At 43.7% G+C, this 56,696-nt stretch overlaps 2 pseudogenes; one reads left to right on the top strand and one right to left on the bottom strand.

Annotated features, from left to right (window-relative positions):
• Positions 1 to 237: 237 nt before the first annotated feature.
• LOC118596319 lies at positions 238 to 47,252 on the bottom strand (annotated as a pseudogene).
• Positions 19,660 to 20,992, top strand: LOC118596534 (annotated as a pseudogene).
• Positions 47,253 to 56,696: the final 9,444 nt, after the last annotated feature.

Raw genomic sequence — 56,696 nt, forward strand, 5'->3', positions numbered from 1 at the left:
CATTCATATAAAGGAAAAATCATCAGTTTTCCATAGTTAATAAGCAGTCTTGTATAAGCAATCATTAGTAAAATGGGTTGGTATTGGTTTTGGTTTGGAAGTGTGGTCTTACTATATAATCCAAGTGGTATCTCCTGCTTCAGTGTCCAAAATTCTGGCATTAGCCCACACTCAGCTAGAATGAGATGGGTGAAAAATCAGGTTTCTAGAATCACTGGTAGCCTTCAACTACATCCTTTACTTCTGAATGAGAGGAGAGAAGGGCACTATCCATTTCCAGAAGACAGTCAAGCGTTTGGACTGAGGGTGTCTCTCCTTCACAGCATTAATCACTTTCATGTCCTCTTCATCCAGGAGCCAACTGAACATCTCAAGCCTGGTGATGCTGGGCAGTCGGGACACACACTGACTCAGAGCCTTCACAGTGGTGGCCTGAACTTGGATGGAATCTGGGAGATATCTGGAAATGATGAGCACTTGTAAGCTTGGCAGGTTGTCCAGGGCTTGAAAGAAATGTCTGTACCCTTCCTCTGTAATCTTGTGATTCAATGAAAGATCTAAGTTCTCAAGTTTCTGGAAACCTCCACTGGTTGCTCCCTTGGCTGGAAAACAAAACATTTATGAAAAGAATATCCTGAGGGCTTCAGTAATGGCGACAAGTTATTGGTACCACTCCCACACCCACCAGGATGAAAGTGGGAAATGCTCATCATGATGTTTTAGAGACCATTCTTTGAAAGCACTAAGCTGCTGCTTGGTCGATAGGGAACCACGGGGCCAAACTGCAAGCAGTTTGGAGGATGCAGAGGTCAGGGAGCTGAGTTCACACAGCTCAAGTGCCCACTGAATGGACACACAGAGTGCAGATACGGTCAAATAATGGAATGACACACAGCAGTGAACTCAATCACTCTGGTCACATGTGTTACTAGGAATGTGAAGCGCACACACATTTTCAGACAAAACAGTGTCTATGCACAGGACCCCCTTCCATGAGGAGTCTGTGGCAAACGACTCTATGGTAAAGAAAGCAGTGCAGTGGTCATCTGTGGAGGAGCAGGAGGAGGGCACAGATGCAGAATGCACATGGGTCTGCGTCCTCATCTGCTTGACTCTACACTTACTTGGATAACAAAATTTTCAGCAATGGGAACAGGAACATTGATCCACTTCTACGTTTCAGCTTTTGCACATTTGTTTACATATTGTCAACATTCAGTTGACTAACAGAGGATCTGCCAGGTGCATGGAACACCAGGTGTCAGAACACAGATTTAGTGGTCCATGGAGCAGGGGTACAACACTGGTCTAGTGTGTGTTGGGAGCACTGAGTTCAATTTCCAGTACTGGGGAAACAAACCACAGGTGGATGGCTTCTATAACCCACTACAAAAAAAAAAAAAAAAGAAAAAGGAGGCTGCTGACCTTCCCAGTCAGAACCAGATGAACCTGTCTGCAGAAGAAAATGAGATGAAACAGTGTGGTGGTGGAAATGAGGAACAGTTTGGAAGACTTTCCCATTCTAGACATTTGCAGCAGACAGCTCCAATGAGGCCACTGCTTCCACACAGGGGGAAACTCACCGATTTCCATCACACTGTCATCATCCAAAGTCTCCTTAAAGGCAAGAACTCGGAGACACCGAAGCTGCAGACACTGCCAGACAATCAGTTTGGCCACTTGGTGAATCCCGTCCCCAGTGGGAAGGAACAGTTCCTCCAGGTTCCTGAGAGAACCCAGAGCCTGTGCTGTGGGAGACACCACAAAGCCATCCTCAGTAGTAGTCCCAGCAGGAGTGAGCAGCTGATGACCTGGACCTTCTGCAGTCTGGGAGACCCCACCTAGCCGAGACCCTCCTCCTCACTGTCCTCTCCAAGGAAAAGAGAAGGGGTCAGCACACAGCTGCTCCCTGCTGCTCTCTGCAGCTGGTTCCTCCATCCTCTCCCCGCCTGACTCTTCACACAGGTCCAGGCTGTCTTTCCATTTCTGCTCTCTCTTCTAAACCAGGGCCTCCACTGCAGGTCACTGCCCTAGCTGCACAGAGACTTTGGCCCCCTATCTTGTCATCCTACCTCCTGCCATCACTCTGAGGACATCCACCGGCCTCATTAAAGCCCTGTCCACTGCTCTGACAGCCTTCCACCCCTCATCCAATCTTTCATAGCATGATCCTCTGTAGATCACAGGATGACTAAGTCTCTACTTCTGTGGCCTCACAGAAACCAATTAGGAAGACATTTGGGAATGAGGCAATCCAAATTTATCTTTGACTTTCCCCTTCTCAGTCTGGAATAAAATATGTCTTGTGACAATGAGATCATGATGGGGAAATGTATAGAGATGGCCAGCCAAACTAGTGGAAACCCATGAACTGTGGACCAATAGCTGAGGAGCCCCCATGGGACTGGACTAGCCCTCTGGATAGGTGAGACACTTGTTTAGCTTGAACTGTTTGGAGGGCCCCCCAGGCAGGGGAATTGGGATCTGTCCCTGGTGCATGAGTGAGCTTTTTGGAGCCTAGTGCCTAAGGTGTTACACCTTGTGCAGCCTTGGTGCAGGGGGTAGGGGCTTGGACCTGCCTCAACTGAATGTACCAGGCTCTGCTGACTCCCCATGGGAGACCTTAACTTGCAGTAGGTGGGAATGGGGGCAGGGTTGGGAGGTGGGAACAGGGAGGCAGGATCTGTGGTTGGAAGGTAACATGAATAGAAAATTTCTAAATTAAAAAAAGGAAAAAAAGTATTTCTTCACAGTCCTTGGTTTCTTTAGGAAAGATGATATTTAGAAATCAAGTTCAGGGATTTGGGCAGTTGACTCAGTGATAAAGGGCTTCCCTCACATGCTGGAAACCAAGGCACAACACACACACACACACACACACACACACACACACACACACACACACAGAGAGAGAGAGAGAGAGAGAGAGAGAGAGAGAGAGAGAGAGAGAGAGACAGAGACAGAGACAGAGACAGAGAGAGAGAGAGAGAGCCTTGTTTGTGCCTCCTTGTTCATCTGAATGCAAAACAAGGTGCATTTCCATGTGGCCAGCATGAAAACCCAGCTGTGGATCTTCTTCTTGCCACAGCTGTTCAAACAGCAAATCAGATCTGAAATTCCAATCTCATATATACCACCTGCCAGTGGTGATATCAGTATGCACAGGAAACAAGAATGTTAAATTGGGCCAACTGGTTGATGTGTTTGTCTTGGCAGTCTTGAGACAGAGTCTCAGCCTATAGTCCAGAGTGGCTAGAACTCATAATTCTGCCTCATCATCTCAGTGCTGGGATCCCAGGCACTTGTTACCACTCAGCTTCTAGGTGATCTTTCTTGAATGGGTTACGTAAGACATCTACCCACTGAAAGAAATCACACTAGATCTGTGTACAGAAAACTGTTCCAAAGCTTTTAAAAGAGAGACATTGGGTCATTTGTGTGTTCATTATTACAACCATGGTTTCCAGTCTCTCAGGTGACTGCACTGAGGAATGTGTGTCTGTAAGACTGCAGATAGAGATGACTGGAAATGTATTTAGAACCCTCTATGTTTATGGGTCAGAGCAGGTGAGAAGGCTCAGGGTGTGTGTGTGGGGGGGGGGGATGTAAAGGCATTCACAGGCATGCCTGACAACCTGAGTTTGATTCCAGAGTCCATATTATGGTGAGAGAGAATGACTCCCACCTGCTGTTCTCTGACTTCCATGGACATGCCACAGCCCCACACAAACACACAGTAAATGCACAAAAGTACACAGAAAACTTGTGAGTCCACAACAATATTTCCAATGTGATTTTCTTCTTTCTCTCTCTGGCATTTATTTTGCTGCCTGAACTGCTGTTATGAGCAGAGCCTCATAAGCAAAGCTTCTCAAGTTTACTTTGTCACAACTTATATACACTAATTTATTGCAAAGAGAAAATATGTGGGACTGAAAAGATAGCTCAGAGGTTAAGATCACTAGTTACTTTTGCAGAAGGCTCAGGAATAGTTAGTGCCCAGCACCCACATGGTGGCTGACAACTATCTGGATCCAGTGGATCTAAAACCTTCTTCTGACTTCAGTGACCACCAAGAACATATGTGGTGCACAGACATATATGCAGGCAACATTCATGCACATAAGACAAGAATAAATATTTTAAAGTTTATTTAATTAACTTGAAAAGGAGGACATTCTTAGATTGGGCACAGGAATCTGGATTCTTGCCTTCTGACTGGGTCTGCTACAGCCAGGGGTGTGGCCTTTCCCTGGAGTTATAGTGTTTTCTTAATTTTAAATAGAAGTTTTAATATGTATTCTAAAACCTTTGAAACAAAAAGGACATTGGATGTTTGGAGTGGGTGCCAGACTATGAAGTTACACAGTGCTATCATGACCAAATTCTCTCCTAAGAAGTCAGTGAGTCTGAGGATGTTGCATTTAATGAGATCAAGTGTGAGGATGTGTGGGACTAAAAATGATGGCATCTGGGGGTGATATTGAGCATCACTATGATGTCCTCCTAAGGACCAGCATAGCTGGTACAGCAGACGCTCTGTATCGGCACATTCCACCAACCACAGGTTCAATCTTTAAAAATCATGTCTGTGCCAAATGTGTACAGACATTTCCCCCTCACTATTATACCCAGAAGAACACAGTGTAACACTAGTTTACATAGCATTTACATTACTATAGGCATTGTAAGCAATTGAAAGATGGTTTAAAGGATATGTAAGGACATGAGCAAACACTGCACCATTTTATATGATGGAGTGGTGGATCTTCTAGTGTTTACATGAGCAGAGGTCCTGGACCCAGCTGCCATGATGTCAAGGGACAACTGTACACAGCTTGCTTCTTTGTTGGTTCACTGAAGAGGATGAGGAGAAGGATAAAGAATACGTTAAGGAACAATGTTTATAATCTTACCAAACTTTTCTGATGTTTCCTTATCTGGAAACTGTTGGCATTCAAGTTTCAATATCTTCAAAGACACAAAATTTGGCAAAATGGTGACTGGTAAAGGGAAAATGAAATATAGTTAGTTCAGATACATTTCCTGTGGCACAGAGGAATACCATCGAAGTGAGAGTATACCAAAAGTGATGAAAGGTGATATAATATTCAGAATGAATTACTATGACTAAGCAGAGGAAACAATTCTGAAAAGGAAATGATTATGTGGTAGACACAGATGCACTTCATTGTTGAGAAAGACTCACTGAAGTCAGGTGCTGTCACAGTTTCTGTGACACCAGCAGACTTTTAATTCTAGATTATTAAATGACTTTGTGCACAGGAGCATCTAAAATCAACATTGTATAGTTCTTACCAAATGACATGGCTTCAAAGCATCGTCCAGAAAACTCAATCTCTCCGAGTTTCTTGCAGGAAGCAAGCACAGTCATGAGAGACTCACAATTTGAAAAGAAATCACATTTCAGGTAGAAAACTTGGAGATTTGGAGAGCTCTGAATCAATTTAACTGGAAAAGATGAAGGATATTCAGAAAGTAAAGAAGGTTACAAATGCCTATCCAGACTGGCCTCTCAGTCCATAATCTCCAGCCACACCATTGAACAAGCAGTGACACAGTGATCCAGTGCTCAGGCCACATTGGGTGTGTGCTCAGCTTCTGCCACTGACTAGTGAGCAGAAGACCGGGGGCTGGTTCCTAAACCTCTCTGGATTGGTTTTCTTCTCTTCATATTTCACTTTCAGCATCAGCAACCTGCTATCTCTGTGTTTGCACACTGCCCTGATGAAACAGGAATTATGTACAGAGTCACATAAAAGAGTATGGAGGGCTATGGGGGTCCAGCCCCTCTATAGTCCCCTCCCAGGGTAGGGGAAGAATCTACAACCAGCTGATAATTAATCTTTGAAAAAAGAATCCATGTATGAAACTCCTTACTCCATACACTTTATTCTTCTGTGTCAGTTCTCTCTCTACAAGCTTCCATTCTTTTTATCTCCTTCCTGCCTGGTTTCTCTCTATATTCATCTACTGCTCCCTCTAAGTTCTATCTTAATTCTCTCATCTTAATCCTGCCTCATCTAGGTCCTTTCATCTCGTTCTTGCCCAGCTAGGACTTCCCCATCTGACTCTTCCTCCTCTTCCATCTCCTCCACACGTTCTCTCTGGTCACAATCCTCCTTGTCCCTCTCTGTTCTCCGTCTCTAAGTTCTCTCCGTTGTCTATGTACCTCCTAAGTCTCCCAGGAATCCAGTTATAAACCCAAGCAATAGTAATCTCCTCTCCAGCAAGGTCACCAGGTTTGAATTCTATGGGGTCATAAAGGCAGGTAAAATTTTTTCTCAGGCAATGACCACCAGGCTTTCTTTTACAATCCAAAATGGGAGAGGTAAAAGAGGAGGTCAACTGAGTGCCGATGACCGTTAGTATATCAAAAAAAGGGGTCTATGTGCTCAGTCTACATTCTGAGACGTGGTTAGGTAAGAAGTTAGGGGTCTATAAAGTTAGTAAGGCTGTAAGAAGGAAGGGTCAGAGCTAAATTGTGTAAAGCTATTACTCAACATCCACCTGACCTAGGTGGTGTCTCCTTGTGGAATTTACCTTACATCAGGAGACTAGCATGTAGACTATTATTACTGTTAATCCTTGAAAGTGGCTAAGGGAGCTCTCTGATTCCAGTACTGAAAGGGGACAACCAGTTAGGCTGGGGGCAAGGAAGTCTTTTCCGAGGCTATTCTCCAAATACCTTAAATGTATATGTCCAAAGAGTGATCAGTCCACACTGTTAGCACTTCTGGTGGAAAATCATTTGGGAAAACTAGAAAGGCACACATGATTTTCATAACAGAAGACAGCTGATATAACAAGCCAAAAATAACAACAAAAGCTCCTTGGAATTTGCCTTCCTCTGAAGGAATTCCTTGATCCCTTCAGGTAGTGACTTTGCCATAACCAGCAGCTTTCTTATGATATATTCCTGAGGCCCACAGCACAAGAGGGGACAACTCTGAAGCACAACTTGAAGAATACATGACCTTATTTATTTTGTCTATGTGTATATGGTATGTGGAGGGTCATCCTTGGCCATAGGACACATGCAAAGGTCAGGGTGAAACTGGGAGAATTGTTTCCTTCCCCCATATGGATCTGTGGGTCAGAGGACATCAGGCTTCGCAGGAAATACCTTTACCTACTGATGGATCTCCCCAACCTGAAAATTATGTTTGTTTGCTTCTTTTGTTTCTCTTCAGACAGGGTCTCATATTGTATCTCGGGCTAGCCTGGAAATAACTAAATTTTAAAAGCTAAGCTGGCTTGATGTTGTGACAGTCCTCCTGCCTCAGCCTCCCAAATTCTGGGATTGCAGGCATGAACCACCATGCCCCACTCCAGTCCCCTTTTTAAATTTCTTTAGTCCTTAGTGTTCAGGGTTTTCCAAGTTAAGGATCTGACAGTGCCTGAGTTATTTTGCTAAATGACATGTTCTAGAAAGATGTCTGCATAGCTGTCCATCAACAGGAGGCTGGGATGGATAGAAGTGGAGGAAAGGTCCAGGTTGCCCCCAGTCAGATTTCCTCCCTCAGCAGGCAGATCTGCAAGTGCCACTAAAAAAAAAAAAAAAAAAAAAAAAAAAAAAAAAAAAAAAAAAAAAAAAAAAAAAAAACCAGCAAAAGAAAAGAGCTCCACAAACTGCCTTGGAGAGGAAGTATGTTGGGAGTTTAAACCTCAGGCCCTGGAGTCAAACCTTCTCTTTTGAAGATACATTTTCTTAGCTGGATAAACCTGAGCAATCATTGACCTCAGTTTCCCCAGTTGAAAATCATCAATAATCATTGTGTCTTCTCTCACACAGTGGTATGAAGAGTGAGTTAGTATTTGTGCAGATCTCAGAATAGTTCCTGTCATGTTAGAAACTTGGGGTTATAAATAAATGTCTGCCCTCTTAATGAGGAAGAACCTTGTTCCAATACCTACCCATGAACACAGTTCACTCTCTCAGGACTTTAATGAGGAAGAGCACTGTTCCCACACCTTCCCATGGACATAGTTCACTCTCTCAGGTCCACAGATTTTAACTAATGATGATTTCATGATTCTAACAATTATTAGCCAAGTAGCTTTTCCAGCTGAAATATGACCTGGGAGATCCCAGTGCCATTCTTACCCAGTTTGGAGAGGTCAGACTCTGTGGAAGTTTGGAATGATAACTTCTCCATGTTCTGGAGGTTTGGGGAATCTCCTGGGATGATGGAAAGCACATCTGGTATACCATATAGTCTCACAGACAGTTCTTTCAGGCTTGGGAATTTGTCCAAGTTAGCAAAGAGTAGATCTGGAAAACAGCACATAGTTTCCATCACTCAAGAGTCCCAGGCGGAAGTTCTCCAGTATGCTGTGAATTTTAGATATTTTCATAACAAAACATCTCAGAGATCCTAACATCTGCTTAGGAAGCACATCCATGAAGATCCTGATATCTGAAGTATCTGCTGGTCTTAGAGCATAGGGGAAGAAGCCCCATGGTGCTCTCCAGACTCACAAAATAAATAAGGCATCTCCCCAACCAACAACAGTGTGGGAACAACTGGTATTGCACATGCAAAAGGACACAGTTGAACTCCTACCTCCAACTTATATAAACATATAACTGAGAACCTCTCTACCAAACCAGATCCTGTATATCCTTTTCCAAGGTCTAGTACCAAGTAAGTCTGATATCCTCCCTTCCATTCACCAATCCCTAACCCACTAGTTCTATCCTCAATTCCACATCCAATTCATGGGCCTAGTCTAGCCACTCCTGTCTGTGTCACTACCAAGGTCTAGGATTTTGCCATGACCCACTCTACCTCCCTCCCTGCTCCTAACCTTTAGGCCACTCACACACTACATCTAACCTCTCCACCCAGCCAGGTCCTACACATCCTTCTCCAGGGTCTAGCTGGGTGAGTTTGCCTGATGTTACCCTCCTCATACCCACACCAACCCTCACATATACTCCCCAAACCCAATATTGGACCAGAAGGACATCTTTCATACCAGCCCAGTCTGTCTCCTGGGTCCAACTGAGCCATATCCAACCGCAGATTCAATCCAACCCACACATCCTCTCTTTTGCCCTACATGCTCTATTTATATCAGACACAGAACTATCAAAAGAAGTCTCACAAAAAAAATAGGAACACTGTGAAAGACCAAGGCAGTAATTACCTCCCACACACATACACCTCACAAATCTATCAGTCCTGTATAAATATCTGTCAACAAGATTGACCTGGATGAACCTCAGGTCACAGAAGTGAAAAGAACAACCATGCACTTGACTAAAGAAGTTTATGGAGAATGTGGAGGTTTATAGATGGCAGAAAATGAAAATAAGGAGAAAGATCTTAAGAAGGAAGGCTTGAGTGTTGCCCAAGAACACAATCCTAAGGCTAACCAACATGATGAGGGCAATCCAAGACTTGAGAAGGGAATTCAATCAGAAGACAGAAACACTGAGGAAGACTCAATGAAATGAAGATGGAGTTGAAATCCTAAAACCTCAGCTAGAACTCTCAAAGGAACGCCTGAGAAGTCAAGTGAAAGAGCAGAAGATAGAACAGCAAGACTCAAAGACAATGGAAAGTTATAGAGCAAATACGCAAGGACGATACAAATTATACACACACACACACACACACACACACACACACACACACACACACACACACACGGAAAGGAACACACAGGAAATGTGGGACACCAAGAAAAGACCCAACTTTTGAATTTTATGAATAGATGAGGGAGAAGAATTCCAGTCATTGGCATTGACCAGCTCTCCAACAAGACCATAGAAGAAAACTTACCCAAACTAAGGAAAGATACACCAATACAAAGGATACAAAAAGCATAGAGAACACCAAATAGTTAGAAACAGAAAAGAAACTCTTCATTGCACATTATAAATAAAACATTAAGTATACATATCCAGGCATGGTGGTGCATGCCTTTAATCCCAGCATTCAGGAGGCTGAGACAGGCTGATCTCTGTGAGTTTGAAGCCAGTCTAGTCTCCAAAGTGAGTTGCAGGACTTCCAGAGCTGTTACATAGAGAAACCCTGTCTCAAAACAAACAAACAAAAAAACAGAAATATGTTAAATATACAGGGGGAAAAGAGAGAAGATATTGAAAGTATCAGGAGAAAAAAAGCACAAGTCACACATAAAGGAAGACACATCAGAGTAACAGCTGATTTCTCAATGGACACTTTGAATGCCAGAGAGCCTGGAACAATGCATCCCAAGTCCTAAAGTACCACAACATCCAACCTAGACTAATATACTGAGCAAAACTATCTGCCATAGTTGGTAGGAAAATATTTTCCATGATATAAACAGCCTAAAAAATTATATCCAACAAACAAAACCTAAACAAATAAGGAGGCAATATTTCAGACTGAAAAGGGGGATGAACACAGCTAAGAGAATGTAGAACCTTAAAGATATAATTACCAAAATACAAAGTACTAGTGAAAACACCAACATCAGAAATCAACAAAATGACTGCTGTCAACACTTCAATAATAACTTCAGATATTAATGCCCCAGTTCTCCAATCAAATGATGCAGGCTGGCAGAATGGATCAAGAAATAAAATCCTGCAGGGCAGTGGTGGAGCATGCCTTTAATTCCAGCACTCAGGAGTCAGAGGCAGGCATAGCTTTGTTAGTTCAAGGCCAGCCTGGTCTACAGAGCTAGTTCCAGGACAACCAGGACTGGTACACAGAGAAACCCTGTCTCAAAAATCCAAAGTAATAATAATAATAGTAATAGTAATAATAATAATAATTCATCTACCAATTTTCTATCAGTAACACATCTGAGCTTTAAAGATAGGCACCTATATTGAGTAAAAGGATGGATAATAGCACCCCAGTTAAATGAAAGCTCATGAGGCCTCAACCCTACACAATCCCTATAGGAAACTAAGGGATGCTGATAATGGGAGAAATAGTCTTCCCCAGGGAAGAACACACCAATTGGTTATCTAATAGCAATTAAGTCTGAGTCAACGTCTGTGGCTCAAGGGCCATGCAGATTCCCAGGGTCTGGGCCGCCACCTGGGGCCATGTTGGTGTCTGAAGACTGAGCTCTCACCAGGAACATGCAGTCTGGGTGGCCTGTGCTGCCACCTATGGCCATGGTGACATCCAGACCCAGGATGCTGCTGAAGACCATGTCTGGGTCCATGCTCCTACTGTAGGCAGGATCTGTGTTGAAGTCTGTGGCCCATATTGTTACTGAGGGCCATGTGGAGGCCTGGAGTCAGGTCAGCCACCTGAGTCCATGTCAGTGGCCAAGGAACATGCTGCAGCTGGGGCAAGGCAGAATAGAATGGCCTGCACTGCTATCTGATACCATGGGGGTATCTGGGCCAGGACTGCAGCAGCTGGGAGCCATGTCTGGGTCCTTGGGCCCAATGCAGCCAAGGTCAGTGTTGATGTAGGAGGTTCCTGTTACCATCAAAGGCCACATGGATGCCCAAGACCTGGGGACAAATGTGTGTCTAAGGCCCACATTGTCCCTGGGGCCATGCTGATCTGAGAGGCCTGCACTGCTACCTGAGGCAATGGTGACATCCAGATTAGGTTGCTGCCATGGATCATGTCTGGGTGCATGGTTCCACCAGAGTCGGGATCTGTGCTACTATCAAGGTTACATAGAAACCTGGGATCCCTGCCACAACCTGTGGCCTTGTTGGTGTCTGGGAGCTGTGCCATCACAGAGCCATCCTAATTTGAGTGGCCTATGTGTCTATCCAGAGCCAGGATCTGGTCCACGCCCAAGCCACTGGTGAGGACCCTCTCTGTGGCCCATGTTGCCACATGGAGCCATGGAAACCATGCATATAGGTATCAGAGGCCCATTCTGAGCTGGCCCTGCCCTTCCCTGGCCTGGGATAGCTGGTACTGTGCCTCACTGGATACTGCAGCAAGAGAACTGGCCTTGATTGTTATGGGAGAGCTAGCCTTCCACACTCTGGAGAGATGGCCCCATGCCTCACCAAAGGCAGGGGAGACCTGAGATGGCTTTGCCCCTCACTTGAGGGGTGGCCCCGAGTCCTGAACTGACCAGTTCATCTACCACCCAGGCTTACCTAGGGCTGGCCCACCCTGACATCTACCCCATCTAGGATCTACTGGAGCTTGTGAAGTGACTGGTTCTGTGGAACAATAACCACAGGACCTCCATGACTCAAGGTGGCTGCCAGATATCCAAGAGAAGTTTTCAGTGAGGATCCAGTGATGATGGTGTGCCAGAAACCAGAGCCTTGAACCAGATTCATAACAATGAACATTTGCAAATAAAGCTGTTTAGAGAAAAGGGTATACTTGTGATACATCTGGGCTCCCAATGCCACCAGGACTGATGAAGGGGGGTTGGAGAGGTGGGAAAGATGGAAGAACAGAGAGGGTTTCATTGTTGTTGTTGTTGTGGGGGGGTTTTCCTTTTGTTTTTCCCTTTGTGTTTGTTTGGTTTGGTTTGGTTTATGTTGCAGATTATTTGTTTAACTAGTCAAAGATGTGATGCATTTGTTTAACTATGTAAAGATGTGTTGATTTGTTTAATTATGTACAGATGTGTTGCTATTTTTCCTTGCCTGCCTAAGGCATCTGACTGGTCTAATAAAAAGCTGAACGGCCCATAGTGAGGGAGGAGGAATAGGAGGAACTTCTGGGCAGTAAGTAGGAGGAGGAATTTAAGCTCCAGGAAAGATAGAAAAGGAAGCAACAGGGAGACATTAGGGGACAGACAGACAGACACAGAAGAAGCAGAAAAGTAGGACACACAGAATTTAAAAAAAGGCAAAATCTCCAGGAAGAACATAGATGACTAGAAACCGGTTAAAGAAAAAGTTAGTGGGATAAGCCTAAGCCAAGACCAAGCTTTCATAATTAATAAGTCTCTGTGTCTTTATTTGGGAGCTGGTTGGTGATCTAAAGAAAATTCCAACTACAAGTTTGGTTTTTTTTTTGTTTTTTTTTTATTTCCATTTGGAGGTCACTGCTGGGAGGCTGGATATGGAGGGACTGGGAGGGGTGTAGAATTGGGGTGCATGATGTGAAATTCCCAAAGATCAATAAAGAAATTATGTTTTAAAAAGAGAAAGACAAAGGAAGCCACAGACAGAGCAGAGCATCTTTGGGCACACAACAGGCTGCTGAAAACCCAAGCTGTGCTCTAACAACAACAATATTTAAAAAGCAAATATTTACAGTGGTATTAAAATCTTAGAACAACTGAATGAGAGGTAAGTCAAGTCCAGGAGCTGAAAAGTCAGCTCAGGCATCAAGAGCTCTTGTTTGCACAGGACCCAGTGAGGTTCCCAGCACCACACCAGCTGCACACCACAGCCTGGAACCAAAGATCCAAAGGATCTGACCTTCTCTTCGGGCCTCTAAGGGTACCCACACATACATGCTCATGAGAACATACAGAGAGAGAGAGAGAGAGAGAGAGAGAGAGAGAGAGAGAGAGAGAGAGAGAGCGCTTTTAAAAAAGAAATCATTAAAAAGATAATGTCTATATAAAAACAAACATTGCTTAAAGCAGTGGTTCTCAACCTTCCTAACGCTGTAACTCGGTAATACAGTTCCTCATGTTGTGGTGAGCCCCCTACCATAAAATTATTTTTGTTGCTACTTCATAACTGTAATTTTGCTACTGTTCTGAACAGTATGTAAATATCTGATTTTTCTGATGGTCTTTTGTGACCCACAGGGGGAGAACTGCTGGCTTAGGAGAAGACGTAAGCAATATTTACCCATATTAAAAAGTCTTCTTTGGAGAAGCTAACCTCCCTCCTCTTTCAGGCAGTGAGGGTGCAGATGATTCTCCATCATCGATTTATACACAGGCCATTATTTGTCAATAACAAGCAATTCAAACTCCCTTATTAATGACCTTGTGGGGTGAATACTGATGGTAACATTTTCCTAGTTTTGTCTGAGTTACTTCAAACACATTCTATGATTCAGGGCCTGTCACTGAATTATACACTGCTCCAAACAGTGAAAGTACTTAGATCTCTTCTGTCAAGGCACATTCATGACCTTGTGCCTGAGAAGTTTCATTCATCTAAAACTAGGAATAGAAAACACGGTGTCAATCAGAACAGTGATGTGACACTCAGGGGTACCTGGTAACTGGTTTGTCCCTGAGACCTCAAGAGACTGCAGGGCAGGCAGGCTGAGAAGCAGCTCCTGTTCTGCTGTGCTGAGCTCCAATCTGCTCATGGAGCACTTGGTGACAGAGGTCTTGTTCAGCTCCAGAGCTGGGCAGATGCTTTCAAGAAAGCCACTGCTGTGGCTCAAATGGAGCTCGATATTCTGTGATGCCGAGAAGACTTCCATCAGGACCCGGAGCAGTGCTTGGTCTGCTGGACCCATGTTGGCCACTCCGACATCCAGCCTCGGGATCTTGTACGGTTTGGGGGACAGTTTCCAATAGCCAGCACTGATGCTGGGTGGATGCTGGGGTCGGTTATTCATAAAATTTCTCACGTTATCATCATTTTCAGCCAAATTTTTCTCCCATTCCTTCATATGTTCAAAGGCAGATGCATAATCCTTGTCTATTGTTGGTGGCTGTAATTTTTGAAAACATTTTTCCATGACTGAGTATTGTACTCGGGGTTTCATTTTATTTCCATTTATGGAGACTTTCAAACTCCTCAACAGTAGCAGGCTTTCTGGGTGGTCCCCAAAGTACTGTAAATTCAGTATTTTCAAATCCAGTGTTCTCCCTTGAAGGAATTGCAAAATAAATGGAGAACAGGCAGCCACCGTGTTGCTTTCATAAGCAAAGTTTAGAGCAATGGTCAATAGATGTTCTGAAATGAATAAAGAGAAAGCTTCAGGAGATACCTGCCACAGTCCCTTAATTAACTGCATCATGGGAGAAGTTGCTGGATGGAGCTTCACATAATCCTCATTTTCAGACATGTTCTCCAGCGACTCTTTATCATCCACCAACTGAAGCAAATGAGATACAATTTTTGGCCCTGCCTTTGATGAAGGGTGACTACAGACACACTTCAAAAAATTGCTGTAGGCACTCACAGCCTTCAAGGGAGAGCTAATTTGTCTCAAATAACCAAGTCCCAGATCTTGGTCTTCCTGCCTTTCTGAACCCAGGAGCTCAGTCAGCCTCATGGCAGCAAGAAATTCTTGGAACAAAGGACTTAAGAACCGATAGACAGGTCTCAGTCTCTGGGCAGAGAATTTGCTCATCAAGCAGGTGGTCAGATCTTCATCTTCATCAACACCTGCTTCTGTGAGGTCATCACTACTGAACTCAAAGCAAGAGGAAAAAGGGCCTCTCAGGGCCAGCTGGCCACATGAGGACACAGTGGCCTTGAGAGGCTCAGGTGTAGCCTTGTGTTTTAAGGAAAGGTATTTCATATAGGACTTGAAAACTGCCACATCATGAAAAGACTGGTAGGAAGGATTTTGAAACCAATCAGTACAGACTGCTGCCATAAAGAGAGGAGTTTTGTGAATTCCCTGTAAACCAACATTGTTTCCAAAGTAAACTATAAGCTTTTGCAGACGTGAAATATTATAGAAGAATAACTTCCGTAATACAGAGATTGTGTTATAGAAGGGAAACTCTTTGATCTCTAGAATTGTATCTAGGTATGGGCGGATGTCCCTGGCCCTGTTTGTATGGACAGTGATCAATAAGCAGGTTCGGGTCAAGTAGTTCCTGGTAATCAGGGTTTTGATGGCTTGGGGCAGTGAGTCCATCCCATAGTAGTCATCCAACAGGAACAGCACCTGGTGCTTTAACTGCTGGATGATGCTGCTCAGGCCCACTTCACTAATGCATCCTCCTGCCTCTAGGTGTTGGCCAGAGATGATGTCGGCCAGCCCCTGGTCTGCTCTGGTGGAACCCAGGGAGATGTAGAAGACCAGCTGGAACCTGTTCAGCAGGGGACAGCATCCTGATGCCCAGAGAAAAGCTGTTTTCTTCAGGAAGGTTGTCTTCCCACTGCCAGTTTCCCCCTCCACACACAGGACGGAGTTGAGATTGCTGAGGACCTCAGGAAGCATCACAGGCCTCCTTGCACTGGCCTGCTGATGTGTTTTGAAACCATGGACAGGTCACAACCAAGCAAGTGGTCAGTGCCGAGGCTGGAACACACCTCTGGCAGATTCATGTGGCGGAAAGTGGCCTTGGTGTAGGCGCCTCTCAGCTGCTCACTCAGACTCTTTGCCTCTTGACACCACTGGGCTGCACTCTGAGGCAGGTCTGTGGAGAGGAGAGGGGAGAGGAAGGTGCACCTTCACATTTCTCAATCCTAATGTGATGACTTTGCTTGTTTGTTAAGGGTGGATCAGGACTTTCCACTTCCCAGACACCCATCCCCCTCCCCAAGATCCTCTCAGATCCATCCACAGCATCAGAATGTGCAGGGGAAAGTCTAAGGGTCCTCATTTGACTGGAATTTAAACATCCTAGCATCCTAATTTCCGATTTAAGACCCCAGGAGACCGGCTTGCTGCAGGAAGCCTTTAAGACTGGCTGGTTTGGATCTCACACAAGGACTTCTGTCACTAGTCCTGCATTCACTCTCAAGATGTCATGGGAACACTGGCACTCTCACCCTCAGTTCCTGCCATGTCAGTGCTCTCCTCTCTAGGTGCTCCTTGGACGATTCTAAATACACTTTCCTTTCAAATTCCTACGTACAAATACACACAATCTTATGTTGCTTTCACGTTCTTACCGGCCACCGTAGAGGGAACGGGCACTGCATCCTCATGATTGCTTTCACCTGTGATGTCCTTTGAAAGAGAAATCTTTATTAAATCAAACTGTGTTTAAATCAAGATTGGGTATTATATTATCTTTGATAATATAATCAATATTATCAATCAAATTGATAATACAATCAAAGCCAACATCTTCTAAACACAGTCTACACTCAGGGCTGATTGAAGGAAGGAGTGCTCTAGATAGGAAAGAATAAATCTCACACCTCTCCAAGAGTGTGTTCCTGGATAGTATATGCATGGGATATACATCCTCTCTGTGGGTGAGTGCTGTGTGGGTGATCTAAATTGTAGTGTCTAGAACAAGAATGGTCCTGCAAAAAGCATTAAGCATTGTCTCCATCCTTGGATATTAGTAACTGCATGTGTAATACCACCTACCGGGAGGGAGAAAGATTATTATGCACGCACGCACACACAGTTTGTTTTTCATATTCTCTTTTTGGAGACAAGGTTAAATGTAGACTATGGGGATCCTCCATTTATGGGGATCCTCCGTCTATGGGGATCCTCCGTCTATGTGGATCCTCCGTCTATGTGGATCCTCCATCTATGTGGATCCTCCGTCTACGGGGATCCTCAATCTATGGGGATCCTCCGTGTATGTGGATCCTCTGTCTATGGGGATCCTCCGTCTATGGGGATCCTCCATCTATGTGGATCCTCCGTCTATGGGGATCCTCCGTCTATGGGGATCCTCCGTCTATGTGGATCCTCCATCTATGGGGATCCTCCGTCTATGTGGATCCTCCATCTATGGGGATCCTCTGTCTATGGGGATCCTCCGTCTATGGGGATCCTCCGTCTATGGGGATCCTCTGTCTACGGGGATCCTCTGTCTATGGGGATCCTCCGTCTTCAGGGATCCTCCGTCTATGGGGATCCTCCGTCTATGGGGATCCTCCGTCTATGGGGATCCTCCGTCTATGTGGATCCTCCGTCTTCAGGGATCCTCCATCTATGGGGATCCTCCGTCTATGGGGATCCTCTGTCTATGTGGATCCTCTGTCTACGGGGATCCTCTGTCTATGTGGATCCTCCGTCTATGGGGATCCTCCGTCTACAGGGATCCTCCGTCTATTTCCCAGTGCTGGGATTAGAGGCGTGAATCATAACACCTGGCTTCAGTGTCTTGCCTTTCATTTTTGCTTCTCTTTGAGGCAGAGTCTTGGCTCACCTAGACTGGCCTCACACTTAGTGTGTGTCTGACTAGGACTTTGAACTTCTGGTCCCCTTCCTCCACCTCCCATTGCTGTGGCTCCAGCTGTCCCCACCACACAGTTTGATCAGTGCTGAGGAGACACAGGACTTTATGTGCACTGGCAAACACTTTGCCAGTTGAGCTACATCCCCAGGGACTGCAAAGTCATTTGAAAACGACAAATACAAGAGATTAATCAACTGAACCGAGTTGTTTCTCCTTTTCCTTTCCTTCACTTCCCATTTGTATTGTTTTGTTTTTGATAAGGAGGCTCATACATAAGGGCCATCTTAAACTTATTGCCAGCCTTGAACTCATGGCAACTTCTGCCTCAGTCTCCAGAGTTCTGGACTGCAGGCATGCGGCCTCATGCCAAGTTTTGTATCTTTTTGGGAATGACAAACAGTATACTACCATACTACCTCCAAATGAGGAAGTGTGTGTGTGACTATTCAATTGATAGTTTGTATCCCTGAGTGATGTAGGGTTCAAACTATTATCTGGGTTACAACTTTGCTAGGCATCATTTTTGTTAGGAAACACATCTACGGGCCACTGATGTAGGTCAGTTACAGAGTCCTTGCCTGCGCTTGATCTCCAGCACTACCAGAAATGAAGCAAAACAATAATAAAAACTCAGCTGTGTATGTTGACACACAGACTTACAATCCTAACACTTGGAAAGGTAACACAGAAGGATCACAAATTCTAGGCCAGTCTGGGGTACGAAGTAAGTTCAAGGTCAACCTACACCTCATACTGAGAAGCTGTCTCAAGCAAAAAACTAAACAAACAAAAGGAAATATACCTCAAAGATCTCTCAATACCAAGTAGGAAGTCAAGCCTCCTGTCTAAAGATCACAGATGGGATCCACTGAGCTCAGATGTCAGTCAGGTCTAAACTTAAAAGAGTCTGAAGAATCCTGGTAGGAGATGGGATCGCACATTCGGAGAGCTAGGTATTGCCTTCTGTTCACTGTGAAGCCCTGTCTATAGCCATCAGATGCTAGTTGTTAGTAAATAATTGTGTAATTCATTTAATTCTGTATTGACAATGGGCAGTTGCTGTTCAAAACTGTTCCACCACAGGACCATGCACTGAAAGTCAGAGAGGGGGCGGTGTCCATTACCGTGGCCTCTGGAGGTGTGCAGTGGCTCTGAAGGTCAGGAATCACTTCTGCAGAGGACTTCAGGTTTTGGAGAAAGAGACAGCTAAACAGAGAAGATCAAAGTCATAAAATAGTTCCATGCAAATAAGCATTTGTATTAGGTTTTAACACCCACAGAAACAATAATGAAGTAGAAAGCTAATGTGGCTCACAATTTTTATTTCAGCACTTGGGAGGCAGAGGCAGGCAGATCTCTGTGTGTTCAAGGCCAGGATGGTCTACAGAATGAGTTCCAGGACAGACAGGATGACACAGAGAAACCCTGTCTTGAGAACAAAGAGATTCTCACGTTGACTGTCAACACTCAGTGCATGTGGTTTGTAAAGTGGTGGTGAGACTATGCAGAGAGCATGGTGTGTTGAATACATGTAGTTAGTGCCTGTCTGTGCAAACAGATAGAATGACCTCAGACACTCAAAACCAGGAGCCTGCACTGCCAGATGGCTTGGTCCTGGAAACCTACCTGCCGTGACCTAGGAGTAAAGAAATTAAGGACACTGGAGAAATGACGCAGAAACAGAAAAGCTGGGGTCTGGTGGGTGTGCTCACTCTGGAGGGCATCTACTCAACTCAGAAACTCGGCCCCTCTCTAATGGACAACATGAGGAAGAGGAGGAGTGGTTAGCTAGTCTCTGTGGGATGTCTCTGAAGAGAAGCAGCCTCGGGCTGTAAACATCAGGTAGGAGGAAGCATGGAGGATGCATTCTGCACACACTGCACACTGTCAACATCTACACACCAGGGGAAGGCTTTGGCCACTCTCATGGACCTGAGGCAATGAGGTGCTTGATATGGCCATGTGGATGTCAATATCATACTTTCACTCAAGGCTTCCTCCACTCCCCACACAGCACTGATGCACACTAGCCTAGCTCCAGGGCAGTGTAGACTCAAGAGATAAGGTGTAGAGTGATGGAGGGCATTCTGTCTTCCTCTGGCCTCTGCCAGAACACAAGGTGAACACCCACTGTCTTTTCAGGCTCTGCATCTACTCACTGTAGACAGAGCAAGGGCATGGGAACAGTCCCCGGGCATCTCAATCTTGTAGGTCCTTGTTGCTGTCATGACAGCTGAGAGGCGTTGAAACCAAGTGAGAGAAATAACACACGCCTGAGTGAGTCCCGGGACCTGGCTGCCCATCCACACTCCATTGAGCTCCTTTCTGCAACCGGGAAGGGAGCTACGCAGTTGAAGGAACTCTCTGACGCTGATGCCCTTACTGAAAGGTTGAGAGACCATGACAGCGCAGCTGTCTCTCACTGAGCAGACCACTCTCCTCTTAGCAAGTAAGTAGAAGCAAAACAGCAGCATCAGGAAAAAGTCCAAGAACTTAATGATGCTGCAAGACATCAACCACAGTCACACTAGTGAGAATCCAGCCAGAGAACAAGGAACTGACATCCTTGGAAGAGCACCAGTCTGCACTGGAACCAAGGGAGAGCAAGTGCCTGAAACAAAGTTCAGAGTGTTGAGGGAGAACTAAGATGATGACCGAGATCTAATACTGAAGTCAGAAGAGCAACGCTCAAGATCAGCACGGTACATCTCATCTCTGCACATCCTGGAAGTTTTTCAGCATGGACTGGCGGAGGAGGCACTTGCAAGCACATGGGAATGAGTTGCAAGCATGCGTCGACCAGAATGCTGAGATGGCAGCAGCAATGAGGAAAACCACTGAAAAGGAAGCAAGCTGCAAGGAACAGGAGTGCATATTTCAACGCCAAGAAACAAAAGCTTGAGAGAAATCCTTTTTGAACATTCGGACAGATAAAGCATCAGAGAGAACATCTTTGTCACCACTAGTGACTAACAGTGACCTCGGTCTGAGGAGGAGCTGAGTGGCTTTCTGCATAGTCAGTAGGACTGGCCTAGAAGTGAACGGATGAATGAATGTAAAACCCAGCTTCAATCAGCCTTTTCCCCTGTGGTGTATACAAGTAACCATCTAAACGCAGAACAGAAGAATGGATACTCGGGGTCATAAACTAGATCCCCAAACATAATTCGAAAGGAGAAGCTGAGATGCTGAGTGGTGAACAGTGTGTCTTTACAGTGATGCTGAGTCTACAGAGCTTTAGGTTGGCCTCTTAGATGATATGGAGGTCAGCTTGAATAGTCCCAGTTAATATCTGGAAATCCTGAATTATCCCAGTTTTAAAATATAAGTGTTGCCATAGTTTTTGATGGGAAGATCTTCAATCTAAGGCCTCCTTCCCATTCAGTGTCTGGGTTAACAAATAGCTTATGTACAATGAGGCTTCTACCTTACTGGCTGTCCATTGTTTTTCCCATTCGTTTAAATTCTCTGTCAAGGAAATTCAGGTTTAACCACATAAAGATTCAGGCTCAGGAGGGCTCTCCTAAAATCCCAGTGCTGGGAAGGCAGAGAGAGGAGCATCCCCAGGGCTTACTGGCCAGCCTGTCTATTCTAATTGACAAGCTCCAAGTTCAGTGAGAAAGTGAACAGAACTAGATGGTAAGAGCATATCCCTGAAGATGCAATACCCTTCAGTTTTGGGACATAGAGAAAGTAAGGTGAACTGATCTGAAAACTTCCTCCCCACTGTTCAATTTCCTGGTGCTGGAGGTTGCTATGAAGGCCTCTGTGGGAAGGCCTTCTTGGTATTATCCAGCAGCAAATCCCACATGTTTCAATGCTGATCTTCTAGGCAAGATATGCACAATGGTGAAATAGTGGCATTAACATTATGGAAGCAACCAACAAGGAAGCAAGCCACTTTGGGTTTTTTTTTTGTTTTTCTTCCCAGACATACTTCAGGGAATGGAATTCACGTCTGGTCTGTAAACCCCAAAAAAGCTCATAGCACAGGAGGTCATAGGCTTTATGGGGTAAATCTACTGATGTTGTTACTAAATAGACACGTTGTCAAGCTATTTTCTAAATATTTATATTCATACATATACATTAATATTATCCTTAAACTTTGCCAGAAAATCTTATCTTTGCAGTAGTCAGCAGTTAATGCAGAGACTCCTAACTGGTCAGAGGACTGAGAATAATTGACTCTCAATTAATTACTCAGTTATAAATGGGAAATCTATATCAACCCCTGTAGCTCAAATACTAATTGACCTTAATAAAAACCCAGAGCCAGATCAGAGAGAGAAAGGAACAAGCCACTAGGGAATCCTCAGGCCAAAAGGGGGGTAAGACAGGTCTCTACAAATCCTCAGACTGAATGGCCCAGGGTGGAAGGTGTCTCCATCTCCCTAGTGCCAAGATTAAAGGCATGATCCTCTACTGCCTGGCTGTTTCTCTTTTAGACTGATTCAATCTTCTGTAGCCCAGGCTGGCCTTGAACACCTGATCTTCCTGCTTCCTCCTCCTAAGTACTGGGATTAAAGGTGTGGACCACCACTGTCTGGCCTCTAACTTAGCTCTGTAGAGAGCCGCGTGTAGCCGCACCCTAAAGATGGCTCTGGCTTCTACCCTCTGCCTTCCCGATGGCAAACACTCTTTAGGGTAAACAGCTCCTTATTTGGCTATGGCTGGATTCGTGTGCTGCTGGCATATGCGTGAACCTGTGGACAGTGCCCATGTGGCGGCCTGGGGTTGGCAGCCCAGCCCTACTTAGGTGCTGGGAGAGGCTTGCCCCGGGGAGAGAGACACAATGCAACTAATCAAAGGTCTGAATAAACTGTGATGAGAAGGAACCAGGTGTCGCATCTTCCTTGCTGGTCGAGGCGGGCGCGACAAGTGGTGGCCTCCTACGGGGACAATCACCACGTCTCTCTCCGGATTCAGAACTTACCACAGTCAGGCGGTATACCAGTAAGTCCTCAGAAAAAACTGGGGATCCACGACAAAAGCGGGTAACGCTCACCTGTAGAAGGGAGAGCGGGGATAGCAGAGCTGCGATAAAAGCAGACGGGTAATTAGACAAAACAAACAGGGGAAACCGGAGGGCTGGAGCAATTCTGCAGAGGCTCTGAGAAACCTCCAAGAAACTTCTCAAATTGAGGAAAGAAAAAAAAAAAAAGTATACTAACATGGGCGCCTCCTCCTCGCACCCAATTTTTCTGGCTCTTAACGAGCTGCTTCTCTCTAAGAAATTGAAAATAAAAAAAACACACCCTAGAGCGATTTTTGCAACAATGTGATGTAGTTGCTTCTTGGTTTTGCAGTTTCAGAAAGTCTCACAGTGCCTTCCTGGGAGAAATTGGGAAGAGACTTACATTTGGATTGCAGGTGCAGATTGCAGTATCATAGCTAGCAAAGATTGGCCTTGAGGTTGGCCTATACAGGCTTCCTCACAAACATTGCAGGGACTGGGTTATGCCAGTGTTCCAAATGTTAGTGCAAATTTGTTAAATTGGCAAGATTCCAAAGGTCACTCTGGCGTTATACAACCCTATGTCCTTGAGCTTCCAGTGTCCCTCTGGGGGAGGGATCTTATGAAATCCATGGGCTTTCAGTTAAGTAATGAATACTCCAAAGAATCTAAAAATATTATGAAAAACATGGGGTGTCATCCTGATTTTGGCCTGGGAAAATTTTTACAAGGCAAAAAGGAGCCAATACAAACAGTACCTAGGAAACCCAAACAAGGGTTGGGTTTTTCCTAGGGGCTGCCGAGGAGGGCATTCCCATAACCTGGGTAACAGAGGAGCCAGTTTGGGTTCCTCAGTGGCCACTCTCCTCTGAGAAATTACATGCTGCATATCAATTAGTGAAAGAGCAATTGGAGAAAGGGCACATTAAACCCTCCCTTTCTCCCTGGAATACACCCATATTTGTCATCAAGAAGAAATCAGGAAAATGGAGATTGTTACATGATCTTAGAGCTATAAATGAACAAATGAGAATTATGGGACCTGTACAGCGTGGTCTTCCATTGCTGTCAGCCTTGCCTGAAAATTGGCCTATTATTGTGGTAGATATTAAGGACTGCTTCTTTTCCATTCCACTGAATAGCAAGGACAGTGAGAGATTCGCTTTCACTTTACCGTCCACTAATCATGAGGAACCTGATAAAAGATATCAGTGGGTTGTATTGCCACAAGGCATGGCCAACAGTCCTACAGTGTGTCAATTATTTGTAGCAACTGCTTTAGAACCTTTGAGAGCACGTTTTCCAGGCTTAAAATGCCTCCATTATATGGATGATATACTGTTAGCAGCTAAAGAAGAGAGCATTCTTCAAGAAGCATATAGCTCGCTTGTAGAACTGCTAAAGCAAAAGGGACTCTGTATTGCCCCTGAGAAGGTGCAACAGAGCAAAGTTGTCAATTATCTTGGCTCTAAAATAACTAATCATTATATCATGCCACAAAAGGTAGAGTTAAGGAAGGATCATCTTTGCACATTGAATGATTTTCAAAAATTATTAGGAGATATAAATTGGATAAGAGGAAGTTTAGGAATGGCCAATTATGAGTTAAAACCATTATATGATATTTTAATTGGAGATGCAGCCTTGGATTCACCGAGGCAATTAACCAATGCAGCCCGACAAGCCTTAACAAAATTAGAAGATAGACTACAAAGAGCTTTTCTTCAAAGAGTGCAAAATAATGATGATATTACTCTGTGCATTCTGCCTACCCAGTTACAACCTACGGGAATTTTATGGCAAAAAGGACCCTTGTTATGGATTTATACTAAAATCTCACCTGCAAAATCAATTGAGTATTATCCTATTGCTGTAGCATTACTTGCGCAACAAGGTATTCAACAATGTTTACAATAATTTGGGACATCACCACAAACGCTAGTTGTTCCTTATGATTCTACTCAAGTCAAGGTATTATGTGCTGCCATAGATGATTGGGCAATTCTGCGTTGTACCTATTCAGGACACATAGATTGCCATTATCCTAAACATCCACTATTAACTTTCTTTAAAGAACATCCTGTAGTTTTCCCTAAAGTAACTGCTTCAAAGCCCATTCCAGGAGCAAGTGTTATATTTACAGATGGGTCTAAGACAGGCTGTGGTGCTTATATGGTGGATTCTAATGAACCTGTAAAGCATCAATTCTTGCCAGGTGCACCTCAACAGGTGGAGCTTTCAATAGTTCTTGAAGTTTTCAAGGCTTGTCCATTTGCATTTAATTTAGTGTCAGATTCTAGTTATGTTGTTAATGCTTTAAAAAGCCTTGAATGTGCAGGGCCCATCAAATCTTCTAGCCCAGTTAGCTCATTGTTTGGCCAATTACAGAAACTGATCTGGCAACGTAAAAATCCCTTTTTTGTGCAACACATCCATGCACATACTAGTCTGCCAGGTCCATTGGCTAAAGGCAATGATATAGTAGACCAGTGTACTAGACAGGAATGGATGTTTGTGGCTTCTGCCATACAACGAGCATATGCTTTCCACAAAGAATTTCATGTTAATGCAAGGACATTACAACAAAAGTTTTCTATCTCATGTGCAGAGGCACGAAAGGTGGTACTAGATTATTCCCAATGTGTCATTTTTCATCATCCTTCTAGATTAGGAGTTAACCCTCGTGGTTTGCTCCCCCTAAAAATATGGCAAATGGATGTTACACACATCTCTGAATTTGGACGTGTCAAATATGTACATGTATCTGTTGATACCTGTTCTGGAATCATTCATGCCACCCCAATGGCAGGAGAAAAAGCCTCTCATGTCATTGCTCATTGCTTAGAAGCTTGGGCAACATGGGGTAAGCCTCAACAGTTAAAGACAGACAATGGTCCTGCATATACCGGACAGAAGTTCACTTCCTTCTGTCAACAGATGAATGTGCAACTTGTACATGGCCTACCATATAATCCACAAGGTCAAGGCATTGTGGAGCATGCTCATTGCTCCTTGAAGGAGTTGCTTCAAAAACAAAAGGGGGAATAGGCTATGGCCGTACCCCTAAGGACAGACTTTCTCTTGCATTATTTACTCTGAATTTTTTGAATTTGGATGCTTCCAATTATTCTGCTGCAAATTTATCTAAAAGGTTGTCTAGTTATCTTTTAGGCAATTGGACCGGAGAGTTTGATAACCTGATGGACCAGCTGAGAATGGCTATTGTCACGGTGAATTCGACTCCAGTGGATACCGGACTGGTGGAGGGATTGTCTTCCTGGATTGCTACAGCCATGGGCCACATGAAGGAGTGGGCGGGAATAGGAGCCCTAGTAGGTTTACTGGTGCTCACCTCCCTAGTATGCTTGTGGTGCATTTGTCGCATTAGGATCTCACAGCGTCGCCATGCAGCCATGATTGTCCAAGCCTTTATGGCCATTGATGCAGGACAGTCTCCCCAAGCCTGGTTGGCTACTTTAAAAGATATTTAGGCACAGGATGCGAGGCCTGCGCACTGCACTTGAGGTTATGATACGCTGACCTCAAGAAGAGCAAGTCTGATTGCATGTGGGTTGGTACCCTAACTCCTACCTCTGTGAAAAGGGTATCGGACGGGTCTAGTGTTCTCTGGGTGGACGACGCCTGGACAAACATTAGTACATGTTCCATTTTAGCAGAGATCAGACCTCTACTCTTGCCTGTTGCTTTGTAAAACAAAAAGGGGGAAACTGTAGAGAGCTGCGTGTAGCCGCACCCTAAAGATGGCTCTGGCTTCTACCCTCTGCCTTCCCGATGGCAAACACTCTTTAGGGTAAACAGTTCCTTATTTGGCTGTGGCTGGATTCGTATGTTGCTGGCATATGCGTGGACCTGTGGATAGTGCCATGTGGCGGCCTGGGGTTGGCAGCCCAGCCCTACTTATGTGCTGGGAGAGGCTTGCCCCGGGGAGAGAGAGACACAATGCAATTAATCAAAGGTCTGATTAAACTGTGATGAGAAGGATCCCGGTGTTGCGTCTTCCTTGCTGGTCAAGGCAGGCTCGACATAGCTCCACACTCTGATCTTCAGGCAAGCTTTATTTATTGAAATGCTGTCTTCTGGGCATAACACGGTGTCTTCATTAAGGTTTCTATGGCTGTGAAGACACCGTGACCATGGCAACTCTTATAAAAGAATACATATAATTGGGGAGGCTTACAGATCAGAGATTCCGTCCATTATCATCATGATGGGGAGCATGGTAGTGTGCAGGCAGATTGGTGCTGGAGAAAGTAGCTGAGACTCCTACATCTTGGAGCCAACAGGATGTCAACTGAAAGTGACAGTGAAGGAAACTGGAGCAAAAGAGACTTCAGAGCCCGCCCCCCACAGTGACTCACTTCCTCCAACAGTGCCACACCTCCTAATAGTGCCACTCCCTGTGAGATCATGGGGGCCAGTCACATCGAAACTACCAGACACGGCCACGGCACTCATGTACTCACCACAGTTGTGGACACCTGCACAAAATCAAGCCAACAAGCCCAGACAACATTACAACAAGCAGCATTATTTGGAGTCAGTGGTTACAAAACCAGCAACAAAACAGGAGAGGGGGATTTACAGGAGGAGGATATGGTCTATATGTATCATTTACATGCACAAAATCATCAAAAATAGATAAGATATTCTATTAAAAAACAAGGTGGGGGCGTTCACAGCAGCAGCTCACAACTGCCTATAACTCCAGCTCCGACATATTGGGAAACCTACCATGGACCACATCCCTGAAGAAAACTGACTCTTCCCCACCACCCCCACCCCCAGGGCCATCAAAAGCCAGTAGCTCCACAGAAAGGGGAAGGTCTTGGGAAGTGCTTCTACAGACCATGCTGAAATGTTGACAGGCTCGATATTTTTCAGGCAGCCACAGCCATGCGGCTTGTTGGTGTTTTGAGACAGTGTCTTACTATGTAGCCCAGGCTGGCCTCTAACTCACAAGAGATCTGCCTGCCTCTGCCTCTCAAGTGCTGAGATTAAAGGCGTGTGCCCCCATACCCAGCTTTCATGTAAGTTCTTGCAAGAAGACTGTCATGTAAAGACAGTAGTTCCTAGCAGTCCAGCTCAACATCTGGCTCCTACAATCTTCATCCCTCCTTTCCTAGTGGTCCCTGAGCCTGGGAAAGAGGTTTGTCATACATGTCCCATTTAGACTGAGCACTCACAGTCACTTATGCACGATGACCTAGTAGGAGTCTATAAAATTTTCTTTTCTTGTTGAGAGTCTGGATTCAGGTCCTTCTAGATGCCTATTAGCAACTGACAGCATGGGGGGATCCTAAAAACACACTTAGCTGATAGAAAATGGTTGTCATGAATCCTTTTGTATCTTGCTGCTGTCTGTCTACTAAACCTCCCGGGCCCTTACAAAATAAAGGTGGGCACAGAGGAGCACACTTGTAACCCAGAACTAGGGAGGTAGAAGCAGGAGGACAGTGAGGTGAAGGTCAACCTCATACATAGTGAGTTTGAAGCCATCCTGGGCTACATAGCACCCTCTCTCAAACAACCACATTTGGGGAAACAGGATTAGGCGATCCAGACATGGTACGTAGCACACGCACACAATCATAACACTAATGAGGCTGAGGAAAGAAGACTGTGACTTCAAGGTCAGCTTGGGCTACACAGCAAATTAATGTCAGCTACATGGTGAGATGTAGGGCTGAAGATGTAGGTCTGGGCTAAAGATGAGCTCAGCAGCAGAATGCTTCCCTCCTGTGGACAAGGCCCTGAGTTCCTTTCTCAATATTCAGGAATAGAGAGAAAAATGAGCCACTCTAGGGTGTTCACATAGCTCAGCTGTTGAGGGGAACTTAGACTGCATGGCACCCTGGATTCAATTCCCACTAGGCAGGTGGTAGTGGGGTGGATTATGGGAATATTCTGGAATAAACACTCCAACACCAATGAGAGCAGAAAAAGGAGGTGTCACTGGTGGGCTGAAGCCAGACTGGCCCCTGAAAGGCCTCAGTATCCAGTCCACTTTAAAACCACAGGGTGAGACCAGCAGACCAGAAAGGTTGGCCAGGTTGTGAAGGGTAACGATCTATTGTTTCAGTCCCAGGTAAGGAGTGAAGTCAGGTTTGCAATAGAGAGTACAGGCAGTGCTTAACTGAGTCACTAAATACACCAATAAATCAGAATCTAATAATTGGCCTTTTCTGCCTTATCCAGCTTCAATAGAGATGGAGAGGAGAGGAGAGAGGAGACGAAACCAAAATCACCAAAAAAAGCATGGGCAAAGCATGTGGAAATATTCGTAGTTTGTAAAAATCATACAAAGGAATTAAAAGAAAAAGTATTTGAAAATCAGGATTGTGTTTAGCCCTGGATAGGAAGGTCGAGCATCAGCTAGGACTGGGGACAGCACAGGAGCCTTCTAAGGATTGAGAGACCTTGACTTCTTGACTTTAGTGTTCAGCTCCTAGGCCTCTTATTGTTACTATCTTTCAAGGCATTGTGTTAGTTACTTTTACATTGCTGTGATCGAATATCATGACCAGAAGCAACTTCAGGAAGAAAAATGATTTAGGCTTAAGTTCTTAAAATCAATCATACTAAAGTGTTCATATAGAAGGAAACTATACAATGTTCTTCCTTCAGCCTCTGAGAACTGCGACTACAGGTGTGCACCTCTGCGTCCAGCCAAAAATACTCACTCCTAACTCTGCACATACTGATATTTACTTCTGAAAAAACTCTTGATAATTTCTTAGTGAAAACAACAAATTTCTACTTGCAAGTGAACATTTCTAGGGAATTTTATGTGGCGAAAATGAGTAAAAATAAACTTGAAGATGGACAGAAAGGCGTCAGAGCAGCGCAACAGTAAAGGCCTTGCCTAGCGTGCCCGACTCACTGGTTTCATCCCCAGCAGTGGGAGAAGAAAACCACAGAAAAGAAATACTTTTGTGTGAACTCTTGGATATTGGAAATAGGAAATTTTAAAAGCTTCTAGAAGAAGAAGCAGGAGGGGAAAGAAGTTTCTAATCAAAGGAATCAAAACAGTATGGTACTGCCAGGCACACCCTGGAATCACTTTGGAAGCTGATGAAGGAATTCATGAGTTCAAATCCAATCTGGGCTACCTAGAAAGTTTGGCATGGTATGTGCTATGTAGCAAGATGCTGTCTTTAAAATTATATCTGTTGACCAGTCAAAACCAAGTCTAACTGTGAGAGGAAAGCTAGACAGGGCGGATGTCATGGAGGAAAGAGATGAAGATAAAATTTTGTGTCCTTCACAGTGGGAACCAGAGGAGAGGGCAGAGACTGTCCACAGAGAAAGCAGGTTGGGGAGCAGTGAGGACTAACTGCTGAAGTACATTCAGGGCTAAGGGAGTTCACCGTGCTCACTTGGGATAAAACCTGGTGTGCTCCTCTAATGGCTCGTCCCCTTCCTCCCACTTTTCCATACTTCCTCCACAGGAAAAACACCGGACAGAGTCCTTTATGCCTAGAAGGAAGGAAATGTGGTCAGTGTACTCTGACATACACCTGTCAACTCACAAGCAGATAATAACAATAATAAAACCCTATTCGCATCCCCAGTTAGATTGTGTGGCAGAGTCATGCACAGGTCATCAGGGGCAACAGCCCACAGGGGACTCTTGGTCCTTCAGTGGGGTGGTCAGCAATAGTCACTGAATGTTCCTGTGCACTATGTATTCTGACCATCTCAGACCTGCCATTCTGAGAGACTTCAAAGAATAGGAACTCTGTGGGAGCAGAGACTGCTGTCTGATTGGACAATAATGACACAGTAGACTCTCACAGATGTAGGCCATCAACAGGCATTTGCTTAAGGAATAAACGAGAAAGAATATGTGTGAAGATTGGAGGTGAGAAACACAAGAGCAAATTTAGGGTTCGCTGTAGTGAGATCATGAAGAATGACTCGTCTCTTCCCACATTATTGCAGTAGGAGAACATGGCCCATGAGACCTAGGGAAGGCAGCAAGAGGAGACACAATAAAGAAGAGACAGAGGGTTAAGACTGAGGTAAAAAGGCCACTCATGCTAGTGGACTACATCTGTTAGATAAGGTGTCTGCACAATCCACATTCTGACCTGCCCTGACAAACTTGCAGCATTATGTAACCGCAGTGACAGATCTACAGAAAACTCCATCCCAACTCAGGAGTGCATTTGGTCAGAGGAACACTAGCTAGATGGCTAGGGAGCGCACGATATATTTCCTGATTCTCTCCTTGTACTTTAGGCAGTGACCCAGCTGAGGGGAACCAGCTTTGTGAATTACCAAGTGGAGCTTCTGCTGGGCAGCAGCTAAAGAAATGAGGAACTTGTGGAAGATTCTTCATGGTTTGATACAAAGGAAATAAGTTTGCAGGTATTTCTCCTGAGAGCACTGTATGGTAAAAACAGTGATCCACATTCTACTTTCTCACATTCTTCCTTAGCAATAGAAACTCCAGACTCTCTCTCTCTCTCTCTCTCTCTCTCTCTCTCTCTCTCTCTCTCTGTGTGTGTCTGTGTGTGTGTGTGTGTGTGTGTGTGTGTTCATATGTACATGTACTGTGCACTGCGCATGTATACAGCTACCTTCCTCTATTGCTCTCCACCCTGTGTTTTGAGGTAAGGTCTCTCACTGATTCAGCAAGATAAGTATGCCAGTGAGCTCTGCAGATCCAACTGTCTTTGCAACCCAGAGCTGGGATCACAGTTGGCTTTTCACATAGGTGCTGGGAATATGAATTCAGGTCTTTATTCTCACCCAGCAAGCACCTGGATGACTAGCCAGACCTTAGAAACTTCTTAACTGGGCATATTGTCACGCAGGGAAAACATTGGATTTCTCAGAACTCCCAAAAGTAGGTAGGGCCATCTAAGTTCTGGTGAAAGAAATATAAGGGGGGTGGAGAGATGGCTCACTGGGTAAGAGGGCTTGCTGTGTAAACACAAGGACCTGAGTTCAAATCTTGGCGTGTACATGAAAAGCTAGATGAGGCCAACCACACACCCATTACCCCAGTGAAGAAACAGCAAGAGCATGGGTCTGGCTGGCTACCACCTGACTCTTCATTCAGTGAGACACCCTGTCTCAAGAGAATAAGACAGAAAGGAATAGAGCAGGTTAGTCAATTCCTTCTGCTGTCCTCTAACCTCCTGCACATACATGAACACATACCACGCTCACAAACACATGTAAGAGAAAGAAATATGAGCACAATTGTCTTGGGCCAGTTTCTAGAAACTCCTGGGGTGTTGTTAGGGGTAAGATACAAGGGAAAGAAAGGTGTAGACAAAAAGACATGATAATTATTCCAAATGGACGACTGTGCTCATCATCAGCCCAGACCTCGGGTTTCAAGTTTGGAGGCTGAGCACCAAGGGAATTGTGGGAAACTGAAGGTCTTATGAGCCAGCAAAGGGATCTATGGGGAATGATGGAGAATGGAGATTGCTGAGTGGAGACAAATGCAAGACTTGGACAAACACATCTGGTGGACACAAACTACTGACTCACCTGTGTAGAAAAGGCCTGCTCTGACCAGAGCTTCAACAGCCCCAGGGGATTCATGGGGCCAGTCCTTAAAGGTGTCCAGCCTTAGTTCTTCATTAGCAAAGACGCTGTCATTGCAGTAAGCTTGGGGGTTGGGGAGAGAAAGAAAAATAAAAATAGATGTAGGTGAGAGCAGCAGGCTTTGATGGCAAAGTTCAAGTTAGCTGTGTGCACAGGTGGAATGATCTGGTGTACTGTGCTTGTGTCAAAATAATTGAGGGTGATTAGAAAAGCATGAAGGGATAAAAGAAGCAATCAATTCAATTTAACTAAGAAAAATATTTTTACAGTCTAGAGGCCTGTATTTTACTTTTACTAAGCCAAGGAGTGATAGGGACCAGCTCCCTAGTGCCACAATGTGTGTGAGCAGGCTGGTCCTTGAGCTTCTCTTTGGCTTCCTTCCTCTGATCATTCTCCATCATTCATTTCAAGAAGCATGTTCAGCCCTTAAGTTTCTCTCTCTTCCTCCTCCTCCCGTGTGTGTGTGTGTGTGTGTGTGTGTGTGTGTGTGTGTGTGTGTATGGGTTCCTGTGTGTACAGGTACATGTTTGTGTGTGGATACATGTGTATTATGGGCTTGTACAAGTGGAGGCCAGAGGACAACCTTCACTGTTATCTTTTAACCCCTTGCCTTTTTTCTTTTTTTTGAGAAAGTCTCACATTTGCCTTGAACTCACTAAGCAGGCAAGGCTGTCTGGCTATGGCGCTCTGGAGATTGATGTGTCTGCCTCCCCAGTGCTAAGAGCACACGCCCATACTACCACACATACCTTTTTCACATGGACTCTGGGCTATATCTCATGTCTTTACTACTCCTAGCCCTTATTAGTTTTATTTATGTTTGTTTGAAAACAGAGTCTTACCATGTTGTCGTGAGCTATTGTGGGCCATGATGCAAATACACAAATACAGCTTATAGTAACTTATAACCCAGATGTCAACCCACCAGAGGAACGATTATCTGATGGGGTAACGCCATCAAGCAAGGTTTACAGATCACACACTGACTCTGAAAGCTGTTGCTCCTGTCTGTGATTTCACATGTGCAAAAACAGCTGTGGAATCTCCAGTTACCATGCATTTACACACACACACACACACACACACACACACACACACACACACATATATATATATATATATATATATATATATATATATATATATATAAAATCTCTTGATTGCATCTCAATCTTATGGGCACATATATTTGTGGATGGTCAGGAAGATGACTTCTCATTAAGCTGTATAATGTTTAAGTGTGGAAATATACTAGAATATGTTTCATAACTAGATATTGTTCCATGTGGACTGTAAGACACTTAGAAGCCTGTCCTCTATAATTAGCCAACCTCACCTGGATCATTTGGTTGTTGTTCATGGTTGCAGACAACCCTCCAAGGTGAGACTTATGTTTTTGCACTAACAGTCCTCACACCCACACTCCAGGGTGCCCATCTACATACAAACACACCAAAAAGCTCTCTAACATTAAAATAAATAAACCAGTTATTCTACGTGAACATATGTTTAGCATTCCCCCTCACACGCAATTGATCATTACAAAAAATTTTAAAACTGAGTCATTCCATAAAAGCATAAATCACATTTTAAAATATTTAAAAGAGAAAAATGAGAAGGCTAAAATATGAGAGTGCACAAGAAAAAAGAAAGAAAAAGAAAAAGAACCAAAGCATTTAGAATGTGCCCGAGGTTTTACCTGACACCATAGGTAATTCTCTTCTGACCCAGGAATTCACAAAATGTTCTCCCTGAGGGAAAGAAATTCAGGTTACTGACTGACTTATAGAATATACATCTTCTGTGAGCTGCAAGTGAAGGCCTTCCCCCCACTAAAGTCAAGTTTTTTTAGAGCAGCAGAATTGTTCACAAAGTAGCCCTTTAGTTTTGGTTTGATTCCTATTGATGTTAGGAATTTTTATGCAGTACAAAACATCAGTGAGCACCTGTGCCAAATGGGAACTTTCTCCAGGTCACTCTTAGGGAACACGCAGCTCAGCAACAGAACTGCAGTCACACACAGATGCATTTTGACTCATGAGGAACTGAGCCATGGGAAGGCAGCTCGCCTCAGAAGGACCTTTCCAATTGAGCAACTCTCCCTCTGAGAAAACTGCACCCAGACTTTCAGTCTGTGCTCTCTGCAGATGCTGATTCTGAGTCAGTCAACCATGACATCCTCCCTTGGCTTCTGTTTAGACTAAGTTTCCCACCACTTAGCACTAGGAAGTCCTTACTACTTTAGAGCCTAGACAGCCAGGGCCAGGAGCCAGCTCTGAGGGCCCTGTGTCACCAGGAGCTAGGACAGAAGACTGAGTCAGGCATCCAGAGGGAGGCAGCAGGCAGCCAGGGCAGTGGCCTCAGTCAGAGGGAAGATGAGGAGGCAGGGGAAGCCACCCAAAGCCAGCCTGAAAACCACCTCACATGGGTCCAGCTGAGCAAGACCACAAGATTGTTGTGTCTCCACTCTGCAGAGGAGAGGTGGGAGAATGGGTCCATGGAAAATAAAAATCCTCACCCTGAGGATTCCGATATTACTAGGTGATGAACACACACTATTGTCAAGAGTTTATTGTTGTGAATTACCGTTACATGGACAAATCCCTCGTAGCTTTTAATATACTGGGCAATTTCCTCTGAGGATTTCTTACTTTGAAGGAATTCACACCTATAATTAAAATATATCCCAATAAATAGAGATGTTCTAAATCACAACGAGCATTTGATAAAACCTATTGAACTACTGGACTTTATACATCAGTGAAACTGTCAAAAACAAAAAAACAAAAAACAACTTGCCCCAATAGCAGGTGCAGGTCCTGCCCAGGTCCAAACCAGATGGGACCCAGGACTGAGAGGGGAAGTAGACACAGGGTCCCACCCTGAACCTAGGAGCTATCTGCAATCGATACCCGCTGATAACGGGAAAATCAGTCTTCTCCACTGGAGTGTCACTGGTATAACAACCACACTCCAGGACAGACCCCCGGCTCAGGAACAGTTGGCCAACACAAAAGGAACTCCATATTATTTCTGTGGACATTTGTTTCATTTCGGGTTTCTGTTTGTTTTTATTTGGTTTGGTTTTTGTCTTGTAAGTTTTTAAACTATTTTGGTTTTCGTGTGTGTGTGTGTGTGTGTGTGTGTGTGTGTGTGTGTGTGTGTGTTGAAACAGAGAGAAAATGTAAAGTTGGCTGAGCAGCAAAATGGGGGAGATCTGGGAGGAACTAGAGGAGGGGGAAAGACAACCAAAACATACTGTGGTAAAAAATTCACTCCAAACCTTACTCATGAGAATTACCATTGTTTGTCTATATTAGTGACAACACCTTGGCTATTTAAAACTGAATCTTCACATTGCTTTTATTTTGTTTTATAATGAGGTGCCCCTGTGTTGCTCAGGCTAATGATAAACTCCTGGCCTAGAGCAATCTTCTGCCTCAGCCTCGGGAGCAGCTTCAGCTGTACGCACACACCACAACGCTCTGCTGTCATCTCATTGAACCAAATGTGCAAGACAAGCAATAAAGAGACTGCCATGCAGTAAACAGAGTGGGGACTCCGGGGCCTTTCAGAGGGGATAAGCCTAGTTCCCGTGGTCAGATCAGCTAGCGACAGTAAAGAGAAATGGGAAAGTCAGTTTACCATATTCCACCTGCTAAATAAAAGATCATCATAAGTTTTAAAGTAATAGATATTAATCTATTAATTTTGAATTTTAATAAAGTAATGAATATCTTCCTGAAGGACATTCCTTTCCCATAAAAATGAAGCTTCTTTTAAGATTAAACAAAATTCCTCTAACTGACACTGATGTTTCTTTCTCATGGTGTGGTGAGGAGTGGACTGAGAGGTCTTTGGTCAATGGGGATGATGAAATGCCCTGTTCCATTCTAATGACATGAGAAGATGAACTCCATCACACGACTCAACAAGGTCTCAAGGGTTTCCATTAAACGTCTGTGGCGGCCAAGGATCCTGGCCCCATTTTCCACATCTTTCCATGCATTGCTCTATGTCTGAATATAATCCACGCAGCACACAACACCTGGGGTGGACTACAGAGAACTGAGGTTATTGGTCCTTTGAAAAGTATTTTAGCCAGGCGATGGTGGCGCATGCCTTTAATCCCAGAACTTGGGAGGCACAACCAGGTGGATCTCTGTGAGTTCAAGGCCAGCCTGGTCTACAAAGCGAGTTCCAGGAAAGGCACAAAGCTACACAGAGAAACCCTGTCTCAAAAAAGTATATATATATATAATATAGTAATAAGTCAACTTGCTTTTAAAATGTTTCAGTACACCCAGAGAGGCCCAGCAACCTAGGTTCCAGCCTTGGGCACCAGCCATTCCGGGGAAGACCTGCCCAACTTGGCCCCAGGTTCTGGCCACAGGGCAGGACCCCCACCCCCAAAGGGAATGTTCCCCTTCTCCAACACCCCTGGTGGACCCTACAATCTCCATGCCCTGCCCCCACACTCATCGGCCTGAGATCCCAGCCACTTCCGGAGACTTAGAAACCAGCCACCAGCTCCCATCCTGCCCCAGAACTCCCATCTGGAGCAGAGGCAACGGTTTGAGACCCCAGCCACTTCCTGAGACTTAAAAGCCAGCCCCCAGCATCTGGACCAAAGCTCCCATCCCGCCCCAGAACTCCCATCTGGACCAGAGCTCCCATCTGGCCCAGAGCTTCCATCTGGACCAGAGACAGGCTCCCTAAATCTGTCAACTCTCTCTGGACCAAGTACACTGATAAGACCAAAAATGAATCCTCGAGGAAATGGGCAGACGTCAAGGCAGAAGTACATACAACAAAATAAAGAACAACACAGAATCACCAGAACCTAGCCCTCCTCCAACAGCTAGACCTGAACATCACAGAGTGGAAGAAGCAGAAGAAAACAACCTTATAAGTAACATCATGAAGAGGCTAGAGCCTTATATAGAAGAAATCAAAAATAAAGTGGAGGAACAGACAAACAAAAAATGGGAAGAACGCTATAAAAAACTAGAGGAAAGGACAAATAAAGCTGAAGAAAACAATAAGTCCCTCAAAGAAAATCATGAAAAGCAATGAAACAGATGAGGGAAACAGTCCAAGACCTGAAGAGGGAAATAGAAAAAATGAAGAAGACACAAGCAGAGGGAATGCTGGAAATAGAAGATCTGAGTAAACAAATAGGATGCAAGTATAACTAACAGAATTCAAGAGATGAAAGAGAGAATCTCTGGTGTTGAAAATACGGTAGAAGAAATAGATTCATCAGTCAAAGAAAACACTAAAGTCATGACCCAAAATGTCCAAGAAATTTGGGACACCATGAAAAGACCAAACCTATGAATAATAGGGATAAAGAAGGAGAAGAATACCAACTCAAAGGCACAGAAAATATATTTAACAAGATCAGAAGAAAACTTTCCTAACTTAAGGAAATACCTATGAAGATACAAGAAGCCTATAGAACACCAAACAGACTAGACCCCCCCAAAAAGTCCCCTCGCCACATAATAAATAACTAAATATACAGAATAAAGAAAGAATATTAAGAGCAGCAAAGGAAAAAGGCCAAGTGACTATAAAGGCAAACCCATCAGAATAACACCCGATTTCTCAATGGAGACTTTGAAAGCCAGAAGGACCTGGACAGATATAATGCAGACACTAAGAGATCATGGATGTCAGCCTAGACTAATATACCCAGCAAAACTTTCAATCAGCATAGATGGAGTGAGCAAGACACTCCAAGACAAAGTCAGATTTAAACAATATTTATCCATAAACCCAGCCCTACAGAAAGCACTAGAAGGAAAACTCCAACCAAAGGAAGTCAGATACACCCTCAAAAACACAGGCAATAGATAATACCACAGCAGTAATCCCCAAAGAAGAGAAGTACAGACACACTACCACCAAAAAAGAAAGAAGAAAAAAAAACAGGAATGAACAATCACTGGTCATTAATACTCCTTAATATCAATGGACTTAATTCACCTCTAAAAAGACACAGACTAACAGAATGGATACGAAAACAGGACCCATCTTTCTGCTGCATACAAGAAACACACCTCAAATTCAAAGACAGACACCTCCTAAGAATAAAAGGCTGGGAAAAGACTATCCAATCAAATGGTCTTAAGAAGCAAACTGGTATATCCATCCTAATATCCAGCAAAATAGACTTCAAACTAAAATCAATCGGAAGAGATCATGAAGGACATTAAATACTCATCACAGGAAAAATCCACCAAGATGAAGTTTCAATTCTGAACATTTATGCCCCAAACACAAGGGCACCCACATATGTAAAAGAAACATTATGAAAGCTTAAGTCACATATAAAATCCCACACATTAATAGTGAGAGACTTCAACACCCCACTTTCACCTCTGGACAGATCGGCCAAATTGAAACTTAATAGAGACATAATGGACTTAACTGATGTTATGGCACAAATGGACTTAATTGATATCTACAGAAAATTCCACCCAAACAAAAAAGAATATACCTTCTTCTCAGCACCCCATGGAACCTTCTCTAAAATTGACCACATACTTGGCCACAAAGCAAATCTCAACAGATACAAAACAATTGGAATAACCCCCTGTGTTCTATCAGACCACCATGGTTTAAAGTTAGATTTCAACAACAACAAAAACTACAGAAATCCTACAATCTCATGGAAACTGAACAATGCTCAACTGAATCACCAATGGGTTAAGGAAGAAATAAAGAAAGAAATTAAAGACTTCCTAGAGATCAACGAAAATGAATACACCACATACCCAAACTTATGGGATACTATGAAAGCAGTGCTAAGAGGGAAATTCATAGCACTGAATGCACACATAAAGAAACTGGAGAAATCTCATGCTAGTGACTTGTCAGCACACCTGAAAGCCCTTGAACAGGAAGAAGCAAAGTCTCCCAGGAGGAACAGATGCCAGGAAATTATCAAATTGAGAGTGGAAATCAATAAAATAGAAACAAAGAGAACAATACAAAAAATTTAATGAAACAAAGAGTTGGTTCTTTGAGAAAATCAACAAGATAGACAAGCCCTTATCCAAACTGACCAAAAGACAGAGAGAGAGCATCCAAATTCACAAAATCAGAAATGAAAAGGGGGACATGACAACAGACAATGAGGAAATCCAAAGAATCATCAGGTCATACTTCAAATACCTCTACTCCACAAAACTGGAAAATCTAAAAGAAATGGATAATTTTCTGGATAGGTACCACATACCTATGTTGAATCAAAACCAGATAAACCATTTAAATAGTCCAGTAACCCTAAGGAAATAGAATCAGTCAGTAAAAGTCTCCCAACCAAATAAAAGCCCAGGACCGGATGGTTTCAGTGCAGAATTCTACCAGATCTTCAAAGAAGACTTAATACCAATACTCTTTAAATTGTTCCACACAATAGAAGCAGAAGGAATATTACCAAACCCCTTCTACGAGGCTATAATTACCCTGATTCCTAAACCAAACAAAGATGCAACAAAGAAAGAGAACTACAGACTGATCTCCCTCATGAACTTTGATGCAAAAATACTCAATAAAATACTGGCAAACAGACTCCCAGAACACATCAAAACAATTATCTACCATGATCAAGTAGGCTTTATCCCAGGGATGCAAGGGTGGTTCAACATACAAAAGTCCGTCAATGTAATACACCATATGAACAAACTCAAAGAAAAAAAAAACCACATGATCATCTCACTAGATGCAGAAAAGGCACTTGACAAAATCCAACACCCCTTCATGATAAAGGTCTTGGAGTGATCAGGAATACAGGGAACATACCTAAACAAAATAAAGGGAATTTACAGCAAGCCAACAGCCAACATCAAATTAAATGGAGAGAAACTCAAAGCAATACCAATAAAATCAGGAGCAAAGCAAGGCTGTCCCCTCTCCCCATACTTATTCAATATAGTACTTGAAGTTCTAGCCAGAGCAATAAGACAACAAAAGGAGATTAAGGGAATACAAATTGGAAAGGAAGAAGTCAAGCTTTCCCTATTTGCAGATGATATGATGGTATACATGAATGACCCCAAAAATTCAACCAAGGAACTGATACAGCTTATAAACACCTTCAGCAACATATCAGGATACAAGATCAACTCAAAAAAATCAGTAGCCCTCCTATATTCAATAGACAAACAGGCTAAGAAGGAAATCAGAGATACATCACCCTTTACAATAGCCACAAATGATATAAAATACCTTGGGGTTACTCTAACTAAGCAAATGAAGGACCTATATGACAAGAACTTTAAGTCCCTGAAAAAAGAAATTGAAGAAGATGTCAGAAAATGGAAAGATCTCTCATGCTCAAGGATAGGCAGGATTAACATAGTAAAAATGGTGATCTTACCAAAAGCAATCTACAGATTCAATGCAATCCCGATCAAAATAGCAAAACAATTCTTCATAGACCTGGAAAGAATAATACTCAACTTCATATGGAAAAACAAAAAACCCAGGATAGCCAAAAGAATCCTGTACAATAAAACAACCTCTGGAGGCATCACAATCCCCGACCTCAAGCTCTACTATAGAGCTACTGTAATAAAAACAGCTTGGTACTGGCATAAAAACTGACATGTGGACCAATGGAATTGAATTGAAGACCCTGACATTAACCCGCACACCTATGAACATATAATTTTTGACAAAAAAACAGCCAAAATTCTACAATGAGAAAGAAAGCATCTTCAACAAATGGTGCAGGCATAACTGGATGCCAATGTGTAGAAGGCTGCAAATAGATCCATATCTGTCACCGTGCACCAAACTTCAGTCCAAGTGGATCAAAGACCTCAACATAAATCCAGTAACTCTGAACCTGATAGTAGAGAAAGTAGGAAGTAGTCTTGAACGCATTGGCACCAGAGATCATTTTCTAAATATAACACCAGTAGCACAGACACTGAGAGAAACAATCAATCAATGGGACCTGTTGAAACTGAGAAGCTTTTGTAGAGCAAAGGACACGGTCAATAAGACAAAGCAACAGCCTACAGAATGGGAAAAGGTCTTCACCAACCCCACATCTGACAGAGGGCTGATATCCAGAATATATAAAGAACTCCAGAAATTAGACATCAAAATGCCCAACAGTCCAATTAAGAAATGGGCTATAGAACTAAACAGAGAATTCTCCACAGAGGAAGTTCAAATGGCTGAAAGACATTTAAGGAATTGCTCAACATCCCTAATTATCTGGGAAATGCAAATCAAAACAACTCTGAGATACCACCTTACACCTGTCAGAATGGCTAAGATCAAAAGCACAGAAGACAGCTTATGCTGGAGAGGATGTGGAGCAAGGGGAACTCTCCTCCACTGCTGGTGGGAATGCAAGTTTGTACAGCCACTTTGGAAATCAACATGGCGCTTCCTTAGAACATTGGGAATCCATCTCCCCCAAGACCCAGCTATAGCACTCTTGGGCATATACCCAAGGTATGCTCAATCATACCACAAGGGCATTTGCTCAGTTATGTTCGTATCAGCTTTGTTTGTAATAGACAGAACCTGGAAACAACCTAGATGCCCTTCAACTGAAGAATGGATAAAGAAAATATGGTACATATACACAATGGAGTACTACTCAGCAGAGAAAAACAATGACATCATGAGGTTTGCAGGCAAAGGGATGGATCTAGAAAAAATCATCCTGAGTGAGGTAACCCAGACTCAGAAGGACAAACATGGTATGTACTCACTCATAGGAGGATACTAGATGTAAAACAAAGATGACTAGACTGCTACACAACTCCAGGGAGGCTACCTAGAAAACGGGACCCTAGGAAAGACCCAAGGATCACCCAATGACAGAGAAATGGATAAGATCTACATGAACAACCTGGATGACAGTGGGAGTAATGAAGGGCAAGGTCTGGGGGAAAGAGAGCTCAGGGGAGCAGGAGATCCCAGCTGGATCAAGACCAGAAAGGGAGAACAAGGAATAACAGACCATGATAAATGAAGACCACATGAGAACAGAAAGAAGCAAAGTGCTATAGAGGTCCCCAGAAATCCACAATGATACATCCACTGTAGACTACTGGCAATGGTCGAGAGAAAGCCTGATTTGACCTAGTCTGGTGACCAGGTGGCCAAACACCCTAACTGTCATGCTGGAACTTTCATCCAATAACTGATAGAAGTGGAGGCAGAGATCCTCAGCCAGGCCCCAGGTTGAGCTCCAGGAGTCCAATTGTCGAGAAAGAGGAGGGACTGTAAGAGTGTGAATTGTTGAGACCAAGATTGGAAAAGCACAGGGACAAATAGCCAAACGAATGGAAGCACATGAATTATGAACCAAAAACTGTGGAGCCCCCAACTGGATCAGGCCTTCTGGATAAGTGAGACAATTGAGTAGCTTGAACTGTTTGGGAGGCACCCAGTCTGTGGGGCCCAGACCTGTCCTTAGTGCATGAGCTGGCTGTTTGGAACCTTGGGCTTATGCAGGGACACTTTGGTCAACCTGGAAGGAGGGGACTGGACCTGCCTGTAGTGAATCCACCAGTTTTAAATGAATCCCCAGGGGAGTCCTGGCCCTTGAGGAGATATGAATGGAGGGGGGGGTAGGGGGAAGGTGGGGGTGGAGGCAGGAGGGGGGAGGACAGGGGAACCCGTGACTGATGTGTAAAATTAAAACACAAATATCCGTTAAAAAATAAAATAAAATTTGAAATATAATTAAAAAAATAAATAAAATGTTACAGTGCTTTTTTTCTTTTGAGATAGGATCTCAACATAGGCTTGCTTTAGGCTCTCTGGATAGCAAAAATAAAAAGCTTGGGTTCCTGATCCTCTTGCCTCCCTCCACCTCACAAGGTCCGGAATTACAGGCATGTTCCATCGTTCCCACCTCGACACTACTTTCTCAAACGGTTTTCTAGAAACTATTGCAGTTGCTGGACATAATGATACAAACTGCAATCCCAGAACTTGGGAGTCAGAGAAAGGCAGATTGTGAGTTAGATGCCAGTCTAGGAATCATAGCAAGGCCATGTTTCAAAACTTAAAATTACACTTAAATCAGCTTACATTTATTATTCAGGTTTTTAAAGGATAAGAAAATATTCAGATATTTTGTCAATATTTCATAAAAGCAGTGACCAAGCCAGATGGAAGTACATCAGTCACCGCATGTAATGCACGACAGTTTTTGCAAGACCTACAAGCTATACATTACTGTCTGCATTTTACATCCAGGATTCTCAGAGTGTCGGTGTTTCATTTCAGTGCTGGAAATCAGGCAGTCCGCATGTGCGAACACACCTCGGTCCCCCTCTATCTGGAGCTTCTTGTGTGAGCAGGCCTCACTCCTTCAGTCTGTGGGGCCAGTCCCTGAACTGGCTCCTCTTCTTGTGTGGGTCTGTTCCCTCTGTGTCAGAGAAGGGACAAAGGGCCACTCCTGATTCTCCAGTCTCCACCTCCCTACTGCAGGGATTGCAGGTGTGTGACCCTGCATCCAGCAAGCATTTTCATTTGGTGCGTATTCCTCAGTATGTGAAACTGCTTTGTAATGCTGTAAACATTCTTATTTTCTTTCATTTATACAGCATTTCCACCCCTGTGTAGATTAACACATTTATTAATTAAATTTAATCTGGAAAATGCTGCTTGACAAGACATTATCTTAGTATTTAGGACAATAGGAAAATGGGTTGGTAGGCAAAACGCCTCAGCACAAGCATGGGGATCTAGAGTTTGAATCCCTGGTATGTGCACATCAAGGTGGGGTGTGGTCACACATGTCTTTAACCCTACCCTGGGATAGCAGAGACAGGCAGGTCCTAGGGGCTCACTAGCTAGCTAGTCTGCCAATCTATGAGTTCTGGTTCAGTGATCCTGTCTCAAGGTAGGTAGAAAGTAATAGAGAAGACATTCTAGGTCATCCTGCAGTCCATATATGCAGTGCATTTACTTACACAACACACACACACACACACACACACACACACACACACACCAAATCAAACATATGTTTTAAAATGAAAGCAAAATAACTTTTTGTTTTGTTTTTTTGAAGCAGAGTTTTGCTGTGTAACATCCCTGGCTCTCCTGGTACTCACTCTGTAGATGAGGCTGGCCTCAAACTCACAGAGATCTGCCTATAAATTCGTGTGATTCAAACTTATCATTGTGACCATCTCTTCCTTGCTTGAAAAATTCTGGGCAATCCTATACTGAGTAAGAGAAAGATCAGAACTCAAGGAAGTACTCCAACAATGTGGCTCTTTTGTTCCTATTTGTTCCTAGTTTTATTTTGCCTTTTTAAAAATTGAAAATTTTAATCCTAAAACATTCATTCACTTACTTGGGGAACCACTTGGCATGCTCCTTCCAAGGATCATCTCCTTCTTCCCAGTTTCCCAAGCATCCACCACAGGAGAAACACTGCACGGTGTCCCTTTTACCTACAGATGCAGAAAAACATTTTGACTGGCCAGCAATGGTACCAGGTGTGCCTTGGAAGTGACCATATTGTACTAAACCAAGATGGACTACTTATGACCTCTCTGGCTGAATCTATATCCAGAGACCAACTTACATAAATGACCCCCTTCTGAGTATTGGACCTCCATCCTCTAGCCATGGTCTTCTTACATAGGCATATCCCAGGGCCCTGCATATGTTAGCTAAGCCGTCTAGCACTGAGCTATAACCTCAGGCCACAGCAGTATTTTCTTTCTCCCTTCCTTCCTTCCTTTCTTTTCCATTTTTCTTTATTAAGAAATTTTATACTCACTCTACATACCACCCACAAATCCTCCCTCCTCCCATCTCCCAGCCCTCCCTCCCAAGCCACCCCACATCACCACATCCCCCAAATCAAGGTCTCCCATGGGGAGTCAGCAGAGCCCAGCACACTGAGCCTAGGCAGGTCCAAGCCCCTTCCCACTGCACCAAGGCTGCGCAAGGCATCACACCATGGCACCAGCTTCCAGAAGCCTGCCCATGCACCAGGGATGGATCCCGATCCCCCTGCCTGGGTGCCCCCAAACAGTTCAAACCAAACAACCGTCTTCCATATCCAGAGGGCCTAATCCAGTCCTGTGTGGGCTTCACACCCACTAGTCTACAGTTCATGGGCCTCCACTAGTGTGTCCAGTCATCTCTGCATGTCCTCCCATCATGATCTCGACATTCCCTGCCTGCAGAATTCCTCCTCTCTCTCATTGATTGGATTCCTGGAGTTCAGCCTGGCACCTGGCCGTGGATCTCTGTATCTGCCTCCATGAGTCACTGGACAAAGGCTCTGTGATGACAGCTAGGTTATTCACTAGACCAGTCACCAGAGTAGATGGTCCAGGCACCCTCTGGACCACTGCCAGCAGACCAAGTTGGGATCATCCTTGTGGATTCCTGAGAGCCTCCCCAGCACCCTGCCTCTTCCTATTCCCATGATGTCCTCATCTATCATGGTATCTCACTCCCTGCCCTCCCACTCTGTCCCTGTTCCAGCTTGACCCTCCCATTTCACTATGTTCTCATCCCCTACTCCTCGCCCTCTGTCACCCCCCATATCCAGTCCACTCATGTAGATCTCATCCACTTCTCCTTTGCAGGGTCATCCATGTGTCCCTCCTAGGGTCTTTCCCTATTAGCTAGGCTCTCTGGAGTTGTGGGTTGCAGTCTGGCCATCCCTTCCCTCACATCTAGTATCCACTTATAAGTGAGTACATACTATGTTTGTCCTTCTGAGTCTGGGTTACCTCACTCAAGATGATATTTTCTAGTTCTATCCATTTGACTGCAAATTTCTTGATATCATTTTTTTTTTACTGCTGAGTAGTATTCCATTGTGTATAAGTGCCACATTTTCTTTATCCATTCTTCAGTTGAGGGGCATCTAGGTTGTTTCCAGGTTCTTGCAATTACAAATAATAATATTTTTCTAATGTCCACATTTAAAGAAAGGTAACCTTTTATTTTATACATATAGGGTAAGTTAATAATGCTATACTAGTTGTTAAATTTTAATGAAATACTTATAGCTAACGCAACAGTTAAAAATTTACAAATATCACAAATAAAAACATGAAACTAAACTTTATATTTTACAGAAACACCTCACAAAATGGAATCCAGTTACCTGTGAAGACAAAGCCAGCTGCTGAGAGCACACGGGGTGATGTCCCATGGGCATAAAAAGGCCAGTTCTCAAAGGACTCCAGCCTGGCCTCCTCTTCTTGGTACCTTGCTTTGCCACCTCTCAGCTTCCCGGGACTCTTCACCCTTATGTCATACTTGCCGATGTTACCGATGTCTTTACCCAAAAGGAAGTCGCATCCTGGACAGAACTTCTTGTGGCTTTCTATGGAAGTTTTCCTGAGGCTGGTGCCAAAGAGGATTAAGCTACAGCAGAAGCACTGGACCCCAAGTTTCACCCCGGTGTGGTAAAACCCAGCGGCTGCCATGTCCTGTGGCGTCCACGATCTGAACGTATCATAGGTCACAAAAGTCTTTAATCGCTTGGCCTCACTGCGCATGTGCGAGTTAAAACCTTTCTTCATTTTCATTCGTTCCTTATGGTCTTCTTCTTCTTGACTCTTTATGACCGGAAATGCATCCACACCGAAAAGAGCAGAGAGCTGGGGGAGAAACTCATAATCAATCTCGGAAATCCGCTCCTCAGAGGCCTCCCGGTGAGTGGCCATTTTCTGAGAGGAAAGCAGATGATTGGTTTTCTAGTTAGTTTCATTTTGTTGTGATGAGCACCTTGACCAAAAGCAACACAGGAGGAAAGGGTTTATCTCAGCGAACAGTGGTGGTTCTGTAGTTGAACGTCCTTGTCGGACTGCCAGCTCCCCAGTAATGACACAGAGACTTATTACTAATTATGAAAGCTTGGCTTTTTGCGTAGGCTTGTTTCCAACTAGCTCTTAGGAATTAATTATCCTGTTTCTATTAATCGACATTCTATTACGTGGCTATTTACCTCTCTTCCATTCTGTATGTCCGACTCTCTCTCTCTCTCTCTCTCTCTCTCTCTCTCTCTCTCTCTCTCTCTCTCTCTCTGTCTCTCTCTCTCTCTCTCTCTCTCTCTCTCTCTCTCTCTGGCATCGCTAGAGTGCCTAGATTCATCCCAAGTTCCTTTCGCTCCTGGGGAGACCCATCTATTCGCTCCTGCCCCGGTATTGGCCATTGAGCTCTTTATTAAACCAATCACAACCACACATCTTCATACTATGTAAACAAATGTTCCACAACATGATTCACCATCAAGGGAAGTCAGAGCAGGAACTAAAGGCTGCAAACTGGAGGTAAAAACGGAAGCAGAGACTGTGGAAGAATGTTGCTTACTGGCTTTACTTCCCATAGTTTCATTAGTTTAATTTATTTTCTTTACCTTTTTGTATTATTGTATTTATTTGTTTATTTACTTGTTTGTTTTTCAAGACAGGGTTTCTGTGTAGCCCTGGATGCCCTGGAACTTGCATTTTAGACCAGGCTGGCTATGAATCAGAGATCTGCCTGCCTCTGCCGGGACTGGTTTATTTATACAACACAGGACCACATGCCCTGAGGGCATCACTGCCCACAGTGGGCTGGACCCTCCCACGTCGATTAACACCAAGAAATACCTCACAGACTGCCCACAGCCCAATTCTGATGGCCCCAGCTCCTGTTTCATCCTTTGAAGTTCTGGTGAGCAGGCATGTGCTTTCCTAACTAAAATGGGTCTTTCAATGAAGCATGTTGTTTCATCTCACACCTAGCAGAGTTTTCCCTTGGAACAGTCACACATTGGACAACACCTAATGCACCATACAGAGCTCTTCTCACTACTGAGTAAAATCCACCCCAGCAACCATCCCTCTGGAATTCTCTCAATCCTCTGGCTACTCAACTCTTATTTTTAGTTATTTTTTCTTATTTCTTTCTAGGTATTTTTACAGTTGTCTCTGGATAGTACACCCCCCTTACAGACTCCTTAGTGATCATGAGACAAAGGTCATGTTCTTATCTATAGACACAATTTAGACACAACTGCCCCACTCCAGCATCCTGCTCCTTCCTTGTACAGAAGGAACTGGCCATGACTTGGCAGCCTAAGGCTTTGCTTGGTTGCTTTCATTTTCACTAGAACAACCTGTAGTTACTTTTCCTGTTGTTGGAATAAAATACTCTGACAAAAGCAGATCACAGAAAACAACGTTTATTCTGACTTACAGTTTGAAAATATGTTTCCACCAGGGCACAGGAGACTTGGCGTCAGGAGCAGGAAGCAAGCTGGTCACAGTGCATCAGCAGCAAGGATGCAGAGAAAATGGCACCAGGCTATAAAGTCTCAAGACTGTCCCCAGTGACCCACTTCCTCCACCAGGCTCCACCTATTAAAGGTTCAAACATCTTACCAAGGGCACCCCAGCTGGAAACCAAATGCTCAGATACATGAGCTGCTCTAGGTGACTCTTCACATTCAGAGCACAGCATAAGCCAGGATACAGTGTCCTCTATTAACATCTGCATGTGAATACCTCCCTCCCACACTCTCCTTCACTAACATCTGTATGTGAATATTTGCCTCCCATACTCTCCTCCAATAACATTTGTGTGTGAATACCTCCCTCCCACACTCTCCTCCACTAACATCTGTATGTGAATACCTCCCTCCCACACTGTCCTCTATTAACATCTGTGTGTGAATACCTGCCTCCCACACTCTCCTCCTTGTTATCTTCTTTCCTAAAAAAATGCTTTAAAATCTTGTTTGTTTCTCATCAAGGCTGCTGGCAGCGTTCCCTCTCTGCCTTCCTGTTCTCTCAATTAGTCCCGCCTATACTTCCTGCCTGGCTACTGGCCAATGAGTGTTTTATTTATCAATCAATCATCCACAGCACTTCCCCTTTTTCTTTTTTTTTTTTTTAACAAAAGAAGGTTTTAACTTTAACATAGTAAAATTACATATAACAAAAAAATTATCAAGAAAGAATTAGTTACAATATTGAAGAAGATATCCTATCTATCTTATATTTGTGAGTCTAAGGTTTCATATCTAACTTATCTCTTATCATAACTGAGGAAATTATAACTATCTAGTCTTCAACTATATCAAAGACCACAGAAGGATGTAATATTACCTGAGAAACGGGAGAAGGATGCAAGTAACTTTCAGGAGTCTTGCAGGGTAGACCAAGACAGCTGGCAGCCTGGACAGTCACCTAATGTTCCTTTGTAAAGTTGGGGCATTTGTCTTCAGCCCACAGGTCTAGAGTCTCTCAGTCATTTCTTTCTGTGTCCTGTAGAATGTCTGGCAGTTTCCTCTGCAAAGCAGGAACCTGAAGGACCATTTTGCCAAGCAAAGTTCAGTGGTCACCTTCCTATGGGTCCTGCATGTCCAGTCAATACATATTTTTCAAGCATTCCAGGCAAGAACAGACTCTTGCCCAAATGGCTATTTTTGTCAAGAAGAAGATAAACTCCATATAGAGTGTCTTTGATGCCCATATTCCTCTCTTAAGTAAATTGGTGCTGCCAGGAGCAGACATGTCTCACACTCCCGAAAGTCTAATTTTTTAAAAAACATTTTAAATCCCATATTCTGTATGTCTTTGAAGTATTTGACGATTGCCTATCTATCTGAAATATATCTATGTACACCTAGAAAACTTAACATGACTATAAGTTTGACTATCATAGAAGACTAATTGTTCCATTACAATTTAAATGAGTTGTATAAACATAATACCTTAAACAAGAGTAAAAATACATATACAATATAACAAAATTAACTTTAAATTTGTATCAATAAACAAAAATCTATAGCAATGTAAAACATTTTTAAACAAGTTGCTCTTTAAAAGAAGGTTTAATAATCTACCCTTTCATTCTTTCATTATCCATACTATCCCTTTTTTTTCTTTAGAAAGAGATTGCATTTATAAAAAAAATATTGGTTTTTCTCTGTCCTACACCAGAGGGCTCTTTTGATATAGGACACAAGAATCTCTTGACCTGTTCTTTCAGTAATATGTTTGGGTTTAGAGAAGGAGTGAGCCAATTCCCTCTCCAAAGCCAGCTTGGAATATTTGGGAATTTGGGTGTAGTTTCTCTTACTACTTCCTGCTGGAGGGGGCGCTGTAACTTATGGGGACACAAAAAAAAATTTTAAGCTTATGGAGTAGTCCATGAGGGTGTATCATCTGAGCCAGTTGCCTTGAAACTGTTCTGGATGTTGGATCATCTGGGCCTTAGTGTCATCAGAGACCTTTCTGGGGGTCTTGGCTAGTCAAACCCAATCTTAATCTAGAACAAATCCACAGCCTCTGGCTTTCTGTGGAAACAAAAGCAGAGACTCCTTTCCAAAGCAACATATCCTTAGATCTAAATTTTGAAGTCAAGGTATCTTTAAAATATACATATTGGCTTAACTCAACAGCTTTTACAACTAAATGTTTTTCTGCAGTTAAAAATCCCAAAGACAACACAATCCAGATTCTCTGTGTAATATCCATCTTTATGTGGCTTATTTTTTATACTACCTTTAACTGTATCTTTAAAGACTTTATTTTTCAAAAGCTATCCATCTCCCATTTCTCAGGTACCATTATATTCCTTCTCAGGTCTTTGACGGGATTGAAGACTAGCAGTTATAGTTACAACTTACTATATATATATATAATACCTTAGATAGAACATATTAAGTATTAAATTTAGGTTCTTTAGGATAGGACACCTTTTGGAATGATCTTTGTAACATGCTATTTACCTGCACTCTAGACTTCTCTGGATTTTAGTATGTGTTTCTTGCTTGATATTGTTCACATTGGTTGTAGTTCCATCTTATCTAGGTAATTATATCTCATTACTCCTGGACAATATTTGATAACCATCCCTTTGTATATAGTCTTGTATTAGGTTAGAACCTTCTTATTTAGACAAAAGGGGGAGATGTAGTAGGTAGCCTTTCCAGCTTTGATCTGGAAGTTCCAACCCCCATTGAGGCTTCGGTAACTGTCACGCCTACAAGGTTGGGCCGAGAGAGGACCCTGAAGACCTGAGATCTGGATGTGCTGGCTCTCTTGGTTCCTGGACCCTGGACGCTGGAGGTAGACTGAGCAGAGTTCTCCAGAGAACCCATCTCTGACACTGCTAAAGGGACCAGGAACCTGAGACTAGATAGGTCATGAGTCTAGGGCAGCACTTATCAACCTGTAGGTCATGACCCTTTGGAGATTGAATGACCCTTTCATTTGGGTCACATTGGAAATATCAGATATTTACATTATGATTCAAAATAATAGAAAATTACGGTTACAAAGTAGTAATAAAAATAATTTTATGGTTGGTGGTCACTCCAACATGAGGAACTGTATTAGAGTTGTAGCATTAGGGGGGTGGAGAACCACTGGTCTAGAGGAAAATCTAATTCTATTATTATGCTGAAGGATCACAGCAATAAAATGACTCCTAATGATATACCGCTATAGCCATTGATCAGGGCATAGCTCAATCCTCATCAGAGAAGCTTCTTTCAGTGGATGGTAATTAACACAGAGACACACAACTGGACAGCATGCAGAGTATGAGAGACTTTGGAGCACTCGGTCCTGAGGGATGTCTTCATCAATCCTCTTCCCTCAAGACTCTGGAGTCTGTGCAGAAGAGGAGGTGGAGTGATTTTAAGAGCCAGAGGTCATGGGTGACTCCAAGGAAACAGGGACACGAACTCACAGAGACTGACAGTATGCAGAAGACCTGCATACGTGTAAACCAGACAAAATCCCGGCACAGAGAAAGGAAATAGACAGAAAGTCCCACCACTAACCCAGAAGCTATTTGCAATTGATACCTGCTGTGTAAGAGAAAATCAGTTTTCTCTAATGGAGTGTCCCTGGCAATATCAACCACACCCCAGGACAGGCCCCATACCCGGGGAATAGTTGATCAGCACAAAAGAATCTGTGTGTGTGTGTGTGTGTGTGTCTGTGTGTATGTCTGTGTGTGTGTCTGTGTGTGTCTGTGTGTGTGTCTGTGTCTGTGTTTCTGTGTGTGTCTGTGTGTATGTGTGTGTGTGAGTGTGTGTCTCTGTGTTTCTCTGTGTGTGTGTGTGTGTGTGTGTGCACTTTTTGTTGTGTTTTGACTTTTTTGTCTTATTGGTGTTATGTTTGTTTGTTGTGATTTTGTTTTTTGCTGTTTGTATTTTGTTTTTGAGAGAGAAAGAAAATGAAGTTGGGTGGGTAAAGACAGTGTGAAGGGTCTGGAAGAGTTGGCAAAAGAGAAGAATATGGTCAAAATGTATTGTATAAAATTATTAATGAAAAGTAAATCTTTTAAAATTAAAAATAGAATAATGATAAATAACTGACAAACAAATAAGGAGTTCCTTATATGATTTGAATATTTGAATCCAGATCTTTATACTTTATGATGGAAAGATTAGGGTGTCCAGACTTATCTTGGAAAAGGGATAGATGTCAGAGAAGCACTTCAGAAAATGACTCCAAGCTGTCTGCAAGGTCAAAAACAGAAGTTGAAAGCTCATTTGCAACAATCCTTTGGCATAAAGTATCTCTGGGTAGTACCAGAATTTAACTAAATCATGGAAGACCTTGCTGGCATCCATAGATAACTGGAAAATTGGTGTAGACACTCACTCATTTGATGCCAAGAAACGTTGTGAATAGACTGGTTTTCCTGAATACACTCTAAGCACATTTAGGTTATTATTGGCAAATGTTATATAACAGTATTAAGGTGAATTTTTTTTTTAAAAGAACAAACCCATAAAAACTAAGAAATCAGAAAAATGATCAACACATAGTGTAGCTGGAGTTTTCCTGCCTGGCCCACAGTCAGGACAAATCTCTCTCACCCGCCAGGCCCATAGATGCTCAGACCCAATCAAGTAAATACACAGAAACTTATATTGTTTACAAACTGTATGGCCGTGGCAGGATTCTTGTTATCTACTTCTTCTATCTTAAATTAACCCATTTCTATTAATCTATAAGTTGCCACGTAGCTCATGGCTTACCAGTACCTTATATCTTTCTTGTCATGGTGGTAGCTGGCAGTATCTCTCCTCTCCCAGCCTTTCACTTCCCAGAATTCTCTTCTCTCTTGTCCCACTTATACTTCCTGCCTGGCCACTGGCCAAACAGCATTTTATTTATACAGAGCAATATCCACAGCAGCATAGAGTATTTTAACAAATTTCAGAAGGTGGATACTAAATGGAATAGTAGTAAGCAAGAAAGCAAGCCAAAGAGAAGTACAGGTTGAATGAACAGTGTCTGCAGGGAGACTTCTGTCCCATCTAGGGTCCTGAGATGGAGATGCAGCATGCCTGGGATGAAGGAATGTGACAAGAAGAAATAAAATGCAGGATGAAATCAGTCTGTGCAGGGGACAGTCAGTTCCCCCGGCCTCCATCTGCTATTTCACACACAGCTGCAAACCCAGAGGCCCCAAGTAAGAATTCTCCCAGCTGCTCGCCCAATCTGACCAGCCCTAGAGAACTAACTGGTGTGGACACTGGCCACCCTCAAGGCCAGATGAGCCCAACCCCCAGTCTCCAGGCTTCCTGCAGCCCAGGAGAGCTACACACGACCCCTACATGAAAGTTTTAAGCTTACATCAAATACTATGAGATTCTTCCACGAATTGTTTTTTCACTTGGTAACTTGATCATACGGTTCTCCAGCATGAACTTTGTAGATGACAATGTCATGTCACAATATTAAAAGCTTGGGCACACCCTCTTTAACAGTCCAAACAAGCTGGGTATGTTATCTCTACTTTACAGATGAGGAAACCCATGCAATAGGGTTAAAGAGTAACCAGGCAGCCTTGGGAGTCTGTACTTTGAACCACATGCCCTGCAACATGAGGGCTGAGTCTTAAGGAAAAATGAACTCTGGGGGCCCAGATGCACATTTTCTTCTCCTTAGGATATTTAAAAATTTTTGGAGTTAGTAGGGCTTCTAGGTGTTACCAGCAGCCGTGGCATGTACCTCAGATTGTCTGTCTAGACCTGAAAGGCCGTTTCTCTTACCTAGAAGCCATCATGGTCAGATAACCAGGTTCCGCCAGCCCCTCCTGACTTCTGTGTTAGAGGAGTGGTGTCTTGTGCACACTTTCCATCCTGCATCAGCTGTCAACAATCCAGTCTTAAAATAATCTCTTCAGTTAGTATATAAAAATATGGATCTCATGATGTTTCTGTGTATACCAGTCTCCTATTGGTACCTGCCACTCCCACTGTGGTCCTTCCTCACAAGACCCTTCCTCTTCCCACTTCTGCTTTCCTGTCCCACACACACTTTGTGCGGTCCTATCCGGTGGGGGATCCTAGATTTTGCATGGGAAAATGTCAGCTGTTTTCTTTCCTCCCTGCTTCTTCTCTCTTTCCTCACTTCCTCTCCCTTCCTCTCCTCCCTCTCCTCCCTCTCCCTTCCTCTCCCTTCCTCTCCCTCCCTCTCCCTCTGTAGTCATCTTCTGCTTCATGCTTGTGCACTTACCTAACTCTAGATTCCAAGCAAGTAAAGCATGCACTATCTGTCCAGTGTACTTTGCTTAACATGATGAATACCAACTCCATTTTCCTGTAAGTAATAAAATTCCATTCTTTCTCGGTGTGTTTTCTTGCACAGGAAGTTCTGCTGTGGATGATTAATTGGTAAATAAAACACTGATTGGTCAGTAGCCAGGCAGGAAGTATAGGCGGGACTAAGAGAGAGGAGTATTGGGAGAACAGGAAGGCAAGGGGGGTCACTGCCAGCGGCCGCCAGGACAAGAAAGATGTAAAGTACCGGTAAGCCACAAGCCAAGTGGCAAAGTACAGATTAATAGAAATAGGCTAAATATAAGAGTAAGAGCTAAACAAGGTAGGCCTGAGCTAATTGCCAAGCAGTTTAAATAATATAAGCGTCTGTGTGTTTATTCTATAAGTGGGCTGTTGGACTAACAGGGCTTGGCAGGGGCCGGAGAGAAGGTCTCCAGCTACAAAGTCCAGAAGTCAGACAGGCTCATCACACTGCTGACTCTTTCCTCTGTAAAGTCTCCCCAGTGGAACTCACTTTTCACTAACAATATTGCTATATCTGCATCCAATGTCACTTTTATTTTAACACCTTATAGATTTCTGTGGCCCTTTCAAGTGAACTTTAAAAAAATACTCTGTGTTTTAAATGTTCACTGACAATGTACAAGAATCTTTGTGGTCTGTTTAATTGTAATCTCCTCACACTTCTAGATACATATCTAAATACCGAGTTCTGTCTTCTACATTATTCCATTTTCTTGCCTGATTGTATGTATTGCTGACCACAATGCTGATTAATATTAATGGATACTCTGTATTATTCTTGATTTTTGTTTTAATTCTTCTACAATTTGACCATTAGAGATAACTCTATAATTTCGGCAAATATATCAATGACATAAACTGTCCTTTGGTTGAGGTTGTAGCTCAGTTGGTGAAGTTCTTGCCTGGCATGCTTTAAGCTGAGAGTCCAGTGGAGAATGGTAAGGCAGAGGGAGAACAGGATCTGACTTCCAGGGGAGCTTCTGATAGCATGGTAAAAATACGCCACTGGTTACAAAAAGGAAGGGAGCTTACCAGGTAGAAACTGCTGGGTGTTGTTTGCTTGCTTGTTTGTTTTTGAGACAGGGTCTCACTATGTAGCCTCACCATGTAGCCCAGGCTGGCCTCTAACTCACAAAGAGACACCTGCCTCTGCCTCCCAAGAGCTGGAATTAAAGGTGTGACACACCACTGCCCGGCTAGATCAGATGTATTTTGCAAGTGGAATCACCAGGATTAGCTTAGATATGGACTATGAAAGAGAAAGGCTAAGGATAACTCCAAGCGTTTCCCTAAGCAGCTGGAGGAGTCCAGAGGGAGTCAAGAGATAAAAGTGTGCCATCAGAGCACTTCAGTGAAGGGGAAGGCTAAGAGTTAGCGTTGAGATGTGGAATGTGCAATGCCCATTAGGGTTGTATAAAAAGGGTCCAGGACTAGAGCTGGAGCTGGAGGAGGTAGTGTAGGCATGGAACAGAAAGCCACTCAGCTGGATGAGGTGTTCCAGGAAGTGCACCCACACCCTGTCAGGAGAGCTCAGACGCCCCCAGTGGTTGGAAGAGGAACAGCCGAGGACTGAGCTGGAGCTGTCTGAGGAGG

Source organism: Onychomys torridus, chromosome 15 (genome assembly GCF_903995425.1).
Source record: "Onychomys torridus chromosome 15, mOncTor1.1, whole genome shotgun sequence".
Lineage (NCBI taxonomy): Eukaryota > Metazoa > Chordata > Mammalia > Rodentia > Cricetidae > Onychomys > Onychomys torridus.